The following is a 72,089-nucleotide window of genomic DNA, read 5'->3' on the forward strand; positions in this document are numbered from 1 at the left end:
CCTAAATAGGATCCCCAATCAGAGACAACGATAAACAGCTGCCTCTGATTGGGAACCAATTCAGGCCACCATAGACATACAATTACCTAGACTTACAAAACCCCTAAAAACCCTAGACATACAAAACAAGCATACCCACCCTCGTCACACCCTGACCTAACCAAAATAATAACGAAAACAGAGATAACGAAGGTCAGGGCGTGACAGTACTATTATACCCATTTCAAAAACACGTGCACACATAGGAGGTCGCGTGGAAAAATGAGCCCGCCTATGGAAATCAAAGGCCCATCCAACTGAATCGTTCTGACGCCGGGTCTGCATGCCTCCCAAACGGTAGTTCGGATAGTCCCCATTTAGTGATTGAGATTGCACATAACTATGACTGCATTTGGAAATCATGAAATAGGTCAGAAAAACAGTCTAGCAACAAATAAATATCTAAGCACTTTATAAAGGCACAGATCTGATACAAATCATATTCTGATTAATAAAGCCATGATTAGATTGTTATAGTGATTATAAACTATTGTCAAATATGATACTGTATACTATTTGAATGGTTATGATTTTAATTGAAGAGTTCAATATTCAAATATATTACCAATATAAGTAATTACTGGGTTAGTTTCATCTCGTATGTATCACATATTGAAAACTCTATGAACGTTTAGCATACTTTTTCAAATATGTACTATTTTGAAAATACACATTGGAGACTTAAAGGACATTCTCAAATACTTAGTCAGCAACTACTCAATCACATTTATTTTATAAAGCCCTTTTTACATCAGCAGTTGTCACTAAGTGCTTATAAACATACCCAGCCTAAAACTCCAAAGAGCAAGCAATGCAGATGTAGAAGCACAGTGGCTAGCAAAAACTCCCTAGAAAATAAGGAACCTAAGAAGAAACCTAGAGAGGAACCAGGCTCTGAGGGGTGGCCAGTCCTCTTCCGACTGTGCCAGGAGGAAATTATAAGAGTACATGGTCATTAAGGCCAGATCGTTCTTCAAGATGTTCAAACATTCATAGATGACCTGCAGAGTCAAATAATAATCACAGTGGTTAAAGGGGGTGCAAATGTAAGTTGGCTTTTCATAGCCGAGCATTCAGAAGCTGAGACAGCTGAAAAACAGAGAGTGAGAGAAAGAGAGAGGGTCAAAACTGCAGGTCCGGGAGAACAAGTCAGGGTTCCAAGTACTCCACTATCTATGTTATGCACTAGAAGCAATTTTACTTTAACATTTTGGAAATGCACCTCTCCAAACCTATTTCCATTGCATATGCGATAATGGCATTTATCCTATATTGGAGACGCAATTAAAGGGCCCTTTCTAATACTTTGACAGCAAACTCAATGGATTCATGTAGAACAACTACTCTACTCTCTATGTTATGGACTAGAAGCATTTTTGGACATCTGTGGTATTGTGTTGTGTGACAAAACTACATATTTTAAAGTGGAATTTTATTGTCCCCAGTACAAGGCACACCTGTGTAATATTATTATTTATTTATTCAGTTAAGAACTAATTCTTATTTACAATGATGGCCTACCCCGACCAAACCCAATTGTGCACCAACCTATGGGACTCCCAATCACTGCCGGTTGGGATACAGCCTGGATTCGAACCAGGGTGTCTGTAGTAACACCTCTAGCACTGAGATACAGTGCCTTATAACCCCTGCGCCAATCAGGAGCCCAATCATCATGCTGTTCAATCAGCTTCTTGATATGCTGCACCTATAAAGTGGATGGATTATCTTGTCAAAGGACAAATATCCCTACTAGGGATGTAAAAAAAATGTGTGCACAACATTTGGGAGAAATAAGCTTTCTGTGTCTATAGAACATTTTTGGGGATTTTTTATTTCAGCTCATCGCCTAACGGGGATCTGGGCTTGGTCAGGAGTTTGTATTATATCCCTCCCGTCCGACTCATTGAAGCTCATGAAACACGGGACCAACACTTTACAGGTTGCGTTTATATTTTTGTTCAGTGTAAATGCTAAATTAAAGTGCCGTTACAAATATGTACTCAGCAAACTCAATCGATAATTCAAAGTTCAAAGACTCAAGACACAATTCAAAGTCCGTTTCAAATATTATGCTGTTTTATTGAAGCTTGTTCTTATCACGTGATTTCATGTGATTGTTGAGATAAATCAGAGATTAAATCCTTGCTATTCTATACCTTCACCAGAAGAACTGACAACCATCAATCTACACACAATACCCCATAATGACAAATCAAAAACAGTTTTTTTTGAAATTGTTGCTAATTTATTAAAATAAAAAACTGAAATATCACATTTACATAAGTATTCAGACCAGTACTAAAATGTTCTAAAAATCTGTTTTTGCTTTGTCATTAGGGGGTATTGTGTGTAGATTGTTGATGATTTTATTTAACCCATTTTAGAATAAGGCTGTAATGTAACAAAATGTGGAAAAAGTCAAAGGGTCTGAATACTTTCCGAATGCACTATTCATGAAAAGATGAGATGAGCAGAACTTTGTTTTCCCTGAGGAGAAGTTTGTTTTCTAAAGAGTTTCTATAACACAAGAAAGAAAGTATTAGTCAACTTTTATGACAAGTATTGCAAGACTTATCCCAATGATAAAAACATTGCCAAATATGAGTGACATAAGTACCTCAGTGTAAAATGATTTAAAAATATTTTTCTATTACAAAACTGCAAATATCTGTGTACCAGGTAAGCTAAACCACCATTCAGAGCCCTATCATGAGATGCAAGTTGTCCTGCAGTGTAATGACCAAGGAATGTGCTTGAGTTTGTGTGTGTGTGTGGCAGAAGTATGTCAACGTATCATTAAGGTTCATCAGTCCGTCCAAACATTTTTTTAAATTTGTATTAATTTAACAATACAAATAATAATCCTGCCACACCAGCATTGTGAACATAAAACAAAGAACTGTCAAGGACCCAGAAACATCCTTCCTTCCAGTGGCAGTAGGATACTCAGAACATTGAGGCCATTGATCGATCATCCAATGATGATAGGTGGTTGGTGTGTTAACAGTTCACACATCGAAGCAGTCCAAAAGGTAGCTGCCAGTACTTACTTTCTAAATGGTACAGTAAAAATAGTTCTAGTCCATAACATAGATAAATTAGTAGTTGTTCTCTATTAAATCATAGAGAACAACTACTATTAATCAATTTTCTGACTACATATTTGAAACTGTTCTTTAATTGAGTCTCCAACCTGGGATAAATGCTATTATAAACCATGTAGTTTGGGTCCAGGATGCTGATTGGCTGAAAGCAGTGGTATGTCAGACAATATACCTTGGGTATGACACAAAAATAGTTTACTGTTCTATTTACACTGAACAAAAATATAAACACAACATGCAAAGTGTTTCATGAGCTTAAATAAATTAAATAAAATGTTCCATATGCACAAAAAGCTTATTTCTTCAAAATGTTGTGTACAAATTTGTTTACTTCCCTGTTCGTGAGCATTTATCATTTGCCAAGATAATCCATCCACCTGACAGGTGTGGCATATCAAGGAGCTGATTAAACAGCATCATCATTACACACATGCACCTTGTGCTGGGGACAATAAAAGGCTACTATAAAATGTTCCGTTTTTGTCACACAACACAATGCCCCAGATGTCTCAAGTTTTGACGGAGTGTGCAATTGGCATGTAGACTGTAGGAAGGTCCACCAGAGCTGTTGCCAGATAAGTGAATATTCATTTCTCTACTATAAGCCACGCCGTTTCAGTGAATTTGGCAGTACTTCCAACCGGCCTCACAACCGCAGACCAAGTGTATGGCATCGTGTAGGTGAATGTTTTGCTGATGTCAACATTGTGAACAGAGTGCCCCATGCTGCCATTTGGGTTATGGTATGAGCAGGAATAAGCTAGAAAACCCAATTACATTTCTTTCTATGGCAATTTGAATCCACAGAGATAACGTGACAAGATCCCGAGGCCCATTGTTGTGCCATTTATCCGCTGCCATCACCTCATATTACCTATTGCCGATTCAGTCTTCCCAGCCTGGTGCAGGTCTACAATATTGTTTCTGGTGTTCATTGACAGCTCTTTGGTCTATGCCATAGTGGAGTTTGGAGTGTGACTGTTTGAGGTTGTGGACAGGTCCTTTTATACTGATAACAAGTTCAAACAGGTGCCATTAATACAGGTAACGAGTGGAGGACAGAGGAGCCTCTTAAAGAAGAAGTTACAGGTCTGTGAGAACCAGAAATCTTGCTTGTTTGTAGGTGACCAAATACTTATTTTCCACCATAATTTGCAAATGAATTCATAAAAAATCCTCCAATGTGATTTTGTGGATTTTTTTTCTCATTTTGTCTGTCATAGTTGAAGTGTACCTATGATGAAAATTACAGGCCTCTCATCTTTTTAAGTGGGAGAACTTGCACAATTGGTGGCTGGCTAAATACTTTTTTGCCCCACTGTATATCATGAGATCTAAATGCAATCATAGTTATGTGGAATCTTAATCACTGAATCGGGTCTAACCAAACTACTGCCTGGGAGGCATGTGCTTCCGTATGTGATGCGTGTTGCTACCCAAACCAAAATTAAAAAGTTTGAATAAAATAATTTACAATTTGCCTAAATTTGAGTGTATATAAATAAAACATATCACATCATCATCTCGCAATTCACTGGTGACACTAAATCTGTTTAGAAGAGGTTCATGGATCAGAACAGCTCTATAAGAGCTCCACAGTGGACATGTCATAATACCCATAAAACCTAGCGGTCAAACACGGAAATGGTTCCAATCATCTTTCCACCATTCATTTTTCACATAGTGAATTTTACGACACTTCAAATTAAGTATGTGTTTGGTGTAGGCTTACCTTGGTGTGATGTCATGATAACAGTGTTATTCTCTCTCAGACAAGGTGAGTTTTATTAATATATTAGCCCCAATTTACACAAAAAAACATGTTAAATGCTAATTAGCAACAGAGAAGACCTCTGCAAGACCACACATTTCTGCAGGATGCTCCTGCATGTCATCTCTAGCCAGCACTGTCAGCTACCGTTCACCAGTGCGATCAGAGAGCTGTGCCAAATACATAATGAATCCATGTGCTGCGTTGAAATTAAGTGAATAAAGTGTTGAACATCTTCCATCTCCTTTCTCTGTCTTAGATAGTCACTAACTACACTATAGCTAGCTAGTTAGCAGAGCAGCAGATCAAAAAATAATTTGGGATTACTTAGCCTAGGTAATTGTTTGTAAAGTATGTCGACTTTGGTGTCTATTTCAGACCTTCCAGAATTTTTTTTAAGGATAAGCATAAGAGCTTTAAAAGGGGAGAAGACCACTATAAGTCTTGGATTCTGGATAAGTACAGCTATAGTTTAGTGGCAACTTACCAGTTTGACCAGGGCCATCGTGAGGGATAACATTTATTCTGTGTCGGTGAGTGTAGCTATTAAGTTAAGTTTGAGCATCTTAGCAATACAAAGCGTTCTATACAGCTGTCAACATTCTACAAGAGATCAATTATATAATCAATAACCAGATTACCCCGGATGCCAGACTTGAGTGATAACAGTTCTAGAATGTTGTCATTGATGAGAATGAATCTAAAAATCTAATGACATTCAGAATTGACTTTGATTAGACATCTAGTCTGTATTGTAGTTTCATGACTAGAGAGAAATCTTCAAAAGCACAGTATTTAGTTATTTGGACTGGTAAATCCATTCACACAGCTTTGATTTATAGGATCCTTCCCACTATATGATTGATATGTCAAGTGATAAAATCCCAAGTTATCAATTAAGTTTATTGAAAAACTGCACGTGTCCTCTATAGCAGTAATGTCAGTCATCAATATAGCACATTTCTTTCAACAAATGCATTTCAAGGTGTTCAAAGTCATGAATTGAAAGATGTGTCACTTAACATCCTTCCTCTTGGCAGGTCTCTTTAGGTAACCAGGGGATTCTCTATACCACATGGAAATGCCTCCGTGGTGCTCATAAGTGTAGCCATGCAGCCTATTTTGGCAGTTCACAATTTCGGCCATACGGATGTGGAATGTGAGTGGAGGAAGCCAGCCGTGCCCAACCAGGTGCAGTCAGTGGAGGACCTGTACCCAGCCGAAGACTTCAACCCTCTGTCCTGAGAGCCAACAGAGGAGGATCTTCAGTGGCTAAAGCACCTTCTCTGTGGCAGGTTCAGTGGAATGGCAGGTCTCCTTGAACCTGAGCCAGAACAACCGATACAGGCAGGGATGACATCGGACATTGTTAAAAAAAAACAAGGGCACCTGGGGCATACAGGCATCCTGGCTGGCATGGCACTGTCAGTGGAGCAGCAGGAGGCTATAGGGTAGGCACAAGTTGGACAGCGTACCAAACCCAACTGGCACACCATGAGGAGAGGGAGGTTGACGGCACCAATTATGGAGGAGTGGTTAGGGGCAAGCGCGCTACTCGTTCACTGCTTAAAAGGCTCCTCAGATCACAGCCGTTGGATGGGGTGTTGTCTGTAAAGTGGGGCACAGATAACGAAGAGGAGGGCATCAAGGTATTCAAAATGGCTACAGGGAAGTATGTGCAGGAGTCAGGGCTTTGGGTCATAGGGTCTGGGATCCTGGGTGCCTCACCGTAGCAGCACCACAGCAGTGGTGAAGGTAAAGTGTCCCTACGGTGCAAGGAATCGTACAATTTTTTTGTCTTACTTTTTGTATGTTTCACAATAAAAATATTTTGCATCTTCAAAGTGGTTGGCATGTTGTGTAAATCAAATGATACAAACCACCCAATAAATATATTTTAATTCCAGGTTGTAAGGCAACAAAATAGGAAAAATGCCAAGGGGGGGGGGGGGGGTGAATATTTTTGCAAGTAACTGTACATGAATGAACGCTTTCCCCCCTCTATCACGGATGCCATGGTTGCCCTTAGTTTGAAGATGGTATCCGGAGACAGGTGTTTTATACAACACCCTTCTGTGTTCTCTTTTTGACTACCTCCTTAGCTATCATACTCTGCTTCCACCGGGCATTCCACTGATTTCAAAACTCGATCCTCAAGAAAGTGATTTTTTTATTTTATCCGCGTTAGAAAGGATTACCTACACATGCTGAGCAGCTTATTATAGACAGAAGCGTGTGACATGCCAATCATGGCTAGCGGGAAGATTCCTGTCTTTTTCCGTAGCTAAACTAACTAGGCTCATAATTTAACAATTGTATTCGTATTTACAGATGGCATACACGTTTGTTATTAAGGCACATGAAAGTTCACATGTTCCAGAAGGCATTCCTGCCCCAAAAAACGCATGTTGACACAAAATAAATGTTTACGTTAAAATGACTCTCCTGTAAAGTGGTGACGTGTGATATAAGTCTAGCTTCCTGAAACGAGTCACAAATGATTTCTTACCCCGTGTCTTACTTGCTGAAGGCCCCAGTCATCCCTGCATGTACCTGACATTGTTGAAAAACAAGTGAACAATGAATAAACATCAGACAAAAAGTCTACATTTCGATGCATCTACAAATTCAATGTTTTACACAATATTGTATCATATTTGATGAGTTATTGACCTGTCCATCCACAGGCTCGATGTGCTGTAGTCTCCACAACTGGACGATCACCCTCGGATCCCACTGGCAAAGGATGTTCATCCACCGGATAGCCTGAGGGATGCACTCCTGTTGGACTTGAAAACAAAGAGACATTTTGTCAGTGATGGGTCTTTTTCAATGCCATATCTACATCTTTACCTGCACAGAAAATGCATTGTTTATCATAACACAAACCCACCTTGGACAATGTGACAAGTGGTCCCTCAACACCCAATCCTCATGCCTCATTGTTTGTTCTTGTTTCCCAATCAACGTTCTGGATCTTCCTCTTCTGCCATGGTGGATGAGCTACTGTACTGTTTCTGGTAAGTACAAGGCCATTTCTCTTAACCACCGGAAAATGGCAGATGCAGACCACCGTGCTGTCACTGGCTTTCCGCTCCACCCATCAGAAAGACAAAACAAAAAGTTACTTTTACTAGCTAGCAAAGTTGATTACTAAAATGGTAACATCTATATTAAATCCAAATAAAATGTTATTGGTCACATACACATATTTAACAGATGTTATTGCAGGTGTAGCGAAATGCTTGTGTTCCTAGCTCCAACAGTGCAGTAGTATCTAACCATTCACAACAATACACACAAATCTATCAGGTATGAAGGTAAGACCCAGATGCAGACAATGTCGAATTAACAATGGTTTAATAATCCAACAGGAGGAGGCAATAGACAGGTCAAGGCAGACAGGGGTGAGTAAACCAGATATGGGGCAACGGTACTGGAGCGCAGGCAGGCTCAGGTTCAGGGGCAGGCAGAGTTGTCAGGCATTCAGGCTCAGAGTCAGGACAGGCAAGGGTCAAAACCAGAAGGGCGAGAAAAAGAAAGACTGGGAAAAGCAGGAGCTGAGACACAAAAACGCTGGTTGACTTGACAAACAAGATGAACTGGCAACAAACAGAGAACACAGGCATAAATACATAGGGCATAATGTGGAAGATGGGCGTCACTTGGAGCGGGGTGGAGACAATCAAAGACAGCTGAAACAGATCAGGGTGTGAAATTACCAACCCCCCCCCCAGGTACGCCTGGCGTTCTACCTGGGCGCATACCTGGTTGACCAGGGTGCTGGCGGTGGAATTCGGTGATGAGGGCTGAGTCCAGGATGTCTCTAGCGGGGACCCAGCACCTCTCTTCCGGGCCATAACCCTCCCAGTCAACCAGGTACTGAAAAGCCCTGCTCTAGAAGAAAAATAAACGCACACCTATTAAGTCGAGGTGCTGGCTAGCGGAGTAGAAACTTGAAAATAAAAGAGAGCCGCACACTCTAGGAGCTCAGATGCAAAAATGTAATACCAACGTTTCGATAGCCAACTGGAAAGCCCTGCCCCATGGTCGAACACTCTGGAGGCATCTCACCGTGTATGCCGGATGGCCATCGATGACACAGGGAGGAGGGGTGGGCCTGGAAACAGAAGACAAAGGGCTGTGAGACACAAGCTTAATCCTAGACACATAGAAAGTAGGATGAATACGGAGGGTAGGGGGTAACAAAAGACGAACAGCAGTGGGGCTAATAAGTCCAGAGATGGGGAATGGGCCTATGAAACGGGGGGAACATTTAGTCACGACAAGGCAGACAAAAATTCCAAATTATATCCATAATATCGACAGAAACATGGGAAACGTTTTTTATAATCAATCCTCAAGGTGTTTTTCAAATATCTATTGATAATATATCAACCGGGACAGTTGGCTTTTCACTAGGACCGGGAGGAAAAATGGCTACCTCTCTGTTTAGCGCAAAAATCACACTGAGAGCCAACAACTGACCACTTGTGGTCAGGCCTGAAACTACATCTAAAGGCTGAAGACACCTTAGGGAAGCCACAGAAAAAGGAATCTGGTTGATATCCCTTTCAATGGGCAATAGGGATGCATGGAAAGACAGGGGTTTCAAAATAAGTCACTTCCTGATTGGATTTTTCTCAGGATTTCGCCTGCAATATCAGTTCTGTTGTACTTTTTTTTGTCCTACTTGCTTTCAGGGAAACTATACAAGAGTCCTTAGGATTCAGCCCTGCTGACCTTGTGTTTGGACACAAGGCTCTTTGAAAGAGCATATCCTCTCTCCTACACCCAGTAGCGCCCCTATAAATGTGTTGGATTATGTCAGTAAGATGCGGGAGAGATGACGCATGTGAGTTAGCCCAAAAGTCTCTCTCCTCGTCTCAAAAACGTATGAAGTTGCATTATGACAAAAAGGCTGTTGGCTGTTCTTTTGCACCAGGGGATCAAGTTTTACTTTTGTTGCCAATCCCTGGCTCATCTCTGTCGGCACATTTTTCTGGGCCATATCTTGTGGAAAAGAAACTCGGTGACACCAATTATGTGATAAAGACCCCCGATCATCTTTCCGTGTGTGTCATGTTAACACGCTGATAGCATTTGTGCGTGATACTCCAGACAGCTGCTCAGGTAAGCTGGCCCAGCCTGCCATCTCCAGTGTGGCTGCGGTGGTGCTGAAGCCTGGATGGGACCTAGAGGAGGATGATAAGTAGGACAGGTTGGAGTTACGCCATACGTTACAGCAGTGTGAACGCTTATGTAATTCGGAGATGCTGAAAAAGTTAACCTCTCAAATGGATCATTTGGATAACGATCAAACTAATGATCTTATCCTATTGATAAATAGTTCTCAATGTGTTTCAGGACGTTCCAAGTTGCAAGGCCATCTTGGAACATGACGTGGATGTGGGAACGCTGCTCCTATACGCCAGCATCCGTAGCGGGTTAACACTAAGAAAAGGGAGGTAATGAAAAGTGAGGTAGCTTATTTATTATAGAATTACATGGCAAAACCCAGTAACAGCTCCTGGAGTTCACCATGTATTCTTGTTCCTAAAAGGGGCGGTACGTCCCTACTTTTCAGGGCCGAGTTAACGTTGTGTTCTTGAATGTGCCAAATTGTACTACTTACCTTGACGATGTGATAATTCATTCGTCTACTTGGTCTGATCATCTCGCCACTTTGAAAAGTGTGGCCAAGTGTGAGTTTGGGAAGGCTACAGTGACTTACTTAGGGAAACAAGTGGGACGAGGTCAAGTGCACCCAGTAACTGGCAAATGGAAGCAATTGTTGCTTTTCCAGCTCCCACGACTCGCTGCCAGTTGCACAGATTCCTGGGGACGGTAGGTTACTATCGTACATTCCGTAAGAACTTCTTGATGGTAGTAGTTCCCCTTACGTCTCTGCTTAGTCCCAAGGTACCATTTAAGTGGTCCCAGGACTGTAACTGTGCTTTTGAGTCCGCTAAAGCGCTACTTTGTAGTGCCCCAGTGCTTGCCCCCCCAACTTTGACAAACCTTTTAAGTTGGAGGTAGACGCTAGCATAGTGGGGGTGGGTGCGGTTCTCTTGCAGGAAGATGAAGAGGGAGTGGATCGGCCCGTCAGTTTCTTCTCCTGTAAGTTCAACTCGTGTCAGTCAAGGACTCCACCATTGAACAAGAGACGCTGGCTTTATTGCTAGCCTTACAGTTATTTGACGTATATGTGGGCTCCAGTGCCTTGCCTATACTGGTCTTCACAGACCATAATCCTTTGGTGTTTTTTAAGCAAATGCACAATCAGAACCACCGCCTTATGCGGTGGGCTCTGATTGTACAAGGATCAAATGTACAGATAAAGTAAGTTAAGGGCTCAGCGAATGTGGTTGCCGACGCTCTATCACAGGTTTAGTAACTGGGGATGTGTTAGGTTTTGTTATTGCAAACTGTATGTTTGCATGTTTTGCGGTGGGCGTGTTACGTTCCCAGTTTCTGTGTTGTGGTTTTGCTTGTATGTGTGTGTTTCAGGATGGCTTCCTGAAATTCCCCCAAGTAGCTGATTGGTCGGCCCCATTGCTAATTGGAGCTGACCCCGCCCTCTCGTCAAAGTATACAGCTGTCTGTAATTACAGACTCCTTCAGAAGCTAGAAAAGCCAGTGCTCCTTTGTTAGGAGAGAGCAGATAGAGCTGGGGGCTTATATCCTGTGGTGGGTGTTTCTCAGATAGAGAGGGGATTTGGTATGTCCTATGTTGGTTGTTGCTGAGATAGAGCTGATTAGTATGTCCTGTGTGTCAATAGGATGCATTTTGTGGGGGATTATTGACATTGTATTATTCCGTTTCATTTGTTCCCAGGGGGGAAGGGCAAGAAGCCTGCGGGCATACATAACCCGTAGTATTGAGTCTGTTTATGCACACTAGGTAAGACCTGGGCGGACTACCCCCTGTATTTTGGTTAGCGCACCAGGTGGTGCTAAAAGTTAGGTAAGTAGTGGGTAGGCAGGTAAGGTAGGAGAGGGTAGGTTAGGTAAGTAGTGGGTAGGCAGGTAAGGTAGGAGAGGGGGCTTTGACATTTACTTTCTTTGCTTGGGTTCCATCCAGCCCATTTTCCCCAAATTTACAGTGTGAAGGAATAAACGGTAAATCCTCTGCCTTTTGTCATCCTTACTCGCACCTATAATCCCATACCTCTTTCGCTCCATGGGGAGTGGGGAGTTGAGTTGTAGCAGGGTGTTGCGTTCCCTGTAACAAATAGCATGAGATGAGCTATACAACTGTACATTTCGCGCTACGCCCCTGCTCCCAACATAATTGGAATAGGAAGTATAAACTCTAACATATCCTATTAGCTAGAAAGGTAACTCCAAACATATTTTTGCGAATAGCAGCTGTTAAGCTGGTTAAACAAAGGTTAGCCATGTGTTGGCAAAAATATATGTCCAAGTTAAGAAAGCAGATACTCCAATGAGTGTAATTGGCTGCAATGAGTTTAATTTGCTCAATATTAGGAGTTGAGAAATAAAGCTGACATCATTAGAGAGAAGATATTCTCATGTTATACAGCATGTATCTAATTCAAAATGTGTTTATTCTGTTGTTGCTAGCGATATTCAGAAAAACATTGAAAATATATTTTCTACTTTTATACAATATATTTAAAAAATATTAATATTTTAGGGGACCCCTTGCAGTATCTCCGCAGGCCCCAGGTTGAATACCCCTGCTCTACAGTAGTCGAGACGCCCGTATGAGAATAATATATTGACGTAAAACAGCCACATGATGTCGCAAGTATGCCTCTGCACTTCATGACATCGTGAGTTCATGCACTGAAAATGAATTCTTGTCTTGGCAAGATATAATTAGTGTAGCTTACAAAAGTCACGTTAATTGCTTTATACATATTGTTATTGTAACACTATATATATTTATATATCTATACTTCATTGTATTATATATATTTTTCAAAATAGTATTTTCGTTAAGAGTATCCCTGCCCTCAAGAGAAATAGCCTTCTTTATGACAGTTTGGATAGAGTAGACCAACTGACAAAAGTTATGACAGAGTTTGGATAGAAACAAATCTATGTCGGTAGGCTAACTGATGAACAGCTATACACAAAATACAGTACAGTGCAAACAAGACTGTGTAAACATGAATAATCGCAGGAGACTGGTTTGGTGTGTGTATCTATGGAGGTGCTGGGGCCCAGTTTTGCTTATTTAAATCTTAGCCACCCAAGATGTATTGGCAATTTCATTTACACAACAGTGAGAATGAAACTACTACTGTAAATCCTGTAAATCAAATATTGCAAATTGTAGGCTAAGGAGTGAAACATTTGGATTGTTTATTTTTGTTTCTCTAATCCATGTTAAAGTTTGTAAAATATTCTGTCACTAATTGGTCAAATTAAAACATGTCATTCCAATTTGAAAACCATTAGCCCTATATGTGGCCAAACAAAATACAATCATGAGGAAGACATGATGTTCTAACATTATTTCAATTTATTTGTGAACTGTTTGAAACTTAATCGTTTGTAACAGTTCGAGGGACTGTGTCCAGGCCCAATGTTTTTCTACGCAAATTTCCACCTGTGAGTTGGCTCTCTCATTGGTTGAAACCACAGTCAGATTCCTGCACAACATTATCTGATTGAAAATCAGGGAGGGGAGCAAAAGGAAGAGAGCAGCAAGTGTGATGTCTTACAGTGGTTTGGATTCGGACTTTTGCGAAAGGATTTTCGGAAATATTTATTCTTCGACAGATTGGATGATGTTTTAAGACTGGGGAAATAATTAACCTAGCCTATTTAATAAGAGCACTATCCTCCCTACTTCTTATAAACAAACGGTAAGTAGGCTACAGCAGGTGCATAATATTATAACGAATATTCCCTGTAGACTATTCTTAGAAATATTGATAATTCGAAGAATGAAAATGGATTCATGTAGGCTATAATGGAATTAATGCATTTTACAATTAGCGTATCCAAGTCAGTGATGCTTTAAACGTAATTAGCCTATCATATGCTTTTGGAACGAAACTTTTTTAAGTTCTGTATTTTACAGCATTATATTTCAAGATACATACATAGTTAAAACGAAAACTGAAAAAGACCTACTGATAGATCATTGGACTTCACAGCATATTATGGAAATTAATGACTGGACAAGTGTGAAAGTATTTGGCTATTTTATGTTTCAAATATTTACATTTAAAACATGAGTGTTAACATACAGTTAAACAACCTACCTTAACTGAATTAACACATATGACACAATGTGTCTAAGAATTATGGTAATTACATTTTTGTTTCCCTCGCTCAGAAACGCTCCATCAAATATGTTATACCAGCCAAATTAAAAATCTTGAAAGTTCACAGACTAATAAACTGTATATTATAAAATGTTAGGCCTAGCCTAAAACATTTTAAGTTGTCTATAAGCATATATCATAATATTTTTTTTCAACAGCGTTGTCATGCCACGATCCTTTTTGGTGAAAAACAAGAGGTGCGCATCTTACAATGTGCACCGCTCTCATGAAGACGAAGTCGAACCGAGGGAACCTGAATTTACAAGTAAGAATGTCAAGATTATCATGGCAACACATCAAGACTTTCACAATTGTATAACGAAACGTGTATAATGATTTGCCAGTTATTTCATCAATTGTAGTTTATAATTAATCAATTGACACAGTGACAATGCCATGTTTAGATTTCCTGGTTATTTTTTCACTCCCCTGACCATCATAGACTAGTATTTTTTTATTATCTGATTAAATGAAAGCTATTGCTAAAAATAAATAATAATGTATAAATATTTGACTTGAAAAAAGTGAATCCATAATGATGCATTGCAGCATACAGTGGGACTTTTATAATGGTACGTTAAACATCACAGAAAATTCATTACATTTGAGGACAGATGCAACAGCTAGTGGACTAGAAAAAGTATCTCATAAGCAATATGCTTGGACTGTTATTGATGCTTGGATTTGTCAGTGCATTCATGGAGTTATTGAAATTAAGTGGTTAGGGCAGGGATATACAAAAGAGACATTATTCTGAAGGATTCTAAGCCTTCAATCTACACTGTACATGTATGTACTTATTTACAGACAAAATATTTGGACTTTATGTTGACACTCAATTAATCCCATTTGCAATTGTGACTTGACAGGTGTGATCTCTTCAGAACCACAGAGTCCAGAGTCTCCAGTCAGGCCTCAGTCAGTGGGTCAGCCCTCCCTTCCTGAACCAGACCCCTATTCTTATATCAAACATGAGCAGGAGCCTGAACGCCCAGTCCCCTCTTACCTTAAGCAAACAGGACAGCCGGTTGCCCCTGCTCCACGACCATACTACTTATCAGGTGGGAGACCCTCCAACTGGGCTGGGATGTTGTGAAGGGATGACATGATATCCCCCCCAAAAAATGGTTGGGAATAGAATAGAAAAGAGTAGGACCATATTGGTCCTAAATGGGACAACATATTATTTAGAAGGTTTTTCAGAGGAAGTGTTCATTGACTCAATCATCTTACTCCGTTTAACCTCAGAGGCTCACATGGCAGAGTTCCCTCCCTTCTACAAACCTTCCTATGCCTGGGACTCTTTACCTGCGTCCTATGACCTCCGTCAGATGGCCCCCCCCCCCTACCTCCTGCAGCACACCAGCAGCCTGTACGGGGCTCAAGTCAGCCACAGCCCTGAGCCACAGCAACCTCTAGACTGCAGCACACACTACTCCCTCACCTCTGACACTTATCACTGCATCACCTGTGACAAGGTACGTATGCAGGAGTGGAGTCACAGCTTTCTCTTTACGCTGTGAGACTGACAATAGCTAATGGGCCTATACAAAATGAAACTGCCACAACACACAGCATACAGAGATTTCGCAAAGCCACCAGAGGGAAAGTTGTGTATGTGGTCACATATCCCTATTCAAAACATCACATGTAGTCTTTTAAATTCATCAGTCTTTAAATTGACATCAACATTGTGACTAGCAGTTTGATAACTCCCCTGTCCTCCTCTGCCACGGCAGGTGTTCTCAACCCCTCATGGTCTCGAGGTTCATGTCAGACGCTCCCACAGCGGGACCAGACCATTTGGCTGCAACATCTGCAGGAAAACCTTTGGCCACGGCGTCAGTCTGGAGCAACACATGAATGTCCACTCACAGGTAACCACAATGCACTGTTGGAGATGGTTAAGGAAACAAGACGGACAAACAGATATGTGGAATCTGGCACAGTGCCCAAATTGCCTAAGTTCTTTGTGTACTTCCATGGAAAAGTAGCCCAAGGTACTTTCATGAGAATTATAATATTTGAAATGTGATGATAAAATCACTCTTGTTGCACAGCAGGAAATGCAAACCTGTAGTGTATTCAAGGTTTAAAAAGGCATCTAGCCTCCCGAGTGGCGCAGCAGTCTAAGGCACTGCATCGCCGTGCTTGAGGCGTCACTACAGACCAAGGTTCGATCCAAGGCTGTATTGCAGCAGGCTGTGTTGCAGCGGACCGCGACCGGGAGACATATGAGGCGGCGCACAATTAGCCCAGCATCTTCTGGGTTAGGGGAGGGTTTGGCCGGCTGGGATGTCCTTGTCCAATCGCGCTCTAGCGGCTCCTGTGGCGGGCCGGGCGCATGAGCGCTAACACGGTCGCCCATTGTACGGTGTTCCCTGCTACACACGGGTGCCGCTGGGTTCCGGGTTAAGCGAGCAGTGCGGCTTGGCAGGGTCATGTTTTGAAGCAAGCATGGCTCTCGACCTTCGCCTCTCCCGAGTCCGTATGGGAGTTGCAGCGATGGGACAAGACTGTAACTGCCAATTGGATATCATGACATTGGGGAGGAAAATGGGTTTAAAAAAGAAAGGTATCTAAAGTCTGTAATTTCCACTTAAAAATGTCAGACTTGATTTGCAATAATGAAAATGTATCAACCCCTACAACAAATATACATTAAAAATGTACATAATAATTATAATTTCCTGTTGCTGCAGGATTATTTTCCTGCTGTAACAAACTGGCTCAAATTAAGATCCTACATCTGTACCTGTTTCTTTAAACAAAGGAAAGAAGTTTTGAATGCAAGATGTGTGGAAAGACATTCAAGCGCTCCTCCACCCTCTCCACCCATCTACTCATCCACTCAGACACCAGGCCCTACCCCTGTCAGTACTGTGGAAAGAGATTCCACCAGAAGTCAGACATGAAGAAACACACCTACATCCACACAGGTGAGGAGAGAAGAGCATCCACATAGCACCAAAGTTAGGGATCCAATTACTTATGAGTGTATTGTAATTTCTCAGAAAAATAAAAGACAACTTTAGCAATTGGCTCACTCTATAGTTCTCTGCTTTCTAGGTGCTGTAACATGAATTGTTTCCAAGAGTAATAACTACTGATAAATCAAAAAAAGAAACTTAAACAAATGTCCATCTGATTTGCATATCTGGTTATCCTACTTTGCAGAGGCCTCTGTGAAAGGAACTCTGTGCAGGCAGAATATGTCTCAAATGAATGTTCGACAAATCTGAACAATGGCACGATTCTTTCCTCCCAGTCATTGATACTGACTTCAGCTCTACAGCACAAACACTCAGCAAAAAAAGAAACGTCCTCTCACTGTCAACTGCGTTTGTTTTCAGCAAACTTAACATGTGTAAATATTTGTATGAACATAAGATTCAACAACTGAGACATAAACTGAACAAGTTCCACAGACATGTGACTAACAGAAATTGAATAATGTGTCCCTGAACAAAGGGGGGGGGGTCAAAATCAAAAGTAACAGTCAGTATCTGGTGTGGCCAACAGCTGCATTAAGTACTGCAGTGCAATTCCTCCTCCTTACCCACTCTTCCACCAAGGCACCTGCAAGTTCCCAGACATTTCTGGGGGAATGGCCCTAGCCCTCACCATCTGATCCAACAGGTCCCAGACGTGCTAAATGGGATTGAGATCCAGGCTCTTCGCTTGCCATGGCAGAACACTGACATTCCTGCCTTGCAAGAAATCACACACAGAACGAGCAGTATGGCTGGTGGTATTGTCATGCTGGAGGGTCATGTCAAGATGAGCCTGCAAGAAGGGTAACACATGAGGGAAGAGGATGTCTTCCCTGCAACGCACACGGTTGAGATTGCCTGCAATGACAACAAGCTAAGTCCGATGATCCTGTGACATACCGCCCCTGACCATGACGGACACTCCACCTCCAAATCGATCCCGCTCCAGAGTACAGGCATCGGTGTAACGCTCATTCCTTCAACGATAAATGTGAATCCGACCATCACCCCTGGTGAGACAAAACCCTGACTCGTCAGTGAAGGGCACTTTTTGCCAGTCCTGTCTGGTCCAGCAACAGTAGGTTTGTGCCCATAGGTGACGTTGTTACCGGTGATGTCTGGTGAGGACCTGCCTTACAACAGGCCTACAAGCCCTCAGTCCAGCCTCTCTCAGCCTATTGCGGACAGTCTGAGCACTGATGGAGGGATTTGCGTTCCTGGTGTAACTCGGGCAGTTGTTGTTGCCATCCTGTACCTGTCCCACAGGTGTGATGTTCTGATGTACTGATCCCGTGCATGTGTTGTTACACGTGGTCTGCTGCCACTGCGAGGACAATCAGCTGTCCGTCCTGTCTCCCTGTAGCGCTGTCGTAGGCGTCTCACAGTACGGGCAATTTATTGCCCTGGCCACATCTGCAGTCCTCATGGCTCCTTGCAGCATGCCTAAGGCACGTTCACGCAGATGAGCAGAAACCCTGGGCATCTTTCTTTTGGTGTTTTTCAGAGTCAGTAGAAAGGCCTCTTTTAGTAGTGTCCTAAGTTTTCATAACTGTGACCGTAACTGCATACCGTCTGTAGGCTGTTAGTGTCTTAACGACCGTTCCACAGGTGCATATTCATTAATTGTTTATGGTTCATTGAACAAACATGGGAAACAGTGTTTAAACCCTTTAAAATGAAGATCTGTGAAGTTATTTGGATTTTTACAAATTATCTTTGAAAGGGTCCTAAAAAAAGGGACATTTTTTTGCTGAGTTTATATACTGTACCTCATGAAGTTACATGTGATCTGTTTTAATACTAGATGGGGAATGCAAAATATCGCTCACATGTAGGGGCATCAATACAAAATGAAACTGTGATATTTGATTATGATTCATTTGATGCCACAGTTTAAACATGTTTTTGTATGTAACTATTTAGGTGAGAAGCCCCACAAATGCCAGGTGTGTGGCAAGGCGTTCAGCCAGAGCTCTAACCTCATCACACACAGTCGTAAACACACAGGCTTCAAGCCCTTCGGCTGTGAGATCTGTGCCAAGGGCTTCCAACGCAAGGTGGACCTCCGCAGACACCATGAGAGCCAACATGGCCTGAAGTGAAGCGGTTGAAAATAATGGATGAAGAAGAGGAGGAGCAAAACGTGCCTTATGCCCTTAGCAAAGCAATATAGCAAAGAAAGAAAAAGAAAGACCAAACTTGATGTCCCTTCGTGGTGGGCATCATGATACAAAAATGGCCCCTACAGACACAAGAATTGTATAGTATTGAATATTATCCTTCTTGTGAAAATGCATTTTTAAGTAAATCAGAGCTGGCAGCTAACCAGTAGAAATAAGACAATGCAAATTATTAAGGTACTTAAGTATTTGCTATCACTTAAGGAGAAACAGTAGCCTGACTGACACGACCCATGTGACTACACAATGAGGAAAAGGACTTTGAAAGCTGGTGTCAGCCAGACTAGAGGAACAGTCCTTTGGAATAAAAATGGAATTCAACTGATATGCATCCTTTGGGTGCATTATGAGGTTGTAGACTTATCACAGAGGCCTTTGAAATCAATTGTGAAGAGAGATAGGTCTCGTGATTTTGTTGCAGAATGTATTTAAGAAAAAGCATTATATGTTCACAAACAGTATGTGTGCCATTCATATTTATATATTAATCTTATGTCAAATAAAATGAAGCAATGGTATGAATGAACAAATGCTCTCCAAATAAACTGTGAGATGTTATTATAAACCTTGTCATCATTGTGAGCTGTGGAGAAAAGAAACATATGGGCGGAGCGTGAGTTAACAATCATACATTCAATCTCATGTGACAAATAGACAAACATTCTGAAGAAGGAAAAAACTGGCAAACGGTAAAAAAACACACATTGTGTTAGCTTAGTAAGATGAGATGGCTCATGGTACAGATGTAGGATCTTAATTTGATCACTCTTTTGTTGCTGAGAATTTCCCTGCATAGCAAGAAATTATACCCTGTAGTGTATTCAGGGTTTAAAAAAGTAATTTCCACTTATCGGTATGTCAGTTGATTTGCCCTAATGAAAAATGTATCATCAGCCTCTACAAAAAAATTGCCATTTATTATAATAGACAGTTTAATTCACATTTCATATTGCTGCAGAATTAGTTTCCTGCTGTATAGCAAACTGGATCAAATTAAGATCCTACATCTGTAAACCTAGTCTTTATGTGTAACCGTTTTGCCATAGGGCAGGTTGCATGTAGACAGTCTTCCAACTGGCTCTGTAGCAGTCCTTTGCAAGGCTGAGCTCATGTTGCCTGGGGCAGAAATCTCTAGTATGACCAGTGAGAGATAGAGTAAGGCTTCATTCAAATCTATACCTGGAACAACATGCAAATCTCAAGTCCACCAGGTTCTCAAATGTCACACAGCCAAAGTAATGGACTTCCCATGCATGCCACCATGCTCACTAAAGAGAGGAGAGGGAGGAAATTAATTTGTTTTTCCTCATTATTGATCAACCCCCCCCAATTCTTCCAAAATCTCAGTCACTAATGTACAAACTGTGTAGGCCTTCCTCATGTATGATGCATGTTCTTCACACCCATAAGCAAAGGTCTGCACATTCATTTGAATCTCTAGTCAGTCACACGGTTGGTCTTCAAGTGCGAAGAAGTGTATTCCCTCTGTGTTGTGATTTGGGATATACTGTATAACAACAGACAGACAGAGGATAGAGTACTCAAACACCCTCTACCCATACCGTACCACACCCATCCATTCTGACGGGTTTGCTTTGACAAACACATTGCACTTCTCATGAGGACACCACCTTCCTCAAACAGCAGATCCAGTTAGGCCATTTAAGCTGTTACAGGCAAATCAGATCATTGCTTAGTTAAATATGTCTTATACTATAGAAGTAGCTGACCAAGTATTACTAATATGTATTCAAGTCCCACTGTATGCTCTATCCCATTATAAGAGTTTTCAGGTCGCTATGCCTCAAAAACTAATTTAAACCTGAGTTTAACCACCACACAACCATACACAGAAGAATGACCAAGAAAGATATTTCAGGTGATGAAGAATACTTACTGAAGTTAAGAAATACAACACACATACACATGGACATGGTCACAACAGCAGTATGAGTTTATGTTGATGAGTTGTCACAGAAATCAGTGTCTTGGTGCGGAATGAAACAGGCAGCCTGTCCACTGTCTGGTACAGTTGGTAAACAAATCTGTGGTGCCATGCAAATTAGTATTTATATTACCTAGGCAACGGGGTCCGTTGTGCTCAGGAGGAACAGTTAGGGCTGCATCCTGGTGTGAGGATACAGAGCAAATCAAAATCCTCCACAGGTAGCCAATGGCAGAGATAGGAGCAGGATAGGCGGGCCTAAACAAACAGGACATGTGTCCTGCAGAGGAGGGGCGTGACCCAGACCGTAGCCTGGGGGTAAAAAAGGGGGATATTTGGGGACTAGGTCCACACACGCACCTGAGATGCACTTCCCTTTTTAACATTCACATACAGGCGTGTGAATGTGTGCTTTTTATCATTCAGTACAACAAAATGCAGGGTTTTAAAACAACACAATATAGTAACTTCTCAATAGTAATTATATATTCAGTATTTGATGGTTCTATTATCTCCTTTTCTTTCTCAGGTACCTTCGACTGGGATTCTCTCTCTGTCTGTTGCCTCCCCCTCTTTATTTGCATCTCCTGTGACCTAAGGCACCGTGGTATCCTAATCCTGCAAAGTACTAAACTATAAGTTTCTCTTTAACTTCAATGTTAAACTGTCCACTCAAAGTTAAGCTAAAATCTGAAAATGTTTAAACACTTCCAGCTCAACAAAAATCTTAAACTAAATCAAGACAAATTATTTTATCCCTCATTTGAACTTGATGCATCCACAGAAAATAAAAATGGCTAATACATTTAACTTTTTATGTTAAAACTATCAGATAATGAAACAAAAGGTGAAATCAACAAAGCAATCGTGCAGCACTATTTAGTCTAAAGGCCCATGTCCGCTGGCCAGCGAGCTTATGGAGGAATCAGATAACAGAAACCGACTCAACACATTAACAGAAATAAAGAAAAAACCTCTAAATCTGTTCTACCCAGCCAAGAACATGTAATGCAGGAAAACAATCATCTGCACACAGTCTCAAACCTAACCACACCAAACTCAAGCTCACACACACACACACACACACACACACACACACACACACACACACACACACACACACACACACACGTAGATAGAGAGGCCAGAAGATGGGGCACAGAGTTGAATTTGACTTGCAAATGAGTATGCAAAATATCCCTGGTCTGTGCTCTGGTAAAGTGTGTTTCAACCTGAGGCTAAATGTTAGGGGAGACATACTGAAGAGCGGATGTCTACCATGGGCTGGTCTATTTCATGGGAACCCTCCACTGAGGACACTTAAGTGAGCAGACACTGAGTATTTACTAGGTCTCAATCAATGGAAGCCATTACATCCATGTGCAGCCATATCTTAATATCATATACAGTTAGCAATGCTTGACATAAACAAGCCCATAGAAAGTATGAATTGACGCCATAATTTAAAAAAAAAAGGTTACGTCTCAAACAATATGAACTTCCCCACTCTCAATCGGCTAAAAGAAAGTGCCTTTCATCCATGTTTACGTCATCAGAGGCAGGAGCTGGATGGTAGGAAATAGAGCTGGAGACATAGAGAGGGAGTGGTGTGACCAGGCCAAGCCTAACACACACAGATTACCGAAGAAGACAAGATAAAGGACAATCAGTATTTAAATCCAGGGAGTGGATTATTTGTTTGTGTAAAGCATCCAATTGGAGGTAAAGCTATGCTCTTCTCCAAGACCCAGCTAGGAAGGCTGAAGAGGAAAAACATTGACGAGGCTTGAAGCTGGATGTTGTCTACGTTACTAATATTACATTCATGTCTTCCTTTAGTTTGGCCTTTACATGTTTTGCCTTGAATCTCAATGCTATTAGACCAGTGAACTAAAGGAGAAGTGAAACTGACAGCTGTCAGCAGCTTTCTTAATATTGCCTGGACACAGGAAGTAGGTCTCTGATCATGTATAAGAGTGACAGGGTGGTGATACCAGTTGATTGACAGTTAGCAGGGGGAAGAGTGTGGTGGATCAGAATGAAAATAGTGACAGCAGCCATCATAGCCACAGCACGTAGGCACTTTGTCATCCAAATATGGCGTTGTCTCTCCAACTGCCACACAATCAGCTGCAAGACATGGGTTTCTGACTGTACATGATGCATTGAAAGAGAGACAAGGAGAGAGGGAGAGAGAGAAGGGAGAAAATATGAAAAGGGAGGGAGAATGACTGAGCCGGGTCAACAAGAAAGAGAGTGAAAATTAAAAAGAGAGTGAGAAAGAGGTGGAAACAGAGAGGGTGAAATCTGGGGCCATGCAGCAGGCATTGAAGGGCAAGCCGGGCGTGGTGGGTGTGTGATAAGACTATCATGGCTGCCCCACACTGTAACAGTCGGAAAACGCCAGAGGCAAGACAGGGAGGAGTGAACTGTCCCTTGACAGAGATAGCACCCAACACAGGCATAATCTGTGAGACACAGGGCTCGGCAGCACGCACCCAGAGACAGAGAGTTTCTAGATCCCACTGTGTGTGACACCCCAGCTCCACCACACCACACGACAGATTGTCACTCCCAGCATACCCTATTCCGCTGCCTCATCATCTCCCACAAAGCACGGAACTTCATAATATGGCCCGATGCAGGAAGCACAAACATCTTATCTGACTCTCCTTTAGAAAAGCATGGCACTAGGATTCTTATTCAAACAGCTGTCACACCCATATCCTCTCCATTTCAGGGATGGTGGGAAATGTAGTTATTTGTAACATACACTTTGACTGAGTTGGAATGAATATAAAGTGTTTCAACTGAAACAGGAGGTCAAAACAAAAGACTGCCTATCCGAGGGACACCAGCCATCATCAAGGCTACAAAAAAACAAGAAGCCGATAGAAAACATATACTGTTTATCTTGAGTCACACCATATTAGCTTATATAATGCCCTAAAGGCACAGAAGTGGGAATTTAAAATGTAAACAGAAATGTCCATCACTAAATTCTGCTTCTTCCCTGCATAAGCAAGTCCTGTCTGACTCTGGCATCACAAGAATGGGATAAGTGACACTTTTAATAATAATTTTATCTCTGCAAGTCTTTTTATTTGAGAGAAACGGTGGTGTAGTTGACCCTGGTCAGTCAATCGACAGCTCTTCCCTCTGCCAGCCTCTAGCGGACTCAACGGTTAACCCATCAACTTCGAGTGAAACTTAATTTTCTCTCAATTCACTATCTCTGATGTGCTAGACGCCTTAATTAAGATTGGTGTGAAATAAATGTAGAATAATACACTGTGGCTGATATGCTTGATCCGTTTTTGCTGCAGATCTCTGCCCCCCTGATTGCTGAATCTTTAACCCATATTTTAACCTGATGATTATATCTGGTACTATCCCCAACGTTTGGAAGGTATCCACTCCACAAAGGTGGTGACCCTTGTGACCTAAATAATTATCGGCCTATTTGTAAACTTTCTGGCCCAGCTATGTACACTATACAGTGCATTCGGAAAGTAGTCAGACCCCTTGACTTTTTCCACATTTTGTTAAGGATTTATTCTAAAATGTATTCAACTGTTTTTTTCCCTTCATCAATCTACACACAATACCGTATAATGACAAAGCAAAAATAGTTTGGGATTTTTTTTGTATCAAATGTATTAAAAATAAACAACTGAAATATCACATTTGCTCAGTCCCATAGGCCGAAGCACAATTGGCCCAGCGTCATCCGGGCTAGGGGAGGGTTTGGCTGGGGTATGCAGTCATTGGAAAATAAGAATTTGTTCTTAACTGGCTTGCCTAGATAAATAAAGGTTAAAGCTTGGCACACCTATATTTAGAGTTTCTCCCATTCTTCTCTGCAGATCCTCTCAAGCTCCGTCAGGATGGATGGAGAGCTTTGCTGCACAGCTATTTTCAGGTCTCTCCAGAGATGTTAGATCGGGTACAAGTCCGAGCTCAGGCTGGGCCACTCAAGGACTTGTCCCAAAGCCACTCCTGTGTTGTCTTGGCTGTGTGCTTAGGGTTGTTGTCCTGTTGGAAGGTGAACCTTCGCCCCAGTCTGAAGTCCTGAGTACTCTGGAGCAGGTTTTCAGCAAGGATCTCTCTCTGTACTTTGCTCAGTTCATCTTTCCCTCAATCCCGACTAGTCTCCAAGTCCCTGCCACTGAAAAACATCCCCACAGCATGATGCAGCCACCACCATGATTTACAGTAGGGATGGTGCCAGGTTCTCCAGACATGACGCTTGGCATTCAGGCCAAAGAGTTCAATCTTGGTTTCATCAGACCAGAGAATCTTGTTTCTCATGGTCTGAGAGTCCATTAGGTGCCTTTTGGCAAAATCCAAGCGGGCTGTCATGTACCTTTTACTGAGGAGTGGCTTCCGTCTGGCCACTCTACCATAAAGGCCTGATTGGTGGAGTGCTGCAGAGATGGGAGAACCTTCTAGAAGGACAACCATCTCCACAGAGGAACTCTGAAGCTCTGTCAGAGTGACCATTGGGTTCTTGGTCACCTCTCTGACCAAGGCCCTTCTCTCCCGATTGCTAAGTTTGGGCATGCAGCCAGCTCTAGGAAGTGTCTTGGTGGTTCCAAACTTCTTCCATTTAAGAATGGAGGCCACTGTGTTCTTGGGGACCTTCAATGCCGCATAAATGTTTTGGTACCCTTCCCCAGATCTGTGCCTTGACACAATCCTGTGTCGGAGCACTATGGACAATTCCTTCGACCTGATGGCTTAGTTTATGCTCTGACATGCACTGTCAACTGTGGGACCTTATATAGACAGGTGTGCGCCTTTCCAAATCATGTCCAATCAATTGAATTTACCACAGGTGGACTCCAATCAAGTTATAGAAACATCTCAAGGATGATCAATGGAAACAAGAGCTCAATTTCGAGTCTCATATCAAAGGGTCTGAATACTTATGTTAATAAGGTATTTCTGTTTTTTATTTTTAGTACATTTGGGAAAGATTCTAATACCTGTTTTCGCTTTGTCATTATGGGGTATTGTGTGTAGATTGGTGAGGAAAAACATGACATTTAATCCATTTTAGATTAAGGCTGTAAAGTAACAACATTTTGAAACAGTCAAGGGGTCTGAATACTTACCGAAGGCACTGTATGCTGCTGTTACTGTTTATTATCTATCCTGTTGCCTAGTCACTTTATCCCGACTATATGTACAAATCTACCTCAATTACCTCGTACCCCTGCACATCGACTCGGTACTGGTACCCTGTGTATACAGCGAAGTTATCGTTACTCATTGTGCATTTATTCCTTGGGTTATTATTTTCATATGATACATTTTCTTCTCTCTCTGTATTTCTGGGAAGGGCCTGTAAGTAAGCATTTCACTGTTAGTCTACACATGTTGTTTACAAAGCATGCAACAAATACATTTTGATTTGAACTGCATTTAAAAATCTAAATTTCTTAGATTTTTCACAGAGCCCGTAATGCGTTTTAAGCATTGTTATGGACTTAGAACATCAAATTTGGTTGTTTTATATAAAAAAGTGTGACTTTGAGAACAAAAACCTGAACATTTAGAAAAAATCTGAAACCTGTGATTTTCTGACTCTGACAGCCTCATTCATCTGTTTCAATAGTAGGCCTGCTGTTAGCCTACTTGCACAGTACAGCTTGGATTGGCTTGACTGTGAAAGACCACTTATTGGATTTATAATTTTAGGTAATCCAGAGTGTATGTCAATGTTTCTCACAAAATCTTTCAAACAGGGCGCCTTTCCTTCACCAGGCAGGTTGATTGGGAAATTTTTGACAAAATTATAGTATACCCACTTCTCCAGGCACCACTACACCAATACTCCCCTAGTCTGTTTTTTTAAAACTAATAAATCAAAGGGAAATCTGAGGACTATACCATTTTAGAACCTTGGATGTCACAGACAACGTGGTCTCAGAGCATTTCGTATTATTCTGTACGTAAATCAGACCACTACATTTTGTATAGTATGTATTAATCCTTCATCCACTTTGTATGATATGTTACAAATTGTAATTCGTATGATAAATTATGTATCACAATTCATACACTATGTGCAATAATTGAATTTACCCTTGCACTCTTTCTAAACAATGCACAAAAAAAATTGAATGGCAAAGTGTAAAGTCTACCAAACGCAGTGCACTCTGTTTTTTAACTGATTCTAGTTTTGGTAACAAAAAAGTCTACGGAGATAAAATGTTTCACAGATTAGAGAATTAGCAGAATATCGGGAAAAATCCATATGGTTCATCTATTCCCACTCCCGGCAACTGGACTTCCTCTCGTCAGCATATTTGACAGTGAGTGGTGAGTATGCTTAACATTTATACATCCGGTTACATATCGGGCTCATTGTTCAATGTGGTTTATCCGTGAAGCTAGTCTGGCTCTCTACTGGCCCCTTTTGACTTGAAATTGCTTTACACACTTTAGGTCTAGTCGAGGTTGAGTTGAGTTCTAGCACGAAATTTAACAAAAATTTTCGATTACCCCTGGGGTTGTATTTTAACAAAATAAACTATGGTCTGACATCAAACATACTGATAGGCCTACAGCTCCAATTGTCTAACAATTCTCAATATTTGGTTGGAACTTTAAACACGTCCAATTGTTTCCACCCGTGGGAGTTAATTGGTAGAAATGTTTGAATTGTATACAAACCAGAAAACCACAATTCTATCTGTGAATTGTGTTGCTAATTAGCCAGCATGAGGGCATTCAAATAACATACTCAACTCAAAAGGTGAAACTTATTTCTCCAAAGGTGAGATGGCAGCATCCGGGCAGGACGATTTGAATTTTACAATGAAAGCGATAACCGGCACGCGCCAGCGATGTAGCGCAGGCGATGAAGCTTACCACTGTGGGTGGGGTGCCTGGGAGCTCGGCGACTCTTTCCTTATCAGAGGACAATAGACTCGTTTGTGTGGAATATCTCCAATGTGGACAATATGTTGGAAACTATTGGGGGTATACAAGGGGTGTCCAAGGTGAGCAACCTACACACGACAATCAACGCATGCGCGTCTAGTCAATCACTTGATAGCTGTTACTCAGCTTGCAATGTTAATGGCTGTATAGCTAGCTAGTCCTGATTGGCTATGTTATAATTCACACCGTATTCGTTTACTGTACTAACTGAGGTGCTAGTGCAGATATGCAAACCTGCTCACATGATATGTTGTTGTTCCCATTCTCACCACCACCATTTGTATTGTTCTGCTGACTATGATGAACTAAAAATGAAATGTTTCTCTACAGACCTATGCTGACCCCAGCAGGCGGTTGGAGCTGCGCTTTCGTTCCAAGGACCCGTTCTGCCACCCTGTCGTTGGAAATCGTTTCCAATCCACCAACCTGCTGCTGCACGTGGAAATGATTTTGCGCAACTGGCAACCCCAAGGAATCTCCAATCAACATGGACATCCTGGATGTCATTGGGACAACATACAAATTCCAAGGTTCAACTTCCTAAACACAAACACTTGACCCCATTATATCACTGTATGATTCCTTTCCATTGCCTCCCTACTTTGATCTGTGCTGTTGTAACTCTTCATTGTGTATTTGTTGATATATGTTGTACATTGTTTATTGTTGCAGGGATGGCTGACTTCCAGTATCTTGTGGTGCATTCAGCAAAGGATGGCTCGCATACATCCCTCTACAATAAGATACTCTTGCGTAAACCAGAGAATAATGAGTTCTTTGAGCGGCCTGTGCCCCTCTTCATTCCTCCACACATCTTCTCTCGCCTGGACAGTGCTGTGGACTACAGTTACCAACCTGAAATCCAACACAAGTAAGCAGGGGCACTGGGGCAGGCGTGTGAGCAACACTACACACAGTTTCACCCTCATCACAGGTAGTGTGTTAAGCTCAGAAACAAATATGCCAAAGGACATCAACATGTTATGTAGTGTGTCAGCAGTAATGCATTAGAATTCCCCCCCAATAACGTTACACAACGACATGTTCAACAACAGGAGCAAGACAGGAAGCCTGTTATAAAGATGCAGGTGCTCATAGATATGGCCATTGGTCAACCCATAGGGGTGCCATGCAAATATCTGTCTGTATTGATGAATTTTAGCTAAATCATTATGAATTTGTCTCCCGTGCAGAGAAGGCTATTGTCCCCCGACAGTATCCAGGAATAATCTGATTGGTTTGAGTCGAGCCCGTCGGCCTCACAACGCCATCTTCCTCAACTTTGACGACAAGAATGTCCCCACGGAGCCCCTGGAGGCTGCTAAGTTCAACTGGAAGAGGGTGTGTGTTCACCCCAGTAACATAAAGGCAAAGGAACAAATTAATAAGGTCAATATACTTTGCATTGGGCTTCTGAGGTTGTTACTCTGTTACTTTTTTTACAAGCCGATGTGAAGTCTGCATACATTCACCTCTGAAGGTAAATAATGTACCTGCATTCAGTAATCTTGCTCTGAATTGTCATCCTGAGGGTCCCAGAGATAAATTGTAGTGTAGGTTTGTTTTGTCAAGTACATTTTTATGTTCAAATGTAGGAACTGGGCTCTACAGTTTGACTCCTCTGCTGTCTATGGCTCCATACCCACCCCTCCCGGCCATCTAGATGTATGACAGTTAGTGTATAAGCTAATGATCGATCATGTGTGTAAACCTACTTTAAAAAAGCATTTCTGTATGTTCTCTATAGTTATGTACTTCGAAATGTATCAATTGACCAATTCAGCACATTTGGGCAAACTCCTGGCAGACTTTATACAAAATATTGTGCAGTAATATCATTCTTCCCTGGATCAGTCTGAAACTTTTCACACACACTGCTGCAATCTGGTGGCCAAAATCTAAATTACACATAGATTCCAATCTGAAAGTATGGCCTTTCTCTTGCATTTCAAAGATAATGGAACAAACCCAAAAATAGAAAACACATGTTTTGTTGTTTGTATTTTCTTTTACCAGATCTAATGTGTCATATTCTCCTACATTAAGTTCACATTTCCACAAACTTCAAAGTGTTTCCTTTCAAATGATATCAAGAATATGCATATCCTTGCTTCAGGTCCTGAGCTACAGTCAGTTAGATTTGTGTATGTCATTTTAGGTTGAAAATTGACAAAAAGGGTACGATCCTTAAAAGGTTTAACACTGATGCGTTAATCACAGATGCAAAGGAACATAACTTTGTTTTCAGTTTGAGCCTTTCTTTTTTCTCCTAATGCTATTTCAAGACCGAAGCCTTTACTTGAGCCCAATGGCTAGTTTGTATTTTATCTCTCTGATTTAGCCTATACTCTTTACATCTCTATATACAGATGATGTTCCTACAGTATATGCCCATGGAAAATGTACACATATAAAGTGTTATTTGATGTCCCCTCTGTGTTATCTTTTCCCAAACCACACTGTGTGTAGATGTTTGAGAGCCGGCCCATCTGGTCCCGGAACTCGGTCAAGGCCAACCTGGACATACACCCTGATAAACTGAAGCTGCTGCTCCCTATCGTGTCCTACTACATGCTGAGGAGATGTAGACCGCCAGTGGTATTCAAAGTCGGGGTTATTGGGAATTGCAATGGTGTCACCATGTAAACAACAAGTTGGATAATAATTAAGAGTATGGGACTATACAAACTTTTTTTTTTAGATAATTTGAGTAAATGTATTTATTACTTCTCTCACTTTTGATTAAAGAAATTACATTTGAATGAATTGAAGGTTATTTGTTGATGTTAAAATTGAAACATACTGGTTTTGACTTAAGGTTGTGTCATGAGATTCGGGGCGGTGCCGGCAGAAATTCTGTCCATAAACAAATTGGGTCCCCGACATCTCTCAATTTACATGCCATGTCCTGTTCAATTCCAGAATTCACTTAAATTGAAACTCTTGTGAAGTGGTTGACAGGGAGAAGGATAAAGTGAAGAGAAACAAAAAGTGACTTATTTAGTCAATAGGATATGAAATTAAAGCAAATTCCTCATAATAAACTCAAATTCCATCCAAACCTGACGTGTGTTTCCCCTAAGGTGACAGGCCCCTGGAGGAGCCTCTGGGTGAGGTTTGGCTACGACCCTCGCAAGACAACAGAGGCCAAGAAACACCAGGTGCTGGACTTCAGGATCCGCTGCAGTACCAAGCACAGTGAGGAGTGGGGGCAGGGTGGAGGTTTGGTTCAAACTAATCTTAAGGGACTCTATATAATTTAATCCCACAGTCTTTGTTAATACAGTTCTCATGCTTTGTTTTTTGAGACCCTGTCTGTTTCCCCCCTGTGACTTTCTTTAGGATATACTATAAATGACATGCCAGTGAAGGCCAAGAGGAGCACGTTCAACTATACCCTGCCAATCACACTCAACAAAGCAAGTGTGTGTGTGTGTGTGAGACTATGCGTGCCTTAGTGATGATTGCCTCGCTAATGTCCTTCTTTGTTGTACAGTTCCCCAGGCTGCTAATGTTACAGATTTAGCCACCCGAGGGCCCTTCCGGGGGACATAACGCTAATATAACCACGTACCAGCTCAAGGTATTGGACCAAAGACTTCCCCATAACTTACTCACACGCTCTACATGTTACACTGTACTTGTAAGAATAATGACACAGTAATAAAACCTCACATACTAACTGCCGTCTACCCTGTCTCCTGTTTGTCCAGGAGTCATCGTACATATTTCGAGATGGGACCCTGCCCCCCCCACAGGCAGATGTTCTATCAGCTCTGTGATTTGGACGTGCAGAGGTAGGATCCAACATGGAATAAGGGTGATTCCATAAGAGATTGGCCAAAGATATTTATTTATATTTTAGTAATTTAGCAGCTCGAATCCAGAGTGACTTACAGTTAATGCATTCATCTTAAGACACCTTAACATTTTTGATGTTAAGAAAATGTTTCAAATGACACCAATAATGGCTATGTCTAGTGAACAAAAATATAAATGCAACATGCCACAATTTCAATGGTTTTACTGAGGTACAGTTCATATAAGGATATCAGTCAATTTAAATACATTCAATAGGCTCTAATCTATGGATTTCACATGACTGGGCAGAGGTACAGCCATGAGTGGGCCTGGGAAGGCATAGGCCCAGCCACTCAGAATGTGTTTTTCCCCACATAAGGGCTTTATTACAGACAGAAATACTCCTCAGTTTCATCAGCTGTCCGGGTAGCTGGTCTCAGACGATTCCGCAGCTGAAGAAACCTGGGCTGGCATGGTTACACATGGTCTGCGGTTTTGAGGCCGGTTGGACATACTGCCAAATTCTGAAAATTCAATTCTCTGGCAACAGCTCTGGTGGACATTCCTGCAGTCAGTGTGAAAATTGTAAGCTCCCTCAAACTTGAGGCATTGTGTTGTGACAACTGCGCATTTGAGTGGCATTTTATTGTCCCCAGCACAAGGTGCACCAGTGTAATGATCAGGCTGTTTAATCAGCTTCTTTTATGCCACACCTCTCAGCTGGATGGATTATCTTGGCAAAGGAGAAATACTCACTAACAGGGATGTAAACACATTAGTGGCCACAATTTGAGAGAAATAAGCTTTTTGTGGGTATGGAACATTTCTGGGATCTTTTATTTCAGCTCATGAACATGTGACCAACACTTTACATGTTGCGTTTATATTTTTGTTCATGGGTCAAAGGCCAAAATGTCATGCATTTCCCAACTTTGGTCAATTATTTCTCAATGATCATTGTGGATACAGACTTCAAAGATATGCCTAACATCCTTCCCCCAAATAAACTTTCAATGGAAAGATCCAAAACATCAGAAATATCTTTGGGCCTTTCTTGTTTGGAATTGCCCATAGAGTAGAAGTGGAAAAGCTCTCTGCATTTTGTTGTCTGTTTGTCTAATGCTTCTGGCTCCTTGCTCCTGGCTCAGCATAAGAAACATGGTTTTTAGGAACGATGGCCAGGAGGAGGAGTGTGACGGCTGGTGTCTGTCCCACACCTCTGATGACCTCCGAGATATCATGTCCTCCATGATCAAACAGGTCATTTGCGCCAAGAGGCCAGGTAAGACCTCTCTCTGTAACACCGATGTAGCACTCCTATGGCCAACCTGGCCTGGAATCAAACCAGGGAGTTGGTCAGAAACCAGTCCATGGGGAGTAGTTATTTAAAACAGGTATTTTTGAGTGTGGGTTGAAGTGCAGGAAAATTTCATAGACTGGGATAAAACTGTTACTAACAACCTGTTTTCGTTTTGTCATTATGGGGTATTGTGTGTAGATTGAGGATTTTTTTATTTAATCCATTTTAGAGCAAGGCTGTACTGTAACAAAATGTGGAAAAAGTAAAGGGGTCTGAAAACTTTCCAAATGCACTGTATCTGGTGTTGAAGTGTTAACTTCTGATATATTCATTGCCAGTGCTGTGTGTTTTCCCTATGCTATGAGGTGCTAATAGTTTTCTCCCGACGTTTCTTTTCAGGGCTGGTTTTATTTTAATATTACCACCCACCAGAATGTCATTGTTTATTCATCAGAAACACCTGCACAGTTCGTCCTCTACTCAGGCAATATAAATCGGGTCTGCAATGTTTTTGAACCTCCACTTTTTTACCAGCAAAATATGATAATTTGTCAAATGTCACTTATTTTTGCGTTAATCTGTATTAAAAATATGCAGTGCCTTCAGAAAGTATTCATACCCCTTGACTTTTTCCACATTTTGTTGTGTGTTACAGCCTGAATTGATGAAATGTAGATTGTTTGTCACTGGCCTTACACACAATTAGTGCTGTTGCGGTGACCTTATTACCACCACACTGGCGGTCACGAGTCATGTAAGCAGTCAAATTCCACGTGACCGTTTAGTCACTGTAATTAGTCTTCTCCAAGCTCTGCTGCTGCTGATGGTCATTAGTAGCCTAACAAACTTGCTAACTGCCTGGTACTCTGCACTCGATGGTCCCTCCAATCACTCAGACATCAATGCAAATGTATATAAAACATGTTTTAATTTTTTATATATATATTTTTCAACTTTCCTAATATTAAGCACATTGTTTATCGTTACAACAAGAGTATAGCCTACCTGGCTGGCATGAAAATGAACCACAGGAAAAGCGTCCTCCATTCGCTATTTAAGTGCATAGATTACATGTATTTTTTTCTGCTGCTCCTGTTTCGAGACCGGTGAATGATACCATTCTAAATCAAAACACGTTACACACATATATTATTTAGTATATGTAAAGACGAGATTTATTCAAGAATACTCTGATGGGAGACAATATTAGCCTATCACTTGTGTTTGATGCCCAGCATAAGAAACAGTTTTTTTTGCGACTTTTTCTAATCATAGTCACACTCCTCATGTAGCCTAGCCCATAGGGGCGGCAGGGTAGCCTAGTGTTTAGAGCGTTGGACTAGTAACCGGAAGGTTGCAAGTTCAAACCCCCGAGCTGACAAGGTACAGATCTGTCGTTCTGCCCCTGAACAGGCAGTTAACCCACTGTTCCTAGGCCATCATTGAAAATAAGAATTTGTTCTTAACTGACTTGCCTAGTTAAATAAAGGTAAAATAAAATGAATAAATAAATAGGCCTATATGTTTTGATCAGGTTTGTATCACAAGTGTCCAAACAACTTCTTAAAATGAAGCACATGAATCCTCTTTAGAAGGGGTGTAGAGCCTAAGTGGTATACATAAGCAGCGTGTGACTTTCTAGTTTGGGGAAGATCATTTTCACCATAAAAATGCACCTTTTTATAATAAAACCATAATTGTATTTGCGGTCCCTTTTGATAGGTTGTTTTCCCACAAATGGAATATTCGCGCTTATAGCCTACTGCCATGTGTACATTGCTGCGCTTATAATGTGAAGAAATAGCCTAATAGTTTATGAACATTTTCAGTCATTGCTTAAATATTTAATTTTTATGCTTGTGGTTGTATTAATTTGCCATTTATTGCACCCTACAACTATGTTTGGAATATTTATTTATTGCACAGAATAGAATAGGTTGACTTTTGGACTATGGGGGAATAGTAGATTGACATAGGCTAGTGTTTTTGCTGTTCGTTAGGTCTACTCATCTTGTTGGCTGATAAAGTGAATTTGGACAGTTTTTGTAGTATCTTCAATATGTACCTCGGAATTGGATAAGGATGCGCGCAGTTGCATCCCCGATGCGTCTGTCTTCACTTATAGCCTGTGAGAAAGACCCGATCATGTGACGGAGAGCCATGTGAGTGAGAGGCGCTTCGCGTTGTGCAGCACTCAGGGAGAAGGGCACAACGCAGCACTCCAGGCCGCAAAAGCCATAAATGCTGCCGTGAAATTTGAGGCATTATCAAGTGCTTGTCAAATTGTGAATGAGAGACTATTGGAATGTATACAGCCTGTGCAAAAACAAACCAGAGCTCATGCCTTTTCAAGTGACTTTTTTTCAAATCATCATTAGTCTCATCATGCAGCTTTACAATGTATTAAAAATCAAAACATATAGCCCAACATTTGAAGAACTAAAGCTATATTAATAACTCTAAATTAAGCATATTCGAGTACCTATTTCTTTGTTAACCACTCAACACAGAATAGCCGCATGTGGGCTCTCCCTCATCGTTTGGGCAAAATTTTTATATAAAGTAATGCCTCGGAATTATAAGCTAATCTTGTCTGCTAAATGAACTAATGTAGCCCACCGCCATTTGGCATAGCTTAACATAAGGACCTAACATAAGGGTGACTTCGAGTATGCTATTATTTTTCTTCTGAAATAGACTACATTTTCTTCATATCATGCTTCTTTAGATCTGTCTAAAATAAATAATGGATTTATTGTGAAGATGTAGGCTATATTACATTGATTTATTATACTTTTTTAAAATGTAGATCTTCCAAAGGTCTGCATCAGTGGCTTGTAGGAAGCCAGGAGATGCTAAATGTGTTTTTTTTGTTAATTAACAGTTATTTGCTTGACAATCACCAGCTGACCATTTGGTGACCACCACAGCCCTACACACACTACCCCATAATGTCAAAGTGAAATTAATTTACAAATGGAAAGCGAAAATGTGCTTAACAAATCTCACATAAGTTGCATGGACTCACTCTGTGTGGATTAATAGTGCTTAACATTTTTGAATGACTACCTCATCTCTGTACCCCACACATACAATCATCTGTAAGGTCCCTCAGTTGATTCAAGTCTTTTTTTAAAGCAGACATTGAATATCCATTTGAGCAAGTTATTCATTACTCTTTGGATGGTGTATCAATACACCCAGTCACTACAAAGATACAGGCGTCCTTCCTAACTCAGTTGCCGGAGAGAAAGGAAACTGCTCAGGGATTTCACCATGAGGCCAGTGGTGACTTTAAAGCCGTTAGAGTTTAAAGGCTGCGATGGGAGAGAACTGGATGGATCAACAACATTGTAGTTACTCCAAAATACTAACCTAATTGACAGAGTGAAAAAAAGGACACCTAAACAGAATTTTTAAAATTCCAAAACGTGCATTCTGTTTTCAATAAGGGGCTAAGTAAAACTGCAAAAAATTTGACAAAGAAACAAACTTCATGTCCTCAATACAAAGTGACAAATTCACCTTTCAGCAGAACAATAATAAGGACAAATATACACTGGAGTTGCTTACCAAGACGACATTGAATGTTCCTATGTCAAGACTTAAAAATGGCTGTCTTGCAATGATCAACAACCAACTTGACAGAGCTTGACTGATTTTTTTTATTTTTTATTTAAGTGCAAATATTGTACAATCCAGGTGTGCAAAGCTCTTAGAGACTTACCCAGAAAGACTCACAGCTGTAATTGCTGTGAAAGGTGATTCTAACATGGATTGACTCAAGGGGTTGAATACTTATGTAATCACGATACATTAGTGTTTTTATTTTTAATGCATTTTTTTTATTTTTACAAATGTTAGAGTTTCTCTTCCACTTTGACATTAAATAGTATTTTGTGTAGATCGTTGACGACAAATCCATTTTTGTCCCACTTTGTAACACAACAAATTGTGGAAAAAAGCAAGGGGTGTGAATACTTTCTGAAGGTACTGTATATTTGGTCAAATTGCATGTGATATGATTGCATTTTGGAACCCCATCACCCCAAGATTAATGGCCAGGACATCTTTGCAGCCTCTTGCGAGCCTGCCGACATGCTGGCTACTCTCCTCCGGGAAATTCAGGAGGGTAACAGAGGTCTTTCTCTGAAAATTGATAAGAAATCGGCTGAACTCCATTCTTCCATTGACGACCTGAAATCCTCCATGAATGATCTCCTTTTGAGAACGACTGAGGCAGAGTTGCGCATTAGCACAGTTGAAGATACCATCGCTAGACATGACCAGGTCTTGATACAACTGCAAAAGGACAATGCCTACCTCAAAAACAAGGTAGATCAGATGGAGAACCAGAGTAGACGTAGTAATATCCGTGTGGTGGGATTGAAAGAGGACAGCGAGGGCCGTGACCCGGTCCGTTTCTTCACTCGATGGATCCCGGAGGTCCTAGGCATAATCAACTTCACCAAGCCGCTGGAAATCGAACGCGCCCACAGAACATCGGCGCCGAAACCCCGGCCAGATAGCCCCCACGGGCCGTCCTGATCAGGTTCCTCCGTTTCCAAGACAGAGAGAAGATACTGCAACTCGCAAGAGCCAAAGGGGACATCACCATCGATGGAAAGAGGGTCAGCCTTTCCCAGATATGAGCGCGGATCTCGCCAGACGGCGAAAGCAGTTCAGACCTGCCGCCAAAGCACTGAAGGAGAAGAACATCACCGGCTACCTCATCCACCCTGTGCGGATGAAAGTTCAGTACAAAGGCCGAAGCCATCTCTTCAACACACCAGGAGAAGTGCACACTTTTCTCAAAGAACTGAGCAACGTCTGAGCCAGGACGGTCTCTCTGGGGGATAAGATGCAACGTCTGAGCCAGGACGGTCTCTCTGGGGGATAAGATGCAACGTCTGAGCCAGGACGGTCTCTCTGGGGGATAAGATGCAACGTCTGAGCCAGGACGGTCTCTCTGGGGGATAAAATGCAACGTCTGAGCCAGGATGGTCTCTCTGGGGGATAAGATGCAACGTCTGAGCCAGGATGGTCTCTCTGGGGGATAAAATGAAGTTTGTTTGTTTTCTCTTATCCGGACTGAACTGCTGGTATCTCCCGGTCACTATAATTTATTTGTACATTTTTCAACTAACCGTATCTTTCCAGGGTGAGTTCTATTACATTTACAGGAGAGTATATTTTGGTTTAGTCCATATCTACTGGGCGAAGCAATAAGTGGGCTTAGGCCCACTGCTTTCCCCCTCATTTATGTAAATCTTTCGAAAAGAGACTCAAGCAGCCCTTACCGTGGGCAGTAAATATTCAGCCATAAATATCTATTTACAACGTTTGTTTTCAACTTAGAGAGCTCGCAGGTTTTAGTTTACGCCAAGGTTTAGCTAGTAAGAGCAAGATGGAAAGCGAGCAGCAACGTATCTCTACAAGTGTATTCATGTTTGATTGTTGGGATTGTTGTTTTAGTCTGACAATCGGGGTGGGTGGGATTTTGATTCTTTTTTCTATGTTTATTGTTTCCTTCCTAAAGAGAGAGACAGGTCACTTTTGTGCTCAAACCAAAGTTGAAACATTTCCTAATTATCTGCATATGATATTTCTATTCAGTTACATATTTGAAACCCAACCTATGCTTAATCCACTAAAATATGTCACATTCAACGTAAAAGGCCTTAAAAGCCAGATTTAAAGGAAAAGAGTCTATACATACCTTAAGAAATTAAAGGCTGACATTGTGTTTTTACAAGAAACACATCTTACAGCCAGTGAACACAATAAATTGAAGAGGGAATGGGTAGCACAAGTTTTTGCATCCTCTTTTACCTCCAAAGCAAGAGGAACTGCAATTTTGATAAGTAGACACATCCCCTTCTGCATCAACAACACCATCTCTGATCCCTCTGGCATTTTTGTTTTGGTGCAGGGGCATATGTTTTCAGAGTCTTGGACCCTATTGAATATTTATGCTCCTAACGCCGATGACCATATGTTTATTCAGAATGTCTTCCTTCAGGTCGCTCAAGCACCACCAGGATGGCTACTGGTTGGAGGAGATTTTCATTTTTGCTTAGATACAGTTCTTGATAGGTCTTCTGATAAACCCTCACTTCTTACCAAAGCCGGCAAGCTCACCATGTCATTCATGAAAGATCTCAATTTACTAGACATCTGGAGACAGTTGCACCCACAGGATAGAGACTACTCTTTTTTATTCACACCCACACAAGACACACACGCATAGATACCTTTTTACTTTCGACACAACTGTTTCATAGTGTTAGATGTCGAGTATCTCCCCAGATTGCTTAGTGACCATTCTCCTCTGGTATTATCAATCTCCATTCCTACCAAGGTAAATGGAGCATATAGATGGAGACTAAATTCTACACTCCTAAAGCAACCTGAATTTTGTGCATTCATCAAAGAGCAGATCAATATTTTTACTTTGACAAACCAACCCTCTGCTCCTGACAGCTTCATTCTTTGGGACACATTGAAGGCCTATCTGAGGGGACAGATTATTTCCTATACTAAAGGGCTGAAGAGAAAACATGGTGCGGAACTGAGTGCCCTTGAATCTGAAATCCCCAAGCTAGAGAGAACCTACCAAAGAGGCCTGACTAAAGATCTATACAAGCTTTTGGTAAATAAAAAACTTAAATATAATATTCTGAACACATATCAAGCTGAGAGGGCCATCACTAAATCAAAACAGCGTTATTACAAGCTTGGAGAGAAAGCTCAAAGTATTGGCATGGCAACTGAAAGCAGAGGAAAGTAAGAGGACAATTAATGCCATAGAAACTCTTACTAATGAGATCTTTCGACCCTACTGAAATTAATAATACTTTTAAGAAATACTAAATACTATGAATCAAGCGATGATCTATCAGAGATAGACTCCTTTCTCTCCTCTCTCAACCTCCCGTGCCTGTCAGGGGAAGACAGCGAGCGCCTGAGTGAACACTTCTCAGTTCCTGAATTGTTGGAGGCCATTAAATCCTTACCTTCTAATAAATCTCCTGGGGAGGACGGCATCCATCCAGAGTTCTATAAAGAATTTAGGGAGCTGTTGGTACCCTACCTTATGGAGGTACTTAAAAAAGCCAGAGAAGACAACTGCTTTCCAGAGTCCTTCTCTTAAGCAGTGATTACTGTAATCCGCAAGAAAGGGAAAAACCTAAAGTGCGCCTCCTATAGACCAATCTCTCTCCTTAACACAGATTGTAAACTGGTCACCAAGATGCTATCTAAGAGACTGGAGTCATGTCTTCCCCTGTTGGTCAACCCAGATCAGACTGGCTTCATAATTAATAGATTGTCCTCCAATAATCTCAAAGGTTCTTTGATATAATTCACCTTGCTAACAAAAACAAAATACCTAGTGTCACAGTCTCCCTCGACGCTGAAAAGGCCTTTGATAGGGTTGAATGGCCATACCTCTTTCTCGTCTTGGAAAAGTTCAGTTTAGGTACCGTGTTTGTAAATTTGATCAAATCACTCTACAAATCTCCTAAAGCTAGGATTGCTACCAATGGGATTACCTCCTCCTCTTTCCCTCTTTATAGGGGGAACAGACAAGGTTGCCCACTTAGCCCCCACCTCTTTGCCCTCACCATCGAACCGTTGGCTGAGGCTATTAGAACGTGCCCTGACATACATGGCTTTGAGGTGGGCCCCCATACCCATAAATTATCACTCTTTGCGGACGACCTTATCTTATTTCGAACAAACCCAGAACACTCCCTCTCTCACTTGCAGATCCTACTACAGTGTTATAGTTCTTTCTCTGGATATAAGGTCAATTTTGATACAAGCGAAATCTTACCGTTGTCTGTCTGACCATCATACCATCAAGCACAAGTTTCCTTTTAGATGGTCGCCTATGGTCTTCACATATTTGGGCATAATGGTGGATGGTAATCTGAACAACCTCTATAAACTCAATCTGGCCAGTTTGTTGCAAAAGGTGGAGGTTGACCTTTGTAAATGGATGGACTTACCTCTCACTCTACTGGGTAGAATCAATGTAATTAAAATGAATGTCCTGCCCAGATTTCTATATCTGTTTCAATCTCTCCCTATCCCTGTTCCCGCAGCATTTTTTTCCTCTCTCGACAAGCTGACCAGACGGTTTATCTGGCACTGCAAAACCCCTAGGGTTGGCCTGGATAAACTGACCCTTGATTACAGTCAAGGGGGCTTAAACCTCCCCAATTTTAGAATGTACTACTGGGCTGCGCAGTCTAGGTTTCTGGCTCAGAGGTTTGACAATGGTCCCTCTCCCTCATGGTTGAACATTGAAAAGCTTGAGGTAAATGATGACACTGGGGCAGAATTGTTTTACAAATGGGACAGAAAATCTATAAAAACCATCACAGACAACCCTTTAATCATACATTCTGTCCTGGCATGGTGCAAACTGCATGAGCTGTTCGGAGGAGGGGGATTCCTTTCCCCTAAAACCCCTTTATGGAACAATAGATTGATCCCTATGTTTTTCCAGAATAGTAACTTTAGACCATGGTCTGATAAGGGGATCACTCTTCTGGAACATTGTTACGAGGAGGGAGTTCTTATGTCTTTTGATCAGCTGAAACAGAAATACCACTTGCCTAACAGGGACTTCTTTAGCTACCTACAACTACGAAACTTTATTAGGGTGACTCAAGGGACAATGGAATCCTACCTAAGATGTCACCTATTGAACAACTCTGCCACGCAGACCAACCACTGTTCAAGACCATTTCCCGTGTTTACAATGCTCTTATGTCAGGACTAACACTGCCTGGGCTAGATAAACCCCAACTTAGATGGGAAAAAGATTGGGGTATTGATCTTGATGAGGGTCTATGGTGTGACCTATGCAGGGATGGTGTTACATCCACATTGAACTCCAGATACAGACTGATCCAGTTTAATTTCCTCCATCAGCTCTATATCACCCCATCTAGACTGCACAAGTTCAACCCAGATATCTCCTCCCTATGTTTTAGATGTGGCTCAGATGAAGGAACATTCCTCCATTCCACTTGGCAGTGTTCAAAACTACACTGTTTCTGGCAGGGGGTATGCGATACTATATCCTCAATTCACGGGGTTGCATTCACTTTAGACCCGGAGGTCTGTCTACTGGGTAACTTTACTAACACCAATCTTAGGCAAAGCCATACTATAAAGCTAACAGGAATATTGCTAGCGATTGCCAAGAAATGTATTGCCTTGAAATGGAAATTGGATTCCTCCCTGCCAGTTGTCATGTGGCTATCAGAAGTTAATAGTTGTATCCCTTTGGAGAAAATCACTTACTGCTTGAGGAATAAGTTAGACATTTTACAGAATTTGGCAACCTTTTATTGACTATATGGAGAATCTCCCCCCACATCTCATTGATTGAATCTATATAGAATCCTCACAATGTTTCACACATAATGTATAATATGTAGCCTACGGCAGGTGATCTAATGTCTCATTATTCTTTTCTTATTGTATGTTTGTTTATATAATTATACTTTTTTTTGTTTTTTTGTTACGCTCGTCTTACTGTCACCTTGTCCTATTGTTGTCTAATATCTTTTCACTTTTGTTTTGAATGTTCTTAATTGGAAAATGCAAAAATAAAATATAAACAAAAGAGAAAAAAATAAATCCGACACACCCTGGTGGATGACAACAAATACAGGGAAGCTGTGGTGGCTGATGTGATGACGTTCTGGCTCAATAAACCCCAAGAGACCGAGTGACAATACATATTTGTTATTTAGATGTAAAGCAATGGGTAACTATATGCATACGATGTTAGAGAGAATAAATACATTTTTTTCTTTTGAGAGCACTTACAAATGTTATGCATCAAATGATTGAAAATAAAGTGAACAATGTATCGTTCTACACAACGCCTGGGCTAATGTAGAGCGCGTGCTAAAAATGGAGCGAATCATGTATGATATACGGGCGAGAGTCTACAATGGACACAACTGGTATCCCGTCTTGTGGATGATTCTGAAGAACTAGAAACAACTTTGTCTAAGATTTTACTGTATTTGTTTGAAACACCATTTAATTGTAACATGTATCATATTTGTTGTTTATATACTTAATTAGCAGATGTGTGTGTTTTAAAAATTCAGCGACACAAGCCTGTAAATCTAAACCAAATATACAAGGTGTTACATGCTTGGATCGTTGAGAAAACGGGGACAAGTATCCTGCAACGAATCCTAAATTGTCTGTATACGTAATACTTGATGTTTGCAAAAATTAAAATGAAATGTTGTCGTTATTTGAAAGTGGCTCATTAACGTTATCGTACCTCAGAGAGGAAAGAAGGATCGCGGAGCAGATGTTGAAAACCATTTATTATAACCCCTCTAACCCTGGGTCTTATGGGGGTAAGGAGCATTTACAGAGAGCTATAGCCGAAGAAACAGGTAGCCAGTTAAGCGCTGCTCAAGTGAATGAGTGGTTAGCAGAGCAGGATGCTTATACTCTACAGAAACAATTTCCAAGAAATATAGTTTTTTCCTACTCATCCCTTGTCCCAATTTCAGGCGGATCTATGTGACATGCAGGCCCTTGCAGATAAATATGATGGATATCGCTACATGCTAACGGTTATAGATATTTTCTCTAAAATAGCATTTGTAAGGGTCTAAAAAAATAAGAGCGGGGCAGAGGTGACCCGTGCCTTTGACTCTATCTTGAAGGAAGGAGGAGTCCCCAAGAAAGTGCAGACTGATGGCGGAAACTCATGAGGAAGCACAATATAGTACATTTTGCTACAGGCCCAGATTGGAAAGCTTCAGTTGTTGAACACTTTAACAAGAACTCTGAAGGAGCGGATGTGGCGATATTTTACAGCTCACAACACGCATAGATATATCGATATAGTTCAAGATTTAGTAAAGGGGTACAACAGCAGCTACCATAAGAGTATACGGATGAAGCCCTCCAAGGTCTCTTCTGAAAACTATTTTCAAGTCTTTAAAAATCTGTATGGTTTGTTCCCTCTTTGCCGTAAGAAAAAGTAGTGGGGGACTTGGTGGGTGACTTGGTACGTATATCCAAGTTGAGGGGTGTTTTCAACAAAAAATATGAGCAAGGTTACAGCGATGAGGTGTTCACAATTACCGAATGTCTACCACGTATACCCCCTGTCTACAAGTGTATTTCTGTTATGACGGGGAGCTTATAGGGGGATCTTTTTATGAGAAGGAATTACAGAAAGTACAGTTGGGTAAAGATAAAGTCTTTCACATGGAGGTGATTCTAGATCAAAAGAGAGAAAAGGGTAGAAAATGGGTGCTGGTCCGCTGGAAAAACTGGCCCCAAAAGTTCAACAGTTGGGTATTAGAGCACGATGTGGTGGAGGCATCGGGGGTTAACTTAAACCCTCATTTATGATAAATACAACTTCATTCGCGTGTAAACAGGAGTGCATCATGGAACACAGCGGCTTCTACCTAACTCCCCAGTAATGCGTCTGCACATATATATCGTAATAACCAAAGTTCCAAAGCCTATAGATTTATCATAATTTTTCCAACAACTGTTTACAGGCAGATTATTTCACTTATAATTCACTGTATCATAATTCCAGTGGGTCAGAAGTTTACATACACTAAATTGACTGTGCCTTTAAACAGCTTAGAAAATTCCAGATAATGATGTCATGGCTTTAGAAGCTTCTGATAGGCTAATTGACATAATTTGAGTCAATTGGAGTTGTACCTGTGTATGTATTTCAGGCCTACCTTCAAACTCATCATGGGGAAATCAAAAGAAATCAGCCAAGACCTCAGAAAAAAACATTGTAGACCTCCACAAGTCTGATATTTCCAAATGCCTGCAGGTACCACGTTCATCTGTACAAACAATAATACGCAAGTATTAACACCATGGGACCACGCAGCTGTCATACCGCTCAGGAAGGAGAAGCGTTCTGTCTCCTAGAGATGAACGTACTTTGGTGCGAAAAGTGCAAATCAATCCCAGAACAACAGCAAAGGACCTTGTGAAGATGCTAGAGGAAACGGGTACAAAAGTATCTATATCCACAGTAAAACAAGTCCTAACGGACCTAAGACAGGGATTTCAAAAACGGAGGTGTATGTAAACTTCTGACTTCAACTGTGTTTCCAATGACATCAGCGGTGTGCATCATGTGATTTTTGACCAATTGTGAGTAGGCATTGCCTACTAATTGGTTGTCATTGGAAAAACTTATCTTTCAATTTTTTTTTACCATAGAAATGGTCTGTTTTCACATGATGTTGGGGTGGTGCTGGAGATGAATATGAAGTTGAAAAATTGGGAATTTTACCTTTTACGTTGAGCAGTGATCTTTCCCTTTATTGTCCACAATGGAAAGATCAATTGAGGAGAAGTATATCAGTTATCAATAAACTATCAGTTGGGTAGCTTATCTGGCTGTGCATATAACCATAACCAATGGAAAAGCTACACGAAACACAGCTCTAAAAATCTTATCTAACTCAGTCACCATGGATATTTCAGTCCATGCTCAAGGTCACATATATTGCCTTCAAAATGTATTCCCACCCACATTTTTGTTTTCTGACAGCCTGAATATAAAAGTTATTACATTGAGATTTTATCATTAATCGACACCTAATACACCATAATGTCAAAGTGGAATTTTGTTTTTAGACAAATTAATAAAAAATGAAAAGTTGAAATGTCTTGTGTCAAGTATTCAAACCAATTTATAGCAAGCCTAAGTAAGTTCAGGAGTAAACATTTGCTTAACAAATCACATAATAAGTTACATGGACTCACTCTGTGTGTAATAATAGGGGTTAACATGATTTTTATGAATGACTACCTCATCTCTGTACCCCACACATTCTTTGGACACTGTGTTAACAACCCTCCAGGCAAGCTTCAATGCCATACAACTCTCCTTCCGTGGCCTCCAATTGCTCTTAAATACAAGTAAAACTAAATGCATGCTCTTCAACCGATCGCTACCTGCACCTACCCGCCTGTCCAACATCACTACTCTGGACGGCTCTGACTTAGAATACGTGGACAACTACAAATACTTAGGTGTCTGGTTAGACCGTAAACTCTCCTTCCAGACCCATATCAAACATCTCCAATCCAAAGTTAAATCTAGAATTGGCTTCCTATTTCGCAACAAAGCATCCTTCACTCATGCTGCCAAACATACCCTTGTAAAACTGACCATCCTACCAATTTTGTCATTTACAAAATAGCCTCCAATACCCTACTCAACAAATTGGATGCAGTCTATCACAGTGCAATCCGTTTTATCACCAAAGCCCCATATACTACCCACCATTGTGACCTGTACGCTCTCGTTGGCTGGCCCTCGCTTCATACTCGTCGCCAAACCCACTGGCTCCATGTCATCTACAAGACCCTGCTAGGTAAAGTCCCCCCTTATCTCAGCTCGCTGGTCACCATAGCATCTCCCACCTGTAGCACACGCTCCAGCAGGTATATCTCTCTAGTCACCCCCAAAACCAATTCTTTCTTTGGCCGCCTCTCCTTCCAGTTCTCTGCTGCCAATGACTGGAACGAACTACAAAAATCTCTGAAACTGGAAACACTTATCTCCCTCACTAGCTTTAAGCACCAACTGTCAGAGCAGCTCACATATTACTGCACCTGTACATAGCCCACCTATAATTTAGCCCAAACAACTACCTCTTTCCCAACTGTATTTAATTTGTATTTATTTATTTATTTTGCTCCTTTGCACCCCATAATTTTTATTTCTACTTTGCACATTCTTCCATTGCAAAACTACCATTCCAGTATTTTACTTGCTATATTGTATTTACTTTGCCATCATGGCCTTTTTGCCTTTACCTCCCTTCTCACCTCATTTGCTCACATTGTATATAGACTTGTTTATACTGCATTATTGACTGTATGTTTGTTTTTACTCCATGTGTAACTCTGTCGTTTTATCTGTCGAACTGCTTTGCTTTATCTTGGCCAGGTCGCAATTGTAAATGAGAACTTGTTCTCAACTTGCCTACCTGGTTAAATAAAGGTAAAATAAAAATAAAATAAAAAACACATACAATTATCTGTACGGTTCCTCAGTCATATAGGGAATTTCAAACAGAGATTCAACCACAAAGACCAGGGAAGTTTTCCAATGCCTCACAAAGAATGGCACTGATTGGTAAAAACAAAAACTGACACTGAATATCCCTCTGCGCATGGTGAAGCTGTTAATTAGGCTTTGGGTGGTGTATCAACACACAAACTCACTACAAAGATGCACGTCTTTCAGAACTGTGTTGCCGGATCAATGATGGTGATTTTAAAACCGTTACATAAATTATTTTCAGCAAACTTAAAATGTATAAATATTTGTATGAACATAAGATTCAACAACTGAGACATAAACTGAACAAGTTCCACAGACATGTGACTAACAGAAATGGAATAATGTGTCCCTGAATGAAGGGGGGTCAAAATCAAAGGTAACAATCAGTATCTGGTGTGGCCACCAGCTGCATTAAGTACGGCAGTGCATCTCCTCGTGGACTGCATCAGATTTGCCAGTTCTTGCTGTGAGATGTTACCCCACTCTTCCACCAAGGCACCTGCAAGTTCCCGGACATTTCTAGGGGGAATGGCCCTTGCCCTCACCCTCCGATCCAACAGGTCCCAGACATGCTCAATGGGATTGAGATCCAGGCTTTTCGCTGGCCATGGCAGAACACTGACATTCCTGTCTTGCAGGAAATCACAGACAGAACGAGCTGTATGGCTGGTGGCATTGTCATGCTGGAGGGTCATGTCAGAATGAGCCTGCAGGAAGGGTACCACATGAGGGAGGAGGATGTCTTCTCTGTAACGCACAGCGTTGAGATTGCCTGCAATGACAACAAGCCCAGTCCGATGATGCTGTGACACACCGCCCCAGACCATGACGGACCCTCCACCTCCAAATCGATCCCGCTCCAGAGTACAGGCCTTGGTGTAATGCTCATTCCTTTGACGACAAATGCAAATCCGACCATCACCCCTGGTGAGACAAAACCCTGACTCGTCAGTGAAGAGCACTTTTTGCCAGTCCTGTCTGGTCCAGCGACGGTGGGTTTGTGCCCATAGGCGACGTTGTTGCCGGTGAGGACCTGCCTGTACGGACATTGCAATTTATTGCCCTGACCACATCTGCAGTACTCATGCCTCCTTGTAGCATGCCTAAGGCACATTCATGCAGATGAGCAGGGACCCTGGGTATCTTTCTTTTGGTGTTTTTCAGAGTCCGTAGAAAGGCTTCTAGTGTCCTAAGTTTTCATAACTGAGACCTTAATTGCCTCCCGTCTGTAAGCTGTTAGTGTCTTAACGACCGTTCCACGGGTGCATATTCATGCAGTGTTTATGGTTCATTGAACAAGCATGGGAAACAGTGTTTAAACACTTTACAATGAAGATCTAAAGTTATTTGGATTTTTACAAATTATCTTTGAAAGACAGGGTCTTGATGAAAGGGACGCTTCTTTTTTTGCTGAGTTTATATGTCTGTCTGTCTGTCTGTATGTCTAGATCATTGTCATGCTGTAAGACCCAGCCACGTTTCATCTTCAATGCCCTTGTTGATGGTAGGCTTTGTTACTTTGGTCCCAGCTCTCTGCAGGTCATTCACTAGATCCCCCCGTGTGTTTCTGGGATTTTTGCTCACCGTTCTTGTGATCATTTTGACCCCACGAGGTGAGATCTTGCGTGGAGCCCCAGATCGAGGGAGATTATCAGTGGTCTTGTATGCCTTCCATTTCCTAATAATTGCTCCCACAGTTGATTTCTTCAAACCAAGCTGCTTACCTATTGCAGATTCAGTCTTCCCAGCCTGGTGTAGGTCTACAATTTTGTTTCTGGTGTCCTTTGACAGCTCTTTGGTCTTGGGCATAGTACAGTTTGGAGTGTGACTGTTTGAGGTTGTGGACAGGTGTCTTTTATACTGATAACAAGTTCAAACAGGTGCAATTAATACAGGTAACGAGTGGAGGACAGAGGAACCTCTTAAAGAAGAAGTTACAGGTCTGTGAGAGCCAGAAATCTTGCTTGTTTGTAGGTGACCAAATACTTATTTTCCACCATAATTTGCAAATAAATTCATAAAAAATCCTACAATGTGATTTTCTGGATTTTTTTTCTTATTTTGTCTGTCATAGTTGAAGTGTACCTATGATGAAAATTACAGGCCTCTCTCATCTTTTTAAGTAGGAGAACTTGCACAATTGGTGGCTGACTAAATACGTTTTTGCCCCACTGTATAGTTTGCTAACAAGAAATTTGTCGAGGGGTTGAAAAACTAGTTTTAATGACTTCAACCTAAGTGTATGTAAACCTCCGACTTCAACTATCTATCTATATATATATATATATTTAATATATCAGGGGTATTCAAATCTTACCCTACGAGGTCCAGAGCCTGGTGGTTTTCTTTACGACCTGATAATTGCACCCATCTGGTGTCCCAAGTCTAAATCAGACTCTGATTAGAGGGGAAGATTGGATATAAAGCAGTGGAACTGGCTTTGATGTTCAGATTTGAATTTGAGGGTTATAGACACTAGTATACATGGTCATCTTGAATCAGTTGAAAAATAAACATTTCATCTACTGTACCAGAGCCCGCCATGGAAGCTACTATGACAACGTCCCTCCCAACTTTATTTTTCTCTGTTACCATCTGTCTGGGTAGAGGGGAAGATACGTGGCGGTCACTATGACTCAGGGTTATGGACATTGTGAAACCCTGGCTGGAACAGATGGGAGGGGTCTCCTGTATAAAAGGTGTGCTGACAGGTGTCTCTGGATCAGCATGATGAAGACATTGGGTATTTTGGTTGCCTCTGCCCTGTTCCTGGGGTCCGCCTCGGCCGCCACTGTAAGTCCATTTTAGTTTATTTGGTGTAATTAATGTTTTTTTTCTTTTTTTTTCTGAAACCCAATTCCAAATATATTTGTTAATAATGTAGGTGTTTTAATGTAGCTAGAATGTATTTTTTTAGAACTATCTGTGGTTTTGATCCCCTTGTAGAGGTAATAATGATACAGTAGAAATATACAGTGAGTTTAAAGTATTGGAACAGTCACAAATATTTTGTTTTGACTCTCCAGCACTTTGGAAGTGCTACAATGACTATTAGGTTAAAGTACAGTCTGTCCCCCCATTTTAGGTGACCAGAGGTATTGGGACAAATTCACTTGTGTGCTCAGGTAATAAAAGGTTCATTATTTGGTCCCATATTCATAGCACGCAATGACTACATCTAGCTTGTGACTATGAATTTGTTGGATGCATTTGCTGTTTTGATCATGTTTCAGATTATTTTGTGGTAAATAATGTACTGTCATTTTTTTGTCACTTTTATCGAAAATAAGAATAGAATATGTTTGTAAAAACTTCTACATTGATATGGATGCTACCATGATTACAGATAATCCTGAATGAGTTGTAAATAATGAGTGAGAAAGTTAGACTCACATGTCATACCCCTAAGACATGCTAACCTCTCATTTTACAATAACAGGGGAGGTTAGCAGAGCGGTGTATCTCTTCTTATCTATTCTTATTTACAATAAAAGTGACTCAAATGACAATACATTATTAACCATTAATTTCTATGGGTCACAAAATAATCTGAAACACAACGAAAACAAACAGCTAATGCATCCCACAAATTTGTAGTCACAAGCTTGATTTAGTCATTGTGTGCTTTGATTATGGGACCAAATACTTTCTAATACTTTAATATACAAATAACTGAATTTGTCGTAATACCTTTGGTCCCCTAAAACACTCAAATTAAAGCTGCTATTAAAGATAGTCTGCACTATAACCTCATGGGCATTATTTCAAATTCAAAGTGGTGTAGCACAGAGACAAAATATCAAAAAGGTTGTACATTTCCCAATACTTTTGGAGATCACTGTAGTTTCACAAATAAAATAGGCTAAATATGAAATTGTTTATACTGATAAAGTAACCAACAGTGAAACACAAAGGGTTAAGAACTTCACCTGTATTTTTACTCGCACTGCAGGTTTTTGACATCTTTATCATCAACAGGTTGATAAGCAATGTGAATTCAACAGCTGAACACCTTTTTTGCAACAGTTCACTAATAAAAAAAACTCAAAACAATGACACCACTACATGCATAAAACAACAACACTGAATACATTTGTGCATAATAAAAACAGTTTCACACTTGCATATATTACTGAATGAGTAATGAGTTGGTATCTGCCCTTTTGGGTGTGCATGTGTAGCTTGGAGTGGTGTACACTGAGGGAGGCATGGTGCAAGGGAAAAAAGTCAATTCTGATGGACTCCTCCGCACCATGGACGTCTTCAAAGGAATCCCCTACGCTGACAAGCCCGGCGTTTTTGAGAAGCCCAAGCGTCACCCTGGATGGGATGGTGGGTAAAAACATAATGCTTCCGATGTCCATCCATAAGGCAAGGAAAACTATTTAGTAATACAGAAGCAGATTGTAAAATAAATATTGGACAGCCGTATTAGACCATATCAGACCTTAGCCTTCCTAACACTCATCTCAGTTGACTGACTGATTCTCCTTGTGTCTCCTTCCAGGTGTTCTTAAGGCTACAGAGTTCAAGCCGAGGTGCATGCAGCTGAACTTGCTCCAGTCTGACACCCGTGGCCAAGAGGACTGCCTTTTCCTGAACATCTGGGTCCCTCAGGGCCTCAGTGGTATGTAACATGCACCTGTGTCTTTCACCCGTACCTGTCACAAGAGTAGGATGTCTTTATCCACATATCAAAACATGATACAGTATGGTCTGCTGATGTTTAATAATACTCATAATAATATAACTATGGTGTAATTCTACAAATGTATGGAAATGTATCTCCTCCCTTCCTAGTTTCCACTGGGCTGCCAGTCATGGTTTGGATCTTTGGAGGTGGTTACCTGGTTGGAGGCTCTATGGGCGCTAACTTCTTAGATAACTATCTGTACGACGGGGAGGAGATTGCAAACAGGGGCAAAGTCATTGTGGTGACTCTGGGTTACCGTGTGGGCACCCTGGGCTTCCTCAGCTCTGGAGATGCCAGCGGACCTGGTAGGTATCAACTAAGGCTTTGCCTGGCTGGCTAGGTGGGTGGTGGGTGGGTGGGTGGGTGGCTTTGGGTATGATCTGTGCTGCATCAGCTGATGTATGACATTGACCTTTTCTTCATGTAGTGATTCTCAGGTGACTGAGTCCACTATATGATAATACTGATTAAGAATACGGTGTTCATCTAACCTTTAATCATCAACTGGCTGTCAGAAACTTTTGCCATTCTGTGAGAGCCAGATGTACAGTATGTTAGTAGGGAGAGTACTGCTGCTGGCTCACAGAGCGGTCTTCCATGACAGGTAACTATGGTTTGTGGGACCAGCATGCTGCCATTGCCTGGGTGAATAGGAACATCCGCGCCTTCGGAGGAGACCCCAACAACATCACCGTCTTCGGAGAGTCTGCCGGCGCTGCTAGCGTCAGCTTCCAGGTGTGGGACTAAAAAGAGAACTAACAGTTTTAATACAGAGCTTTCAGGGCAAAGGTAGTCATGTCGAAGTACAAAAAAGGCCAGTACAAGGATGTTTCTTCAGTCTCAATGTTATATACTCTTCATTATAATATCATTATTATTCAGTGTCTTCCTGTCATAAAACATAAGTTTACTGTCACAGTGTGTAGTTTCTGGTAACTCGTGTCTATGACATTAGCTTATTACATTTGATACGTTTAACAATGAGAACCGGGAGACTCCTGATACCTTATTCTGAACCATGATGTCCTGTACAGAGTGATGGTCAGCCGAGTTCCTGAGACATCTGTGATCTAATAAACAGGGTGATAGAAAACACTTGTACTTTAGACCATTTTAAGTTGAGCCTTTTTGGATTGTTAGATACAGTATATGTAAGCATATAATGATTGTAAGTAAAGATACTGTAGGTAAGGATATGGCTTTCGGCATGGGTCCTCCGTCCACAGTATTAACAGATTAGCAAATGCAAAAATGCTATGTACTAATTTGAGTTTGAATGTACTTTACACCACACAGACGCTTTCTCCCCATAACAAAGGGCTGATCCGCAGGGCCATCTCCCAGAGTGGCGTTGCTCTCTGCCCCTGGGCCATCAACCACAACCCTCGTGCCTTTGCAGAGATGGTATGTGTACTTCAGTAACATTGGGGGGGGGGGGGGGGGGTATGAAGCTGACAGAGATGCATGTTGGTTGTTAAAGGGTGGTCTCATCCTCCTCTCTCTTTAGGTTGCTGGGAAGGTGGGCTGCCCCATTGATGATCAGATGATGGCCTGCCTGAAGCTCATTGACGCTAAGGAGCTCACCCTTGCTGGTACCCTGTCCCTGGCTGGTTCTCCCTCCAGTGAGTATTCACTGAGGTTAAAATAAGGGGCTGTGGCACACTTTGAGAAAGATGCTAAGGAGGTTGTGGTTTGCATGCATTGATGCCTGTATAGATGAGCATTAGCCTGACGCTCACATATCTCCTCAGCCCATTTTACACAGGAATTTGGTAATGGCCATGTCCTACCCATAGCGTTAAAAGGTATGTCTTTCTCTGCCTGCCTCCTCTAGCGCCCATAGTGGGCAACCTGGCCCTCTCCCCAGTGATCGATGGGGACTTCCTGCCTGATCACCCAGGGAAACTGTTCCACAACACTGCTGACATTGACTACCTTGCAGGGGTCAACAGCATGGATGCCCACCTATTCACTGGATTAGATTTACCCGCCGTCAACCAGCCACTCGCTACCCTCCCTCTGTGAGTGACTTTGGGCTGATTGGTTACCTGGGAGGAGGAGGGTAGTCTGTTCAGTGTTGGCCATGTGCATTGTGTAGCTTAAATGGGACAGCAGATGTACCCACAAAGCATTTTATAGAAGCAACCAAGTCTAACTAACAAGTAGGAGTAGAATAAAACATGTATTGAAAAGAGTAAGGTTATCAGTTTGGGCAGGTCCCTAACACAGTTGGCTTAAGAAGGGGTTGTTAGATCTCTTGAGACTAATCTCTCGCTTCCTCACTGAAGGTCAGATGTGAAACTGCTCCTGGGTTCTTTGACTAAGAAGGGAGAGGCCTCTATCAATAGCGCTTTCGCAGAGTACACGGCAGACTGGGGCGATAAGCCCAGTCAGGAGACCATCAAGAAGACTGTTGTTATGATCGAGACTGACTACGTCTTCCTGGTTCCTACCCAGGCTGCTCTCTATCTGCACGCCTCCAATGCCCAGTGAGTCTACCTTCTTGTTACTCTAGCACAGCCCTTCTCCCCCAGTATGTGCTGCTTCCTATCCCAGCGTCACATAACGGATATCTAATCATTCCCCCTCTCCATGCACTATCCCAGATCTGCACGCACCTACTCCTACCTGTTCTCAGAGCCCAGCCGCTTGTCCGGGATAGTTCTACCTTTCCCCAGCTGGATGGAGGCTGACCACGCTGAGGACCTGCAGTTTGTGTTCGGCAAGCCCTTCTCCACGCCCCTGGCGTACTGGCCCAAGTACCGCAATGTCTCCAAATACTTTATCGCCTACTGGACCAACTTCGCCAGGACCGGGTAAGAAAGAGCTGCAGAGCAATCATATACAGTAATCACACCCCGTGGGGGATATATACACTGCTCAAAAAAATAAATGGAACACTTAAACAACACAATGTAACTCCAAGTCAATCACACTTCTGTGAAATCAAACTGTCCACTTAGGAAGCAACACTGATTGACAATAAATTTCACATGCTGTTGTGCAAATGGAATAGACAACAGGTGGAAATTATAGGCAATTAGCAAGACACCCCCAATAAAGGAGTGGTTCTGCAGGTGGTGACCACAGACCACTTCTCAGTTCCTATGCTTCCTGGCTGATGTTTTGGTCACTTTTGAATGCTGACGGTGCTTTCACTCTAGTGGTAGCATGAGACGGAGTCTACAACCCACACAAGTGGCTCAGGTAGTGCAGCTCATCCAGGATGGCACATCAATGCGAGCTGTGGCAAGAAGGTTTGCTATGTCTGTCAGCGTAGTGTCCAGAGCATGGAGGCGCTACCAGGAGACAGGCCAGTACATCAGGAGACGTGGAGGAGGCCGTAGGAGGGCAACAACCCAGCAGCAGGACCGCTACCTCCGCCTTTGTGCAAGGAGGAGCAGGAGGAGCACTGCCAGAGCCCTGCAAAATGACCTGCAGCAGGCCACAAATGTGCATGGATCTGCTAAAATGGTCAGAAACAGACTCCATGAGGGTGGTATGAGGGCCCGACGTCCACAGGTGGGGGTTGTGCTTACAGCCCAACACCGTGCAGGACGTTTGGCATTTGCCAGAGAACACCAAGATTGGCAAATTCGCCACTGGCGCCCTTTGCTCTTCACAGATGAAAGCAGGTTCACACTGAGCACATGTGACAGACGTGACAGAGTCTGGAGATGCCGTGGAGAACGTTCTGCTGCCTGCAACATCCTCCAGCATGACCGGTTTGGCGGTGGGTCAGTCATGGTGTTGGGTGGCATTTCTTTGGGGGGCCGCACAGCTCTCTCGCCAGAGGTAGCCTGACTGCCATTACGGAACCGAGATGAGATCCTAAGACCCCTTGTGAGACCATATGCTGGTGCACTGGGTTCCTCCTAATGCAAGACAATGCTAGACCTCATGTGGCTGGAGTGTGTCAGCAGTTCCTGCAAGAGGAAGGCATTGATGCTATGGACTGGCCCGCCGGTTCCCCAGACCTGAATCCAATTGAGCACATTTGGGACATCATGTCTCGCTCCATCCACCAACACCACGTTGCACCACAGACTGTCCAGGAGTTGGCGGATGCTTTAGTCCAGGTCTGGGAGGAGATCCCTCAGGAGACCATCCGCCACCTCATCAGGAGCATGCCCAGGCGTTGTAGAGAGGTCATACAGGCACGTGGAGGCCACACACACTACTGAGCCTCATTTTGACTTGTTTTAAGGACATGACATCAAAGTTGGATCAGCCTGTAGTGTGGTTTTCCACTTTAATTTTGAGTATGACTCCAGATCCAGACCTCCATGGGTTGATAAATTTGATTTCCATTGATAATTTTTGTGTGATTTTGTTGTCAGCACATTCAACTATGTAAAGAAAAAAGTATTTAATAAGAATATTTCATTCATTCAGATCTAGGATGTGTTATTTTAGTGTTACCTTTATTTTTTTGAGCAGTGTATATATATACAGTATCATATATATATATATATATATTTTTTTACCTTTATTTAACTAGGCAAGTCAGTTAAGAAGAAATTATTATTTTGAATGACGGCCTAGGAACAGTGGGTTAACTGCCTGTTCAGGGGCAGAACGACAGATCTGTACCTTGTCAGCTCGGGGATTTGAACTTGCAACCTTCCGGTTACTAGTCCAACGCTCTAACCACTAGGCTACCCTGCCGCCCCATCAAAATGTGTTTAACTCTTTTTAGTTTACTGCATGACTCCATATGTGTTATTTCATAGTTTTGATGTCTTCACTATTATTCTACAATGTAGAAACAGTCAAAATAAAGAAACTCTTGAATGAGTAGGTGTGTCCAAACTTTTGAGTGTGTGTGTGTGGCAATTTAAAAGAAAATACAATTTCAAATTCTAAAGTGATATTATCCTCACAGAAAACGATGATAAATTGAATGTTCTCACCATTATGTTTTTCTTACCATCCTCAACCCCTTTCCCACCACAGAGACCCCAACAAGGGGGAGTCCAATGTGCCTGTGACCTGGCCTGCATACACCACCTCTGGGCAAAAGTACCTAGAGATCAACGCCAAAATGAACAGGAACTCCGTCCATGAGAAGATGAGGGTGCGCTTTGTGAACTGGTGGTCTAACACCCTTCCCTCCATCTGAGGTAGTTCTCACTGAGCACAGACTCCCTGATGCATAATTGACATCATACTACATTCACAGCTATACAGATTGGTCTTGTTATGTCACAAATAAATGCTAGGCTACTAGTACCACCAGATGGATTTCTGATTGTTTCTTCATAAGTAAATGAATGCATTTAAGAAGTCTACCCTGTTGTCTGTTTTTAATACTGTCCAGTCACCAGTGAAATGTGTTTTTGTTTGTATTTATCGAAATAGGAGCATGTTGGGGTATACCTATTCACCCAAATTGCATCAGAGTTTACAGTGGAGTTGTTTTTCTCTGATTAGTTGCAGTACTTACACATACAGTACCAGTCAAAAGTTTGGACACACCTACTCATTCCAGGGTTTTTCTTTATTTTTACTATTTTCTAGATTGTAGAGTAATGGTGAAGACATTGAAACTATGAAATAACACATATGAAATAATGTAGTAACCAAAAAAGTAAGTAGCCACTCTTTGCCTTGATGACAGCATATACCCATGTGGGTGATTGAAAGATGAACACGGTCCACACTCCAGTCCAGTTGGTGGAGGTAATGCACCTTAAAGGTGGTTGCCAACTGCCATATAAAATCAACAGCATCAAATCAAACAACCACCCACATGTCACAGTTTAGAGTAATTATTTGTCAGTGATGAACACCCAACAATACCTGTACATGTAATATTTGCTGGTGGGTATGACTAGAAAGTGAAGATGAAGGCATGTAGCAGTGGTGTAAACATAGCTGGCGCTAACCTTTTGGGGGCCCTAAGCAAGCTTTGGTTGGGGGCCCTAAGCAAGCTTTGGTTGGGGGCCCTACCACCTTGTTGCACAACATTTTAGTGACCTCCTTATGACAGCAGGGAGAAAAGTTGAAGTTTTAAAGGTACACTATGCAGAAATTGCTTTATTTCCTAGATGCTAAAAATTGTGACAAAATAAGCCAGTATAATATAGAGAATCCTTGTACCATGAAATATATTTTTAATAATCCAATTAATAATAGATTTTCAATTACAATGACAGATCTGTAACTCACATTTTGTACATTTGGTTGGTTGCCCAATAAGTTAATTTCTTGCAATTCTACACAATTTGTCATGGGGCTTAGATAGTGTTGCAGGTTTAAAGCATATTTTCTGCAATTCTACAAAATGTTCCATTGGCTTATGCCTGGGTATAAAGACTATTGTGTAACTCTTATCCCAAGCTTGACTTCTCATCTGTCGGAGGCGTGGCCTATTACCCAAGTGTCACATCTATTTTCCAAGGCGCTCTGCCTCACGACAATAGCCTATAGGACATTTATGCCACTACTGACAAGACTACGGTACGACAAACTATTAAGTCAGTCTTTTTGTGAAGCCACACTGCCGATCTGGCACAGGAACCAGTGCGACAGCGCTGCAGTGGCCGGAACCGGAGGAGAGGTTTTCATGGTGACGCGGCTGTGACAGGCCGCCAGAGGGTGGCAGCCAGGGACAAACACCCGTGTACTCTGTCTGGAGATCTCCTTATAGGCTAAATAACACGAGATGATGGAGGGTCAAAGCATGTCTCTACTCGGCAAGATGATGGCAGTTATAGGGATAAGCGTGGTAGCAGGTCTCATCGTGCACGTGCGAGACCCGTTGGACTCAATTTTAGGAGGTGGATACCCGGAGCTGTGGAGGAAAGCGGGACTGGTAGGTGCCCCAGCCCGGGCCGTGGCTTGCATCTTCGCCGGGGTTTCCCTTCTTGCTATGGGCTGGCTATATAGACTACTGTTTGCCCCTCTGGAACTGCTCAGAACTCCCGACGAGGTTGGATACATTGCCGAAGACGGTCGCTCCCGCGCCCAAGCGGCAAACGAAGTGCGTCGGAGACGGAAAACTGGCGAACTGCCACCCGTTTATCCCAACGGCTGGTATCGAGTATTGGATTCTCACATGCTGGAGCGAGGGGATGTCAAGAACGTAACTGTTTTAGGTATTCACAGCGCCACCCACTACAATACAGACAAACCAACACACATTCGATTAGACGACAATATGTCCGTCTCTGAGATCAGCAAATAATTTGTGCATATCTACATGTTTTTTTTTGCAACACACACAGTGTCTCAGTAGTGCACCTCACAGTTGAATTAAAGGCTACGCATCATAGGATAAAAATAGCTTGTCTCACTCCAGATTGTAATACATGTGCTTGTCACGTCAGGCAGGACAGTCCAATAACGAATCCAGGTGGAGATGCTGACAATGCACCTGTCCTTGTTTAGGTCTCCCTTCTCTCTCACTTTTTCTCGCTGTGTAATGTATATCCACTCATGGAAAAAAAAACATCCTATCCTGTTGATGTTAAATAAAAAATATGTAGCCTACCTGCAATTAACAGTCCAAGACTCCTCTGACTCACATTTCCTGTGTGAACATTGTCACATCGAAAAGATACACCACGATGTGCATAGGCCTACCAAATAGTGTCCTACCAACATGATTAGGCAACTTTTGAAGCATGATTTAAGCTTACACCATTTGTATACAAAGTCTCATATTACAACATAAACAGTATAGGTGCCTAGTTATGATCAGGTAAGTCAGATGATGTTTAAAAGTCATTATTTCAATTAAAGTATTTCCATTAGGCCTATTTGAAATTATGCGAACTCTACTGTGTAAAAGAAAGGGACTACATTTGGTCGTATTCTCTAAAGTTCAGCTTTGGCTCATTTCCTTAGGTGTAATAACACATGCAGTTCAGTTCTATTGACTGAACACTTGATTTTGTATTACAGTACATTTCCTTGTCTCAGCTCTATATCCGCTCGCTGAGTGGTGGTGGTTGGAATAGGGAAACAATAGAAGCACCCTCTTTAGCATGGACAACCTGGTGTTCCAAGATCCACACAAACTATAGACTTTTTTGTACTCTCAAGTATGCATAGTTTGTTGCCTCATGCTGAGTGCCTGACACCAAACAGTCAGCTGGTGAATGTGTGGAACACTGAAGATGAATTTGTATATGAAATCAGTCACATTTGACATGCACTAATCAGTACATGTGGTTTTGTATGTAGCCTACTGAACATATTTGCATGTCCTCAGAAAAGATGCAGTCACAAAACTGTACAAAAAATACTAATCCCCATGAGGAAGACATTATACTGAGCATCTATTACCATGTAGAGAACACTATAATGATACACCATTGACATTCTCTTCCTCATATTCTTTTTCTTCTTTGGGATGCCCTCTTTCTCTGGCTGCCTGCTACTCATAGCTCTATCATGGGATCTAATCAGTAACCTATTTTAGCCAAAGAAAATATAATGAATAGCATTGTAACAGTAATTAGGTGCCTGTTTGACCAAAACCAGTTATGCATTGAGATTCACTGTCCTTTACACAGAAAAAGCTGTAAAAAATAGTCTCTTAGGCAAATAATATCTAGGCCCGAAGGACTAAAATAACTTCTGAAAGAAATTCCATGTATTATTCTGACTCCGGTGACATCTGTATTGCATGATCCAGTCAGCACATTTGTAACCCTGTGTGATATGAGAGAAATTAATGTGTCATCGGTGTCTCCAGACAGTTATATAATAGATTATACTCTCTAATTAGTCACAGAAGTAGGTACATTAATGCAGAACTATTTGGACAAACAGGGTTCAATGCCTATTGTGATTGGATTTCTAATCATTACTCAAGAATTAGGTTCTACTGAATAATTATTAAAATAATTACACAACTTCTTTTACTTGACTGCACTCTGCCCATTTCTCTGCCATCATCTTGAATTGGTTTCAACTTTGAATATGTGACATCTTTAGAACCTACCAAGGCAGGTCTCAACAATCCAACATAGATACATATCATTGAAGATGGTTTGATATGCGCTCACTGTTGACATTTCAATGGTCATTGTCTTTGCCTTGTCAATGCAATGCCTCTCCTGTTCATTGTTCTTCATGTGCAGTTAGATGTCGCCAAGCCAATTTGCCAGGAGAAACCCTATATTGTTGGAAGGACCATTTTGGTTTTGTGTTGCCTGCCTGCCTTCTTTTAACCAAGGGCCATTGAACAGTTGAAGACTTGGCTGCTAGGAAACATTTAATCTGAAAAGACAACCTCCTTATTGTTTACTGGGACCTGATCACCATCAATGTGTGTTTGCTTCAGCATCCTGGAGGTGGATGCCATGGCCACTAATGATTATTTTAGTTACTCCATTCTTTCATCTGAAACTGCTGTGTGTCTCTGTGGTCTGTGCTTACTACAAGGGTGATGCAACCATTTTCAATAAATCAAGCAGAAGGCCCAAGTGTTGGTTTTGTTGCACAAGCCTCTGCTGTGTGTCAGGCCTGACAACACACCTTAGCTGCCCCGACCTCCAAAACTAATGCTCTTCACACACCAATGCATTGTGAGGCTGACTACTGCTATTCAAGGCCCGAGATTAGGCTATTTAAGAATGCTCGTCGAGTGGGTGACATGAATTAAAGTCACACAACCTGTCCAGTGAGACCCACTGATTCGCTAAATCAAATGTTTTTGTTATCCTGCAATGTTTTCTTTCTGCAGACACAAGAGTTGGAAAAGTCTTGTTGTGTCAAACCTCAAATTAAACTCTTGGCCCTCCACTTCAGTGCTATTTGTATTCATTCACATGTACAATACGGACTATACATTAAGATTAATGTGAGACCAGTACTGTTGAAGTTTTGACCATCCAGATGTTATTTATTTATTATTATTATTATTTTTACATTGGAGATTCTTCCATCTCTTCACATTCCCTTTTGAGAGTGTTTACTGCCATACTGGGAAAAAGGGCTGATTTTGGAATGATTTATCTTTAATTATCTGTCAGCAAGAGTTGATAAATCTCCCCCTGTTATGGGATGAATTATTCTCCAATTCTCCCCAGGCACATTATTCTACATTCCCCCCCCAAACACAGTCTCATGAGAGTAACTGGAGGAATGTGCTGTAAGGGCCTGATTCTGACCCGAGTTAAGCGCACGTAAATGGAATGCAATTCCCTTTTTATCCACTCTTCTCTCTATGGTATTCTGACCTTGAATTTAAGCATAAGAATAGCTGTTCACCTGCTATTTGTTTATAAATGAAGGTGTGGCGGAGGTGTGTCTGCAGATATGCCGTATTCTGACCTTGACTTAATTCCCTAATAATTTCACCACTTTTACGCATGAGGAAACCATGAATAAGTTCTAGCAAAACTACTGGTTCCAACTGTAAAAAGCATCCGATAGAAATAACACCATTGTCTATCCACTGTGATTTACAAATTGTTAAGAGCTATTGATAAGAGCTAGGTAAATGAGTAATCTGTTTGGATAAAATAATTGTACATTTTATGTGACACTTGTTTTAGATCTATTTGGCCTTGTAATCACTGGAGACAAATGTGTAACCAATCGTATGGCAGCAAACTGAAGCATATCAACATAACAACTTTTAGTAGAGTTTATGAAATGCTGTGCCATTATACAGAATTTAAATTGTAGTGCCTTTTAACTTGTAGGAATGGGCACTCTCAAATGTCATGATTATAGGCTACCAGGACTTTTTTGGTTTCCTATTTTCTATCATGTTAAATATTAGCCACTATCAGTATCGACTGTCAGTTGGCTTAATAACCACACATATTCAACTACCAATTTACTGTTAGTTCCCTTCAGTTGGTATAGTTGTCACGTTCTGACCTTAGTTCTTTTGTTATGTCTTTGTTTTAGTATGGTCAGGTCGTGAGTTGGGTGGGTGGGTTGTCTATGTTAGTTTTTCTATGATTTGGTATTTCTGTTTTTGGCCTGGTATGGTTCTCAATCAGAGGCAGCTGTCAATCGTTGCCCCTGATTGAGAACCATACTTTGGTAGCCTGTTTTTCACCCTTGAGTTGTGGGTGATTGTTTTCTGTTTTGTGTCTACACCAGACAGGACTGTTTCGTTTCGTTCATTCTCCTTTGTTATTTTGTTTAGTGTTCTCGTGATAATAAATTATCAATATGGACACTTACCACGCTGCGCATTGGTCCGATATATCTTACTCCTCGTCAGAAGAAGAGGACGAACGTTACAATAGTCTACATTAGCATTCCATTTAATTCGATTGTTTTGTTAACCTTCATTTACTTCTTCTGTAAACGCAGTCGTGGCCATGTGGTTATTGCTGAGGATCATTAGTAAAAGTTGATCATGTAAAAAAAAAGAAGGCAAGTAAGCTAATTAAATCGTTATGGAGCTGAGCGCAGACCAAGCTGTAGTAGTGTGAACCTGACGCATGGCGCAATACTTGGCCATGTCTTCACACAGTTCCATAGTTCGTGCAGTCAATAGGCGAGGGTATAGCCTACTATTGTACACTATTCTCCCTATTATAATTCTATGCGCACTAATCTTCCAACATTAACCTGGGTCTAAGAACTGAATGTGGCAATTGTCAGAATGAATCAATCCACCATTTTCTTTCTTTCGTGCGTAAAGGCTCTCCAAACCAGTTAATGATTTATACTGTAAATACTTTCCTAAACCTAAATAATCTACAAGATCAGAGTATTTTAAAACGACCAACTGAAACGGACGAATATGCATATGTAACCGATGTGAAATGGCTAGTTGTAAGCGGGGTGCGCGCTAATAGCGTTTCAATCGGTGACGTCACTCGCTCTGAGACCTTGAAGTAGTTGTTCCCCTTGCTCTGCAAGGGCCGCGGCTTTTGTGGAGCGATGGGTAACCGTGCTTCGAGGGTGGCTGGTTCGAGGCGAGGCGACGGAAGCTATACTGTTACACATATATGGTCTCTCAAGTCTGTCGACAAAACTCTAACTAAAAATCTACCCTGTTTTTAATGGGATGTCTTAAGATAAATGTACTGAAAACCTTATTGAATGAAAACTCCACTAGAAAATATGTTGGCCAGCAAGTGGATGGGATTTCAGCGGTCGAATGAAGCTTATTCAGAGCGCGCAATGTAGCCACACCTGTAGAGCGCATAACGCTACTGAATAAGGTCAATCTGAATACCGGATAAGTGCGCCGGACAAGTGAGTGAGTCGGAAAGGCGTAAATTCCTAAATCGGAATCAGTCCCTAAAAGCATCACAATTTCTATGGTCACAAGCCATGACGGGTATGCACATGGAAATGTTAGGGAAAATGGATATTGGACTGATGGAGGAGAAACTTGACAACTGCTGATGACTAGGTGACACCTGGTGATTCAGAGTAATGTTACAGTGCTGCCATAGGCATGCCATTTTGTGATAACGGTTATGACAAATGACATGGCATCCGTGTGAATTTATAGCTAAGCTATTATTTATATTACTGCACCACGTATCATTTCATGCTACCTCGACTTACTCCATCGTGACATCAACGACAACATGCTCCTTATTTGACTGCAGTTAGCTGCAATCTTAGACAGATGCAGCCTATGATTGCTGAGTCCGGGCAAATGTTGCAGCCAAACTGCTTATAATAGGGTGATTAGCCTAGCTAGCTAAATTACAACACTATTACTTCTAGAAGTAACGACTCTATTGCTTAATTCAGAAAGTAGACTTCACCTCCGTGTTACATCTATAGGCATTATCTCGCTAACTAGCTAGCATGAGCTAATTAACATAAACTAGCTAGCCAACATGCATTGTTTCTGACATGCCACAATTCTGCTTACTTTACATCTGACATATCTAGCTACTGTAGCTAGATAATGATGGTTTACAGTGACCCTACACACACCCACTCACATACAAGCTGCTGCTACTCTGTTTATCTTATATCCTGTTGCTGACTGCAGAACAAAAATATAAACGCAACAGTCAATTGAAATAAATTCATTAGGTCCTAATCTATGGATTTCACATGACTGGGAATACAGATATACATCTGTCAGATACCTTTAAAAAAAATGGGCCTCACAATGGGCCTCAGGATCTCATCACGGTATTTCTGTGCATTCGAATTGCCATTGATGAAATGCAATTGTGTTTGTTTTCCATAGCATATGCCTGCCTATACCATAACCCCACCACCACCACCATGGGGCACTCTGTTCACAATGTTGACATCAGAAAACCGCTTGCTCACACAACGCCATTCACGTGGTCTGCGGTTGTAAGGCGGGTTGGACATACTGCCAAATTCTCCAAAACGATGTTGGAGGCGGCTTATTCCACATTAAATTCTCTGGCAACAACTTTGGTAAACATTCCTGCAGTCAGCATGCCAATAGCAAGCTCTATAAAAACTTGAGACATCTATGGCATTGTGTTGTGTGACAAAACTGAACATTTTAGAGTGGCCTTTTACTGTCCCCAGCACAATATGCAGCTGTGTAATGATCATGCTGTTTAATCAGCTTCTTGATATGCCACACCTGTCAGGTGGAGAGATTATCTTGGCAAAGGAGAAATGCTCACTAACAGGGATGTAAACAAATTTGTACACGTGTTGTATACGGCACATGTGACTAATACAATTTGATATGATTTGAATTTGAGACAAATAATGTTTTTGTGTGTATGGAACATTTCTGGGATCTTTTATTTCAGCTCATGAAACATGGGACCAACACTTTACATGTTGCGTTTATATTTTTGGTTCAGTGTAGTATGTTAGCTAGCTAACCAACTAGGCGGTTATCAAAGACACTCAGTCAGTCATTTAAAATACTTTTCTGACCAACTGGACATTATTTTAGCCGATCTCGGCCTACTCCTTCTTGCCTACTCCCGTCTATAGGTCTCCTACTAGGTTCAAAACAATATCAAATATACTCTGTGGCTGTTGTCCGGTGCTTCATTGTCAAAATAAACCACCCGCACACCTCCTTCTGGTGCAGCCAGGCAGTCAATGGCTCAATGTTCCAAAACTATTCACCTGAATCTACGTCAAGCCTGGACAACGTTCTATTTCATATTGTTACGGTGTGCATGCAGCCCAGAAGTATATTTAAGCAATAAGGTACAACGGGTGTGGTATATGGCCTATATACCACAGCTAAGGGCTGTTCTTACCCACGACACATTTCAGAGTGCCTGGATACAGCCCTATTGGCCATATACCACAAACCCCCAAGGTTCCTTATTGCTATTATAAACTGGTTACCAATGTAATTAGAGCAATAAAAAAATAAATGTTTTGTCATACCTGTGGTATACGGTCTTATATACCACGGCTGTCAGCCAATCAGCATTGAGGGCTCGACCCACCCAGTTTATAAAATCGATTATATCTCCAATTTACAATGTTGGATGGAAAAAAAATAAGTGACACATCAGATTCATACACTACTCATTATTGTTGTTGTTGTTGTTTTTTAAGTGAAACATGGCCTTTACTCGACTCAGTAAGCATATCATTAGTCAAACACATAAGGCCTATTGGATTGATGCTATCTTCTCTTTTGGAGCCTCTCTAGTTTCTCTACTTCCCCACATGGATTTATCGAGATCCTCCTCTCTTTTTCTCTCCCCCTTTCTCTGTGCCAGTTTTCCAGCCACCAGTAAGAGCCTGTCCCAGATTCTGCTGACCCAAATCAACATTTGTCAGTTCCGGTCTGTTCATTTCTTTTTGTTGTTGTTGTAAATAGCCACACCTGTTCCTGAAATGTGTCAGTCCAGTCAGTTTCACCATTTCATGCAGTACACAGTCAGTCTAGGACACTCTTCTCAGTATATCTCAGTCAACATTTGCACACTCTCTAATTCTGTCCCGGCCTGCAGACAGTGTGGTTGCAGTCACGGCCTGCTCCACCTATCTGCTGTCATTTGGGTGGCAGGGCGTTATCCCGGGTTTCCGAGGGTTTAACCGGGAGGGCCTACTCATTGCCTAGCATTGCCAGGGCCGCTGAATCCTATCCTTAGTGACAGTTGGGCGGCTTTAATCTGAAGGTAATCTTAGCTCCGTGGGGTCACAGTCAGGAGCTAAGCCAGCTAGTTTGCTGCTTGGCCTCTGGCCCCGTATCCAATCCCACACTGTCTCAATCTGATGGCTCACTATGCAGTGGGCCGTGGCTTAGTGTGGTGTACGTGCTTGTGGTATACGTGCCTGTAGCTTCCTGATCGGTCCTGTCCAACTTAACTATATATACTGTAGGTCGCACATACAACACACCCGCCCTTCTCTGATGCAGTGACACAGTTTAGGAGATAGGGGTCATACCTCAGATGAGCATTTAACACAGACTTTGTTGAGAATATGATTGTGAGAATATGACATAAATGGCATTGTCTCACACCCAGTCCATTCTTTTCATTTACTGTACTGTTAAGCTTGCCAACTCAGACCAAACTCATTCCAGGAAATTAAATAGGGCCTTCAACATGGTTTACAATTGGAAGAAAGTGTACCAAACCCAGATGTTTACAATTGAAAGAAAGTGTACCAAACCCAGATGTTTACAATTGAAAGAAAGTGTACCAAACCCAGATGTTTACAATTGAAAGAAAGTGTACCAAACCCAGATGTTTACAATTGAAAGAAAGTGTACCAAACCCAGATGTTTACAATTGGAAGAAAGTGTACCAAACCCAGATGTTTACAATTGGAAGAAAGTGTACCAAACCCAGATGTTTACAATTGTTTATATGTATTTAGGTAGCTATTTATTTAATATCCTAGAATAGTTTCAGTGCTTGCCAGGAGGTACAGGTTGGTTACAGAAGAGTTCAGGCCAAGCCAGGTGGGTTGGCAACCCTATGGATACGGTTGTTGTTACCCTGAATACATTGTTTACTGGGGACACTGTTATGGGATTTTTATGAATAATGACTAAATGATGTATACATTTAAAGTAGAATTATAACTAACAGAATTCTATCCTGTTTGATGAAGAATGTTTGCACATAGGCAAAGAGGAAGTATTAACAAACAACTATATAAACCAATGTACATGAAATGATGGGCAGAGCTCTCGAGAATAAACGCTATTGACTAATTTGGTGGCTGGTCTCTGTCCATTTTATGCAAATAAGAACCTTACAAATTCTTAGAAACGGACCGTATTTGAATTGAATTGGTTAATGAACACATAGTTACTAAATTAATCTAACAGACACCCAGTGAATTTAAAGAGAAATGCAGCCTTTTCAGAGATTTTTTTAGTTGTCCTTCAAAGAGTAAAATGCTCATTCAATAAATTAGGTGTCTTCACATTTATGTGTCTTAATTGGCTTTAAGTGGATATTTCAAGTATTTTATTATAGTAGTCATCTAATTTTAAGACCCAGCTCCTCACAGCTTACTTACTTACCAAATCTGTTTTCCTCCCAGGTGAGCAGGTGGCAGTGTTCCGGGGCACAGAGGGCAAAGCCTATGTGGTGGATGCCTACTGCCCACACCTGGGGGCCAACCTGGCAGTGGGGGGGCGTGTGGTGGGGCAGAGCATAGAGTGCCCGTTCCACGGCTGGCAGTTCCGGGGGGAAGACGGAAAGTGTGTGAGGATCCCCTATGCAGAGAAAGGTGAGAAGCCACGGCCAACTCAATGTAATGTAATTTAACCATGTTTATAATGTATCCAGCTAAAATAATGTGGGGTTTTTACTTCTGTCAACTGCAATCTATCGTGACAGCCTAAACATTAGTAGCTGATTTGATTCTGGGTGCTGAGATTGTAAACAGTGTAATGTCTTACATTTTAAAAACAGATTAATTTGTCATTTTGCGCAATACAATGAATTTGTTTATTTTCCCTCCGTGGATCGTTAGTGCCAGAGTTTGCTAAGGTGCGCTGCTGGCGCAGTATGGAGACCAATGGTCAGGTTCTGGTGTGGTTCCACTGTGACGGAGAGGAACCTGGCTGGACAGTACCAGAGCAGGGGGAGATCACACGAGGGGAATGGGTCTACCGGGGCCGCACTGAGCACTTCATAAACGCACACATAGAGGTCTGTTGTCTGTTGTAGATGTGTGTGTGTTTGTGATAAGAAAAGGTCTTCATTTTATACTTGTATATTTTTATTTACCATATGATAACTTTAGGTCAATGTGTTCTTTAGTAAATCCTGAAGACTTTGTCTTATAAAGAGAAAGTCAACTGTGCCTTTTCCTCTCTGTGACTGCCACCTGTAGGAGATCCCTGAGAATGCAGCAGATATTGCCCACTTGGCCCACTTGCACACACCAGGCATTGTGAGCGGGGTTGACCTGCGCTACACCAACAGCAAGACCTGGGAGTTTGTGAGGCACGACTGGAAGGTAAGGACTTCCTGACCATGTGACCTTACTACTCTGGGCCCTACTTATATATATGTTTAGAACTTCTTTAAATGGTGCCTCAATGGTGTGTCCCTACAAATACTTGATTGTGTGTGTGTGTGTGTGTGTGTGTGTGTGTGTGTGTGTGTGTGTGTGTGTGTGTGTGTGTGTGTGTGTGTGTGTGTGTGTGTGTGTGTGTGTGTGTGTGTGTGTGTGTGTGTGTGTGTGTGTGTGTGTGTGTGTGTGTGTGTGTGTGTGTGTGTGTATATGTATGTATATATACATATATATTATATATATATATATATATTTCCAGGTGCAATGGGAAGCTGAGTCTGAGCCCACTAAGCACTGCTCCCAGATGCTGGTGAAACATGCCCTGACTGTGTTTGGTCGCCACTGGCCTCTGCTGGACATGGATGTAGTGGCTCGACAGGTACAAATAATCACAGACAGACTAGATAGTGTTTAGAGAATTGTGACCCTGAGGTGCTGAATTCAGTCATAAAACACAGCTGAAGTCATCATTGTCAACAAGTGTGTCAGCCAAGACCACCCAGTGCCAAGACTGCTCTTGGTTTTAGCCTCTCCGTCAGCTGAGATATATATCACCGTCTCAAAGGAATAAACTGACCATTCAGACAGCTTTGTCACCTCTTGTTTTCGCTTCACTGTGCTTTTGGATTTGTGTATACATGGCTGCATCCAAACGAGCTGCCTCAGTCACTATGGTGACGTTGTACAAGACCTCTGCCTGCAATTAACATTCACCTTAGTATTGTATCAATAACAGTGTTTCAGTCTGTGTCCAGACTGTCCAGCACCATAAATCAACTACGTTTTTTATGGATCCATTTAGCTCTGTCCAGAATTGTGTCTACTCTATGTTTAGTACATGGACATGATGTGTATGTGTCAGTAATATATGTCTGTGTGTTCCAGGTTGGTCCAGGGGTGGTGTTCCTGCTGTTCGACCACAGTTTCCTGGGTCGGGGTGTGATCATGCACTGTGTGACGCCCGTGGAGCCTCTATTGCAGTGTGTGTCCCACACCATCTTCTACCAGAGCAACATCCCCCCACTGGTGCCCAAGTTCATCCTGAGGGCAGAGTGCATCCAGGTACCATGTATCCCCACCATGTTGCCCAGCTTACTCCTGCCCTCAGACTCTCGTACACACGTTGTAACACACAGGAACTGTACTGTACAGCCAATGATCAAACTGTTCTCAATGTGGTACATTATATTCCAAAACCATGAATATCATGCATGTCAATTCATACACATTATTAGTATCCTTAATAATATAAAATTCATCATAATCTGGTGAATATACAGTATAGTAGAATACATGGTAGACTTTGAAATTTGACTTTTAAAAAGTCACTCGTTGGCAGTTTTTTGCTTTTTATGTGAACATTCTTGTCAGATTGATCACTACTTATTTCAGGTTTTGATATAACTAACCCCTTGTTGTTCTGACTGGTTTATGTCCCAGTTTGAGCGGGACGTGATGATCTGGAACAATAAGAAGTACATCTCTAAGCCCCTGCTGGTGAAGGAGGACTCTGCCATCCAGAAACACAGGCGGTGGTTCAGTCAGTTCTACAGTGATAACAGCCCTCGGCTGCGCTACCAGCACAACACGCTGGACTTCTGACCTCTCACACACTGAAAGAAGCACAGGAAAGCCAAACGAGGTACTGGTCCAAAAACACCTTCAATGTCCAAAAGGTATTCAAATATAAAAGAGAAGAGGACACCCATGGAATTTAACACCAGAAAACTGTTAGTCTTTTGTAGCAGCCAGTCAGCTCTTTCATGGTTAATGAATTGTGGGGTCTTGTGATGCAAACCATCTGTAGTAAAAGCAGCATTTGTTATTGTTTTGATAACTGAGCAGCAACCAAGCGCCCAAAGGGACTCTTATTCTACCAAAGCCCCGAAGTCGTGCTCCACATTTTCACCTAATTGGACTTCCGTAGCAAGACAAAATGCCGGTGGGAGGATTCATCTTCTCCCCTTCTTGTTATATTTCAAACAAAGGACCTGAATGCCCTCACATCTCCCATCAGAGTTGTACAGGTGTAAAAAGAGACCAGACTATATTTGGCCAGTTCAGTGTACGAAATGAACACTCTCCTGTGGGAACTTGGTGAGATTCGCTCTGGCCTCGTTTAAGTGCCTAGCTATAGCTACTCTGTGATCCTATAGGATTGATGGGACCTGAGGACTGCTCCCTTTTCACTAATCTTTCTTTTGATTTATTCTGATCGCTCCTGGCGTCTTCAATCCAGTTTATCCACATCTCAATCGTACAGGATTCAGCCCATATTCCTGTGAAGACCCACCAGAACCAACCAATATGAATAGATATGCCAGAATTGCCTAGCCTTTATTGTAGCCTATAGTGAGAGTCCATACTGTGTGAATGAACAGGAATGTATTGGAAACCGGTGTGCTGTCTGTACATTGTTATATGATTCCAGCAGGCTTCAGTTTGATCTCTGTACCTCCTGACATTATAGACCTGTGACTACCATACAAAATAG

General features: G+C 41.7%; 3 protein-coding genes, 1 long non-coding RNA gene and 1 pseudogene across 4 annotated transcripts in view; 4 read left to right on the forward strand and 1 right to left on the reverse strand.

Annotated features, from left to right (window-relative positions):
- Positions 1–5,801: 5,801 nt before the first annotated feature.
- On the reverse strand, positions 5,802–8,039 carry LOC109868085 (uncharacterized). Its single transcript, XR_002251879.2, has 4 exons — positions 7,811–8,039; positions 7,591–7,706; positions 7,427–7,470; positions 5,802–6,683 (listed from the first exon to the last, which is right to left on the reverse strand). It is a non-coding gene; the product is annotated as an uncharacterized LOC109868085 (long non-coding RNA).
- Positions 8,040–13,550: 5,511 nt separating this feature from the next.
- LOC109868600 (zinc finger protein Gfi-1b) lies at positions 13,551–19,960 on the forward strand. The gene is made up of 7 exons (XM_020458278.2): positions 13,551–13,757; positions 14,381–14,487; positions 15,092–15,283; positions 15,471–15,700; positions 15,962–16,099; positions 16,996–17,161; positions 19,139–19,960. Exons 2-7 carry the CDS (start codon positions 14,388–14,390, stop codon positions 19,315–19,317), a joined length of 1,005 nt encoding a protein of 334 aa, XP_020313867.1. The 5' UTR covers positions 13,551–13,757; positions 14,381–14,387; the 3' UTR covers positions 19,318–19,960.
- Positions 19,961–28,311: 8,351 nt separating this feature from the next.
- LOC109868161 (general transcription factor 3C polypeptide 5-like) lies at positions 28,312–30,243 on the forward strand (annotated as a pseudogene).
- A 19,879-nt stretch (positions 30,244–50,122) lies between these two features.
- On the forward strand, positions 50,123–57,492 carry LOC109868857 (bile salt-activated lipase). Its single transcript, XM_020458590.2, has 11 exons — positions 50,123–50,301; positions 51,690–51,840; positions 52,016–52,135; positions 52,309–52,506; positions 52,806–52,936; positions 53,498–53,605; positions 53,709–53,823; positions 54,036–54,222; positions 54,490–54,690; positions 54,808–55,017; positions 57,158–57,492. Exons 1-11 carry the CDS (start codon positions 50,140–50,142, stop codon positions 57,321–57,323), a joined length of 1,749 nt encoding a protein of 582 aa, XP_020314179.2. The 5' UTR covers positions 50,123–50,139; the 3' UTR covers positions 57,324–57,492.
- A 126-nt stretch (positions 57,493–57,618) lies between these two features.
- LOC109868855 (cholesterol 7-desaturase) overlaps positions 57,619–72,089 on the forward strand; it is a 15,833-nt gene continuing 1,362 nt past the window's right edge. Inside the window, exons 1-7 of the mRNA XM_020458586.2 lie at positions 57,619–59,301; positions 68,615–68,803; positions 69,050–69,228; positions 69,413–69,538; positions 69,855–69,974; positions 70,481–70,657; positions 71,036–72,089. The exon at positions 71,036–72,089 is cut by the window's right edge and continues 1,362 nt beyond it. Coding sequence (XP_020314175.1) covers positions 58,869–59,301; positions 68,615–68,803; positions 69,050–69,228; positions 69,413–69,538; positions 69,855–69,974; positions 70,481–70,657; positions 71,036–71,197 — 1,386 coding nt within the window. The 5' untranslated portion in view covers positions 57,619–58,868 and the 3' untranslated portion in view covers positions 71,198–72,089. The remainder of the gene's footprint in view (positions 59,302–68,614; positions 68,804–69,049; positions 69,229–69,412; positions 69,539–69,854; positions 69,975–70,480; positions 70,658–71,035) is intronic.

The sequence above is a fragment of the Oncorhynchus kisutch genome, linkage group LG23 (assembly GCF_002021735.2).
Source record: "Oncorhynchus kisutch isolate 150728-3 linkage group LG23, Okis_V2, whole genome shotgun sequence".
NCBI classification, from domain to species: domain Eukaryota; kingdom Metazoa; phylum Chordata; class Actinopteri; order Salmoniformes; family Salmonidae; genus Oncorhynchus; species Oncorhynchus kisutch.

Excerpts from the sequence above, each read along its gene's own strand:
- LOC109868857 (XM_020458590.2), top strand. The coding sequence starts at position 50,140 with ATGACTCAGGGTTATGGACATTGTGAAACCCTGGCTGGAACAGATGGG. Across the intron at positions 50,302-51,689 it reads GGTCCGCCTCGGCCGCCACT|CTTGGAGTGGTGTACACTGA; the intron begins GTAAGTCCATTT and ends GTGCATGTGTAG. Across the intron at positions 55,018-57,157 it reads ACCAACTTCGCCAGGACCGG|AGACCCCAACAAGGGGGAGT; the intron begins GTAAGAAAGAGC and ends TTCCCACCACAG.
- LOC109868600 (XM_020458278.2), top strand. The coding sequence starts at position 14,388 with ATGCCACGATCCTTTTTGGTGAAAAACAAGAGGTGCGCATCTTACAAT. Across the intron at positions 14,488-15,091 it reads GAGGGAACCTGAATTTACAA|GTGTGATCTCTTCAGAACCA; the intron begins GTAAGAATGTCA and ends GTGACTTGACAG. Across the intron at positions 17,162-19,138 it reads ACACACCTACATCCACACAG|GTGAGAAGCCCCACAAATGC; the intron begins GTGAGGAGAGAA and ends GTAACTATTTAG.